At 40.9% G+C, this 72089-nt stretch overlaps 1 long non-coding RNA gene across 1 annotated transcript; it reads right to left on the reverse strand.

Annotated features, from left to right (window-relative positions):
• Positions 1-25458: 25458 nt before the first annotated feature.
• On the reverse strand, positions 25459-33183 carry LOC132134600 (uncharacterized). Its single transcript, XR_009429656.1, has 2 exons — positions 32901-33183; positions 25459-25498 (listed from the first exon to the last, which is right to left on the reverse strand). It is a non-coding gene; the product is annotated as an uncharacterized LOC132134600 (long non-coding RNA).
• Positions 33184-72089: the final 38906 nt, after the last annotated feature.

The following is a 72089-nucleotide window of genomic DNA, read 5'->3' on the forward strand; positions in this document are numbered from 1 at the left end:
AAAGTGTGTCAGTCATTTGTGCACGATGGGGACGCAGCATGATGCCACCATGGCTGAAAACTCGCTCCACTGGAGCACTAGAAGCAGGCACTGCCAAAACTCGGATGGCTACTTGAAAGAGTGAAGGAAGAGTCTTACTGTTCAGTGCCCAGAACAAAAGGGCATTCTGTCCTTCTGCCATGTCAATGTAGTGATTTAGCTGTACTGCTGGTGGGGTCCCAACATCCCTTTTCTGCCTCTCATGGTATGCAGCAAACAGCCCTTCTCCTTCCATGTCCTCTAGTTCTTCTTCAGCTCCGTCTCTGCAGCATCTTGCAGGATCAATTCTAAAAAAAAAAACGTGTTACAACAGTAGAAACAAAAGAGCCCTTATTACCATTACTGATGTTGATGATACTGTGAAAGACTAAAAATGTTTATTGATAAAGTCAGATTAATATCACATTAGTTCCTAGATCAGATTAAGATAAAAATATTTTACGTTGAATTTAAGTTGCGTTGCAAGTCAATAATATTTACTTTTAACTCGTTGTGCCACCTCTGCCTTGATGTCACGGTTGACCAGCACATGGGGCTCAATCCACAGCAGACAAAAGGCTGGATCCAAGGCAGCTGCTTTCAGATAGACTGTGTCTGAAAAGGGGGCAGTGATCTCTTCTTGAGACTGGGCCATTTTCACATTAATGAAGATCCCAAGAAATCTTTTTTTCAGAGATGCCTGCAGACCTCTGACCAGGCCGCTCAGGAACCGAACTTGAGGCTTCAGCTTCTCAAGATGGTGATTGGCCTTCTCAAGAACTGCGTAGAGCTTTTGCTGATCACAATGAAGGACTGCTTTCACCTGCCGCAGTGTGTAATTCCACCTCTCAAATTCACCATCGAAGATGTCTTTAAACGTTGTGCTTGTGTGGAGCAGGGAGCTAAGTTTTGATAACTTGGAGAGAGAAGGACATGCTGCTTTTGTTTCTTTCAAACCGTCTCCCACAACCAGCTGCAATGTGTGTGCAAAACACTGCAGGCGCTGTTTCTTTGCCATAGCAGCATCGACGGTTTGCTGGTCTTCTAAGGTTAAGTCATGCCATAGCTCAGGATCATCAAGATCATCTCCAGCATCATCATTTTCCTCCTGTTCGCTGGGGAAGCAGACCGTAAATGCCTTGCGCATGTTAGCAGCATTGTCACTAATGATATAGTCCAATTTGTATTCATCACATATTGCCTCAAATTGGTCACATATGCGCTCCGCTGTGTGAGAGCCTTTGAAGCGGTTGCAGGCCAAGAGATTAGTCTTTAGCTGTACCCTCTCTGCATCTCTCTCCATCCAGTGCACAGTGACACCAAGGAATCCCCTCATCTTTGGATCAGACCAAATGTCCACAGTGGCTGAAACATGGTCAGTGTTGCTCAATTGGGTTTTTAACTTTGAACGTTTCTCCTCAGCAAGGCTCTCCGTTTTTGTGGTCAGTGTTCGGCGACAGACTGGGGTATACTCGCTGTTCAGCACAGCCAGAAAGTGACGAAATCTTATTTTCCACAATTGACAGGAAAATTGCAGTCAATGATCAAGTCAGACAGTATCGCATTGGAGATGGCCTTCTGCTGTGGGTGGCTCATGCTGTAACGCCCTACACGAGTGTCCAGGAATTGTGAGATTGAATTCTGTTGTGGTTCATCTACGATGCTTTTGTTCATCTGGTATTCTTCATACCTGTAAGAAAGAAGAATATGAAACCGATGTCAGATAATCCCTTATAGCCACACATGTTGTATTTGAAACTACTCTTTACTCATATCAATGTTGTTGTGTTAATATTCATTGTCTATTGTACACCACGGTATACGATAATACATTTCAGTTTCAGTGTATGCAATATTAAGAATATTTTCACTGCTTCAGAAGTCATAAGAAAGCCCTTTCCCTCAAGAAACTGAAAACCACTGCTATAAAGCATATGACTCCAAAGTGGGGACGGAGAACCCTAGGTGCCGCGAGAGGGTGCTAGGGGGGGCCATGGCAAGTTGGCATGAAAAGTATAGCAAAACAAAATAATTGAATAAATTAAATAACGAAATTAAACCAAAAATAAGCTAAACAATATTCCCATAAGTTAATATTATTCAAATTAGTTAACACAAAAAAAGTAAAAACGATTGAGCCTATTTTGCCGACGTTTTGCACTGGGTGGGGGCGAGGCCAAATTCACGCAGTGATTGACAGGACGGGACGGGCACATGATCGGCTCAGAATGCATTTTCAAATTGCACATTGAATTTTGCTACATTCATAGTGGAACACATATGGAAATGCAATCGCAAGTGTCTTATCTGTGATTGTGAGTGTAAATGCAATTAAGGAAAAAATATCATTTAAATTAAAATTTTGCTACAGTTTTTGCTGGAACATGTTAAACATATATAATAATTTCTGTTATACATTAATTTTAATTTTGCAACTTATAAAGCGTTAAAATTATTCAATTTACATATTAAAACTAGTGTATGAAATGGCAAATGTAAATTATATAATTGAATTTTCATTTTGCACCACACATTGCACAAATGTATGGGAAAATTCAAATTTAAATACAGAAATGCATTGCCATTTTGTATATTACATTTCAAATTGAATATTGCTACAACATAAGCTTCAATACAGTTCAGCTTAGTTGTGATTAACCAAAATTACATAAAACGACCTCAATGAGGCAGCACACCAGCAACTCTGAAACTGAATAATTGAGTAAGAGTAAGAATAAGAATAAGAATAAGAGTAAAACTGGAAGGCCTATTTTTGTCTCATGTGTGTTGGAGAGACTGAGATATACCAGGGCTCCAGACTAACTTTTTTCACTAGGAGCACAGTGGCCCCCAACTGAAAATTTTAGGGGCACAACCAGAAAATTTATGGGCGCACACCTTAAATCAACATGCTAACCAAATCTACTAATTTCCACTGTATTACTAATAAATACTTTAATAATAGATGCAGAAATTACAATGTGCTGTTTCAAATTCAGTGTCACATTTTATTCTGCACTTTTGAAGATGTAACAACATGGTAAACTGACATCACCATCGCTGTCATGACAGTACAAATAGTAAACAAAATACCATACATTCAGAATAAAAAAAAGTGCTTAGTAACAAAGTGCTTAGTAACCTGGCATCATATACACCTTAAAATGCAAGCACATGACAATGGTGTACAATTATGTCTTACACTGGACAAAAACACCAGTTGCCTGAACAGTTTTTTCCCTCTGTCATCATCACACCTCACAGCTGAAGTATTATGGCACCTTAAGTGATTATGTAAACTAATAAATATTCACAGTAAAGAAAGCTAAAGAAGTTAGTAATAGGTCTAAACAAAATGTGAATTAAAAACATACCTTGAGGCACAGCCATTACGGCACCTTAAGTGATTATTTAAACTTATAAATATTCAAAGTAAAGACAGCTAAATAAGTTAGTGATATAGGTCTAAACATAATTTGAATTAAACTTACCTTGAGCATGTGCATGTTTCACTTCGATGTGACCAATCAAAATATTCATTGGTTTCCCTTCGTTTAGGATCCTTGCGTATATGATTTCGCATTCCTTTGTTGAAACGTCGGTGTCCCCATCGATCATAATTGATAAATACGGAGCATCCTTGATTTTCGTGTAAATCTTCCCCTTCAGAGTATCCGCAATTACTCCAACGAATTGTGGGCATGCTGTATCGTTGTTTTATGTTTCGTTAAGTTTTAAGCCATTCTTCCTTTAAGGTCGACCTGGCTTTTGTTTTAGGTGAAGGGTAGTTCCTCTTTAGCAACGAAGTATGCCGTGTTAAATTTCAACATCATCTCTGCCTCGTCTGTGCTCTGGTTCAGTGGTTCCCAAACTTTTCCATTCCACGACCCACCTAGACAAGTGTAATATATTTCACGACCCACCAAAATATTAAAAAAAAAAAAAAAACAACGAGTGAAATTACTTTAAACCTAATCTTACTTAAAATTTTTATGACAGAAATTAAGTATTTAAGAAAAATAACCATTTTATTTTAGAGTACAACTGAAAATTTCACTACAAATTTACAAGTTTTAATTTTTGTTTACTGGCGTTAAAATATGTAGTGTCCATAAAAACGTGAAGCAGGCTCACTCCAGTGAAGTGTGATCTGCGCTGCTGTGTTTTGTTGCATTCATGATCCTTCCGTGTGTGTCGGCGAGAATGGAGCACAATCCAACACTTTTTTAGAAAAGCATAAGAAGCAAAGCAGAACTATCTAAAACAGTTTGGAGATTAAAATAATTGTGAAATAGGTAAAAAAAGACCGATTGAACCTTTTAATGACATTGCTCTGAGACCTTCAAAACACGCAACGCACACGGACTTAATTGCAATTTGAAAATCACACTAAGGATATTGCAGTTCATTATTAATGTTGGTGGGCTATATCGTTGTGATGAGTGGGTTCCCAGTTCCCGCCTCCTTCTTCCTGTGATTGTGAAGATTTTAATGTTTTACACTGGTGCCGAAGCCAGGGAGGAAGGAGGGGCGCGCTGCCGAAGATCCTTCGCCGCTGGGGTGAATCCGCAGTGCCATCGAGCAGGGCGAAGGAGTCTGCCGCCGAGGGTGCTCGATGTGGTGGGCTGGAGTGAGTTGCCGGGGGGGGGGGGGGGGGGCGAACTCACTCCAGCCCACCGCCTCGATGACTCCTTCGTGGAAAGAGGTGGGAACCGGCGGACAATCAAACAAAGTTTTAATAACCAAATAAACACAAAACAGCGCGACAGCCCCTCTCGGATGACTGCCGTGCACAAATAAAAAACAAACACAAAATAAAACCCAGGCCTGGTCCTCTCTCGTCCTTCACTGTCATCGCTCCTCTTTTGTATCTTTCCGATCTCCTCCGTGGTTCTTGAGACCGGTGAGTGTTGCTCATTTCCCAATCACTCCACCGGCCTAGCTCTGTTCCCATGGCACTAGGCCCCGCCCCACTCGTCACATTCGTGCAGCCCTAGACTGAACTGTGTTAGTGTCTGTGTGTCATTGAAACGCAAAATTAGCTGCAGCCAAGTGACTTTGTGCGACCCACCCTTGTTCCATTCCGTGACCCACGAGTGGGTCGCGACCCACAGTTTGAAAACCCCTGCTCTGGTTAACAGTCATTTGACTTCTAAAAGCAACCGGCAGTGGCATTGCTTTTTGATTTATAAACATGTCACAGCATACTCGTAATGCTTTAGGCTGAAATTGTGTTTAATCAGTGTATTGTGTTTAAACTGCGAAATGCCTGTACTATCGGCAAACTTTGTGTTCCCCGCAGTTCTAGGTTAGCTGCTGCAGTATTCGCAGTTCATATAGTTCGCCTGCTTATAGTACCTCAGCCAGCTGAATTCTTTCAGCCAGTCTTCTCGAAAATGGTGAGTGCGGGCCTTTTTCGCCACACCAACCTCTGACTCTGCATCATCATCCGACGGTGACACTGTAGTCTCTGGCACTGGTACACTAGCCGCAGGTCGGAAGAACAAATCAATAGTTCACTTGCTCATAGCTCAGACGCACGCACATATCAGGTTGTGATGATATTTGTCTCCGTTTCCTTCCCACAGATGTTTACGCGCATTCGATTATCTCTAGGCCCCTCCCCCTCCACACATTTTAGCCACTTACAGTGGTCATTCCCTATGCTTCTCACACGGATTGGCCGCCTCACAGACAGGCATCACTCAATGAGACGGAGTGTGTGCTCGCGTCTCATGAGTAGGTGTGCGAGTGTGTGTTTGCGTGCGTGTGCACGTAGTGAGGCGTGGCCAAAGCCAGTGAAAGTACTTAATTAGCTGTTTGGAAAGCACTTGTCAGAAGAAACAGTAGAGCTACAGAGAAGGACAGCAGCTTGTGAGTGTTTTGCCTTGTTTTCTCATCAGACTAGTGTGTGATCGTCATTGCTAGGAAAGCTTTTGGTTTAAATTGTGTGTGTCTTACCCTGGTTAATACGTGCTGAAAGTGGCGCTTGGTTTTGCGTTTGCCTATCGCGGGACTGCCTGGTTTCGATCTGCTAAATAGTGAGGCGTGGCCAACTGACTTCAATCACAGGTAATCAGGCTAATACAAAAGCGCTAAGTTTCACCGCGGCAGCGGTCGCGGCAGCCCTCGTGTGAGCCCTCCTCGTGTGAAGGCCGACGAGTGTAAAGACAATCGACTCTACCTGCGCGACTCCACCAAGCAAGGACACCGACAGGGCACTTGAGTATTGCTTTTCTCCTCTTTCTTTACTTTTTGTATACCTTGTTCTCAAATATCTCTTACACTTGTAGTCACTATGTGCTTTCAGATCTCTACTATCAGTACTAACACTCAGAGAGTGCGCTATGTACGTCGTAGGAAGGCCTGTCTCTCTGACCTCTACTACTACGCTCTCTATTCCAGTTGGTCTCTGGAACTGCCAGTCTGCAGTTAACAAAGCAGACTTCATTTCTTCTATTGCTACTCATTCTGGTCTCAACCTCATGGCACTGACAGAGACTTGGATCAAACCTGAAGATACTGCCACCCCTGCAGCCCTCTCCACTAATTTCACTTGTTCCCACACTCCTCGTACCACTGGGAGGGGTGGAGGGACAGGTCTCCTTATATCAAAAGAATGGAAATTTGACCTTCAGCCATCACCTACAGGTACTGGTTCATTTGAATCACATGCCATTACTGTAACCCACCCTGTCCCCCAGGTCAATTGGGAAACTTCTTGGAGGAGTTGGATGTGCTGCTATCAAACTTTCCTGAAGATGGTACTCCTCTGGTACTGCTTGGTGACTTCAACATCCACCTAGATAAACCCCAGGCTGCTGACTTCAAAACTCTGCTCACCTCATTTGATCTCAAGCTAGTGTCTACTACAGCGACTCACAAATCAGGCAACCAACTGGACCTCATCTACACGCGCTGTTGCTCTGTGGACAACTCTTCAGTTGCTCCACTGCACACCTCAGACCACTTCCTCATTACTGCTAACCTAGCACTTACTCTTGAAGTGCCTCACACTCCAACGCAGGTCACCTTTTGACGGAACCTACGCTCCCTCTCTCCATCACGCCTATCTTCTGTGGTTTCATCCTCACTTCCTGCACTCTCTCAGTTCTCTGCTCTGGACACGAACAGCGCTACGGACACTCTTTAGTCCACTTTAACATCTTGCTTGGACAACTTTTGCCCACTGTTGTCTAGACCAGCACGCACCGCCCCATCTGCCCCCTGGCTGTCTGAGGTTCTCCGTGAACATCGCTCTAAACTCATGGCTGCAGAGAGGAAATGGCAGAAATCAAGAAACTCTACCGACCTCAGTGTGTATCAGTCTCTCCTCTCTTCCTTCTCTGCAAATGTCTTCACGGCTAAAACATCCTACTACAACAACAAAATTAACAGCTGTTGTGACACTCGGACACTCTTCAAGACTTTCTCTTCTCTTCTTAATCCGCCGCCACCACCTCCTCCATCGACTCTTACAGCGGATGACTTTGCAGTTTTCTTCACAAATAATACAAGATCCATCAGTGACCAATTCTCCACACCGCAGACTGAGGACAACTTCACAATGACCGACGCACACTCTTTCTCCTCCTTCTCCCCACTCTCAGAGATGGACGTCTCCAAACTTCTCCTGTCCAATCATCCTACTACTTGTCCACTTGATCCGATCCCCACTCACCTCCTTCAAGCGATCTCTTCTTCAGTCATACCTTCGCTTACTCACGTTATCAACTCCTCTCTTCACTCTGGAACATTTCCCTCAGCATTCAAGCAGGCTCAGGTAAGCCCACTGCTCAAGAAACCATCTCTAAATCCAGCGCTTCTTGAAAACTACAGACCGGTATCCCTTCTTCCATTCATTGCAAAGACACTTGAGCGAGCTGTGTTCAACCAGTTTTCTATGTTCCCTGTACAGAACAACCTCCTGGACAGACTGAAGCCCTGCGACTAGCAAGAGCAGCTTCAAAATCCTCGGTACTCATCTTACTGGACCTTTCTGCTGCTTTTGACACTGTTAATCACCAGATTCTCCTGTCCACCCTCAGAAAGATGGGCATCTCTGGAACAGCACTCCTGTGGGTTAAGTCCTACCTCTCTGACAGATCCTTCAGTGTGTCTTGGAGGGGTGATGTTTCAAAGTCACACCACCTTGCTACTGGGGTTCCTCAAGGCTCAGTACTTGGACCACTTCTCTTCTCCATCTACATGACATCATTAGGATCTGACATTCAGAAGCATGACTTTTCTTATCACTGCTACGCTGATGACACCCAACTCTACCTCTCATTCCAACCAGATGACCCGACGGTAGCTGCTCGCATTTCAGCCTGTCTGAGTGACATCTCTAGCTGGATGAATGACCATCACCTTCAGCTTAACCTTAGGAAGACAGAACTCCTGGTGATCCCAGCTAATACATTGCTTCATCACAACTTCTCTATACAGCTGGGCTCATCAACCATTACTCCTTCGAGGACAGCTAGAAACCTAGGAGTTGTGATGGATCATCAGTTAAGCTTCACAGACCACATTGCTACAACTACCCGGTCCTGCAGGTTTGCCTTATACAACATTAGGAAGATTAGACCCTTCCTGTCAGAGCAAGCAACCCAACTTCTTGTCCAAGCTCTTGTTCTCTCCAGACTGGACTATTGTAATGCTCTCCTGGCGGGCCTTCCTGCATGTACTGTCAAGCCTCTGCAATTGATCCAGAATGCAGCAGCGAGGGTTGTCTTCAATGAGCCAACTAACACTAGCACTTTTCCTTTGCTTGTCTTTTAATTTTATAAAAAAAAAAAAAAAAAAAACCTACCTATACATTCTATACTAGACTAACTGAGACTTGTCATGGCACTTGTATACTGTTGTTGTTCTCTTGTTGACCTGACTGCTTCTATTGTTCTCATTTGTAAGTCGCTTTGGATAAAAGCGTCTGCTAAATGATTAAATGTAAATGTAAATGTAATGTGTGTGCTCGCGTCTCATTGATTATTTCATTGCCCATTTCACTGATCATTGACGTGTCCCATCCACATTTAATGTATAAAAAAATAAGGAGGGTGGGGGAGGCAAATTTACTGGTCGCACATGTGTGACTGGATGTAAAATTCAGTCGCACACTCAAATTTTGGTCGCAAAATGCGACGGCATTTGGTCGTAGTCTGGAGCCCTGTATACATTTGTGTTTATCCGTCTAGCAGCAAGGTAGAAATGGTAATTTAAAACGGACGTTGACATGATGTTGGCGAGGTTTTCCATCTGAGTGTGCTACACTCATGTACCTCATTTAATCCGGGTTCAAAAATCCCTATTTTTGTTAGCATGAACCAGCAAGGGAGACGTGCGTTTACTGTCTCGTTGATACAGTGAATATGCCGCAGCTAGTAAGTTACGGTACATCCGATAAGGTGCTTAGCATTCGTTCAAAACTTACCTTTCTTTGTGCAACTTCACAAAGTTGTGTCGAACAAAGTTGGACGTTGTGGCAGCTCCGTCTGTTATCTTCGACCCGCATGTTTTGCAAATTGCAACTCGTTTTTTGTCGACTACAACATAATTTTTATAGCCAAACGAAACTACCTTGGGAATCATTTCGCCAACTGGCGCGTTGTTGTCTTGCAATGTGCCAGCTTAGATGCTGTCGAATCAAACCAATGTGGGACTACAGTGATTGGATGTCTTTCAGGCAGCGCGCGTACAGGTGGTGCACATTTTTTTCACAGATGCAGATACACTGAGAGCGGTGCGGCCGTGTGAATTTTTTTTTTCCTCAGGTTTTCATGGGAAATAGCAAGTCTTCTCGAGTCAAAAGGCGCAAGTCCAAGTGAAGTCACGAGTCATTGATGTTAAAGTCCAAGTCGAGTTGCAAGTCTTTGTACATTTTGTCGAGTCGAGTCTGAAGTCATCAAATTCATGACTCGAGTCTGACTCGAGTCCAAGTCACATGACTCGAGTCCACACCTCTGGCTAAGTGATTTGCAGTATAACATAAACACAATTGGTACCCTTTTTTTGTTCTTTTGATGTCAGTACATAGTGTAAATACACCTAATATAAAGTGGGACATAAGTGACTTTTGACAAAATGAAGTAACCTTGAACTTCTGAAGTTAGTTATCGATATACAGCTGTGAAAGTATGTGTTCTCAAACCATTTCCATAGATAATTTTGTGTCACAAATTATATCTTTCTCATCCAAAATCTTCATAAATTGTTTGGAAAAATTTGAAAAAAAAGTGTGGAAAAAATATGGGCAAGCTTTTGGCTGTGGGAGATATTAAAGCTTTGCTGGCTAAAATTGTAGGAGGGGCAAAGATGGATGGAATTGTTTTTGATGCATTCGGTCCAGCAGTATGGCAGGCAGTGTGTGCAGAGTATCTGATCAGACTGAATCCTAAATCATTGAAGGGAGAAGAGCTGGGGGACAAAGATAATCCAACCACATATGTTCAGAAACAGCTGAAAAGGTGGAAGAGATTTGAGCAGCACATCTTCTTTAACAGTTACATCTGTACACCACCGTTCATTGATGTAAAAGCATGTCCTGCCGCCGCGCGACTTCCCCGTTGATTCTGCTTCGCGGTCCGCTCTGAATAGCTGAAAGTCCGGCAGATGGAGCGTGCTGTCCGGTCTGCCGTCATTCAGCCAAGTTTTCGTGAAACACAGAGCAGCATAGTGTGAGAAATCCTTATTTGTCCTAGAGAGCAGAAGCAGTTCGTCTGTTTTGTTGGGTAGAGAGCGGAGATTTGCCAGATGGATGTTAGGCAACGGCATTCGAAATCCGCGTTTTCTGAGTCTTACGAACGCGCCAGCTCTTTTTCCCTGTCTGCGCGTCCTCTTGAAGCATGTGATCAGCGCAGCCGCTCCGCCGACAAGAATGTCCAGCAAAACATCAGAATAGTCGAAAACCGGTGATATATCGGGAGATGTGTGTTGCAGAATGTCTAGCAATTCGTCCCTGGTGAAACTGATTGCAGGAATATAACTAAAGACAGGACAAACTAACAAAAACACAAAAACAACTGCAGAGCACGTCACTGAGGCAGCCATCCTGTATCGGCGCCAACGATTAAACGATTAGATGCTATGCTGCCAGCTGTAAAGAGCAGGCTGGAAGATGTGGTCGGTTTAAACTGTAAAACACACAAAGAGTTTTGTGACCATGTGTCTCATGCAGTGGAACAATACAGAAAAAAAATGAACAAAAGCCAAGAGAAAGAGTTAAGCATAAACTAACTCAATTACAGCTTGAAGAACTAACAAAATAAAAATAAGAAAAAGATTCAAGCTTCAGTAACAAATGCAGCAGCAGAACAAATGAAGATCTCTCTAGTTATTGCTCCGCAACCAACTCTTCAGTCAAGCCCACTCACAGCATTCCCTCCAAATGAACACTTGAACTCTGTGCCCATAATTAATGTTTATACTCAATAGCCAGGATGATAGGGATGGAGAAAAACCCATACAGAGAGGAAGAGGCAAGCCTTATACTGGTCCTCTAGGTGTGTGCTGGGCCTGTGGACAGCCCGGGTACAATAAAAATAACTGTCCAACTTATCCATGGCCACAGCAGCCTCATGGTGGAAGGGAGGTGAGCTGGCAACAGCCTAACCAAGGTCCAGTACAGGGCCCAGTAAACCCTTGGGGAGGTCCCAATCTAGGCTATTAGGGGTGCCCAGAGAATCTTAAAGGGGAGAGTCAGCTTACAATTTTAACAACTAAAGCTGATCAAGAGCCTATTATGAAAATTTAAATAGAAGGAAAAAACACACTCATGCTCCTGGACACGGGTGCAGTCTATTCCTGATTTAATGTAAAATATGCCTCACATCTCCCCTTGTCTGGAAAATTTGCAAAGGCAATAGGATTCTCTGGAAACATGCAATTGATTCCAGTAACAGCTCCAGTGTGTCTACAAACAAAACATCTATGTAAAACAATGCCCATTCTGATATTAAATCAGACTCCTATCGATTTGTTAGGAAGAGATGCATTATGCAAATTAGGGCTACACACTTGGTGTTCTCCAGGAGATATATATATTTATGCAGTAGGAATAGAAACACAAAAGCAAATGTCTATTGACAGATAGAGCAAGATGTGAGACAGACAGACAATAAGTGAAAAAAGTTTATTGAAGCACAGATTCCTGAAGCACAGCTACCAAAATCTGAATTTCTTTGCACAATGATATATGATCAACAGATGGATGAAAAATAGAACAGAAATGGCAGAAAGAAACAAAAGTACAGCAGATTGAGATCTCCCAGTCTCCCAGTACATCATAATAGATAAACAGAATAGCCTTAAATACACCAGATGGTGAATTTGTAAAAAAAAAAAAAAAAAGGTTCAATGTAAATAATTCTGTTCTGCATATTGCATATTGCATTGTGCAACCAGTTTGCTGGGAATTCCTCCAGAAGTAGTTATCGGTCAAAAGAAAGTGACATAGATGACTACAACATCTGATTTAATAAACACAACTGAGACTGAGTTATTTAAGGAAATGGAGTGTCAGGTACCAACTGAACTATGGTCTCAACATGACACAGATATTGGATCAATAAAATCAGCAAATCTAGTAAGAGTTCAACTTAAGTAGTTGTTTGTTTTTTTGGTAGCTGTTTTTTTTCTTTCTCTAGAATCTTTATCCTACTATCACTCACTGTTTTTTAAAGTGATAAAATATAACGTAATTCACACCATATTTCTGATATTATCGATCAATCTTATCAAACATCGTATAGATTTTAAAATATTGCTTATTACTTATAAAGCCCTGAATGGTTTAGCACCTCAGTATTTGAATGAGCTCCTTTTACATTTACATTAATCCTCTACGTCTGCTACGTTCTCAAAACTCAGGCAATTTGATAATACCTAGAATATCAAAATCAACTGCGGGCGGCAGATCCTTTTCTTAGTTGGTGCCTAACCTCTGGAATAACCTACCTAACATTGTTCGGGAGGCAGACACACTCTTGCAGTTTAAATCTAGATTAAAGACCCATCTCTTTAACCTGGCTTACACATAACATACTAATATGCTTTTAATATCCAAATCCGTTAAAGGATTTTTAGGCTGCATTAATTAGGTAAACCGGAACCGGGAACACTTCCCATAACACCCTATGTACTTGCTACATCATTAGAAGAATGGCATCTACGCTAATATTTGTCTGTTTCTCTCTTGTTCCGAGGTCACCGTGGCCCCCAGATCCAGTCTGTATCCAGATCAGAGGGTCACTGCAGTCACCCAGATCCAGTACGTATCCAGACCAGATGCTGGATCAGCACCTAGAAAGGACCTCTACATCCCTGAAAGACAGCGGAGACCAGGACAACTAGAGCCCCAGATACAGATCCTCTGTAGAGACCTTGTCTCAGAGGAGCACCAGGACAAGACCACAGGAAACAGATGATTCTTCTGCACAATCTGACTTTGCTGCAGTCTGGAATTGAACTACTGGTTTCGTCTGGTCAGAGGAGAACTGGCCCCCCAACTGAGCCTGGTTTCTCCCAAGGTTTTTTTCTTGCTTAGTTGGGGTCACCTCATCTACAGCGATATCATTGACTTGATTGCAAATAAATGCACAGACACTATTAAACTGAACAGAGATGGCATCATTGAATTCATTGATGAACTGCCTTTAACTATCATTTTGCATTATTGAGACACTGTTTTCCTAATGAATGTTGTTCAGTTGCTTTGACACAATGTATTTTGTTTAAAGCGCTATATAAATAAAGGTGACTTGACTTGACTTGACTTGAGCCAGATGCCCCTCTGCCTAGAAAAACACAATATCCTTTACGTTCAGATGCTGAAGCAGGTTACTGTAACACTCCAATTATGCTTGTAATTAAATCATACAAAAACAGATGGCGACTTTTTCATGATTTGCGAACAATAAATAAAGTACCAAACCCGCACGTTACTGACAAATGTCCCTCCTGATGCCAAATACTTTACCATAATTGATCTTTGCTCTGCCTACTTCAGTGTACTGCTTGCAGAAGAAAGGAAGTATCTATAAGTTTTTTTTTTTTTTTTTGCTTTTACATATGCCGGTAAACAGTATACACCAAAATTCCTCAGGGATATAAACATTCACCACATTTATTTAATAAAATTCTTCAGACTGATTTAGAAGATCTTATAATAGATTTAACACTATTACTGTTATTACCCAGTGTAGCCGCACTGGGTCGTACATTAAAATTAACTCAAATGATATATAGGGAATTTTAATAATTAATCAGGAATATGATTAATACATATATCTCATATGACAGTTACATTAAAATTATTGAAGATGAAAAATAGGTTACTTGTATATATCAATAACTCATTACAAGGCACTGTAATTTAATCATTAATATGTCAATATTCCAATCTTCACATCAATTATAGTGATATCTCTTACTGTGAATTACCGCAAATCAAACAGTGGTTTGTCCAGCAAATGGCCATAAGATTAACTTATCAACTTTCAATAAAGTTATCACTTCTTATAATTCCAGGAATAATGGTTTCTGGCCATGAAACCATTCTACTGTCCTTATAAAATTTAGATTACTGAAAAGTAACGAGCTTTGTAGCTATAAGATCAAGCATTTCATTGACTCGTGATGTGAGCATTTTAGACAGAAGCAATCATGAATATATATTGGATTTTAATAATTGAACTTATAATAACATCAAACTACAATTCACACAGAGTAAATATGCGTATAACAATACAAACAGTAAAAACACATACAAGACGTAACGGATACAGATGAGAGAGAGAGGATGAGAGAGAGAAAAATAGGCGAGATCACAGAATAATCTCACAGTATGGCAAAATCACAGACAGTAACCTTTTGAAAGACAACAAGGAATCAGATCGACAACTTTTAAGCAGCATTTAAATCTCTCTAGAAAATAATACTTGCATGTGGTCTCTTTCTGACTCGCAAGACGAACGTGCGTGTGTCGTTCTTTTGGAGCTGGGCGTGTTCTCTCGTGTCTTCTGGGGCGAGCCGACTCGCGCGATGTTTCAAAGTTTCACCGAACAAAATGATTCAGAGTTCATCTCCCTCATGGGGAGAGGCGAATATGAGAATAAACTTGGTACAGAAAAGAAAGAAAAACGGAGATGAAAGCTCCCTTAATGCTGTGTTCACATCAAACGCGAATAGAGCGTAAAATTCGCGTCTACCGCGTCTAGTTTGCAGCGTGAACATTTTGAGATCATTTGCTTCATTCGCGCGTGAAATTAACTTCTTCTGGCTTCTGCCAGCTGAGTCCACGCAGCATTTTCAACCGCCATTTTTATTCGGATAATTTTCAAAATATTACTGTTATCGTGTCATGAAATGTAGTTTTAAAAGTATTTCAGGCGAGAATGTAGTTGTTTTAAACTCAAATATGCGTTTAATTTATAAAGACAGCGTCTATTTAAAAAATGTGTTTCGCCGATTTCGGAGATGAGCTCCATGCGATCAGCGGGAGCTCCGTCATCATGTATATATATATATATATATATATATATATATATATATATATATATATATATATATATATATATAGGTCCTTTTTATTCCTGTCTCTATAGAAATATGAACTTCTGTCATATAGCTCCGGTTGACTGCTCACTGACAACATCAGTCGTTCTTCCATGTTGAATGAGTGACTCCTAACAGGCTCCTGATTGGTTAACGCGGCGCGAATTGATGCCAAAGTTCTAATTTTTCAACTCGGGCGGCAGACGCGAATTCCCGTCAAACGCTAAATGCACAAAGAGCACCATTCGCGCGAACTACACGTGGGACCTCCTGACGCACATAAACGCGCCTTTGCATTGACTTAACATTGAAATCATTAGCGCCAGACGCTCTATTCGCGTTTGGTGTGAACACAGCATAAGGAGCCATGAGAACAGGCTGTTGGAGAAGAGGAGGAGAAGCCAGTGAACTTCCTGGGTCAGTTCTTCCTATGGGTTGACTGGTTCCTCTGTTTGTGCGAACAACCAATGAACGTCCGCGATCTGAAGCGGGAAAAAGGTTCCTTTGTCTCTGGGGAAACACCCACTCGCATGAGTTATATCATTATCAGAATTCAGCAGTTATATTCCAGCAAGATGTAATTCCAGAATAAAAAAATTTTTGCATTAATTTCCATTATAAAAGTGAGTCCGTCAAAGCAAGACGGTTAAACAAATACCAAGAATGACATATATAAATAATAGAAACATGAAGTTACATTTATCTGCAGAATTACACACATTTAAAGTTTGATTAACACACAATAAAATTGCAGATACTCCAATTTAATATGGGAATACATCTAATGCACAAAAAGGCAATACTCAATACATTTAGAATACATTGAGAAAAGGTACTTTTCTTACAAGAATTCCAGTGAGCTGGCTTTCCTGTTCCGTTTCCCAGTTGGGTCATAAAGTTTTATGATCTGGTCAGGGGTAGGGTTACATAATCATAACTCTATTTGAGAACATTAATTAAAAAAACATTTCCAAGTTATAAATCAGAAAATCATAACCATTGCATGGTTAACCCAGCACAAACCTATCAAAATACATCTTATTAAGGACTTACATAAAGAGCGTAAATAAAAGTTTGTGTGCGTGTTTAGGAATGTGGGTGTTTTGTTTCTCCTTTGAAGCTGCTCACGTGGGTATCTCTGGACTCTCTCCAAGGCGTAATAAATGTCACCCCCCCCATAGGAGGTTGTCGACATCGCGGCACCCAAATGGTGAATTATGTTGGAAGATGTTGTAAGACGAAGGTCCTTGTTTACTCAAGTTCTGGTCTTTAAGTGCAGAATGTGTTAGAGAGTCAGAATTCATTAATATGGAACAGATGGCTGAAATACCATCCCCTTTCCCCCTGTGTGGACATCATCGGACGGCAATTATCACGATGGGCAGATGACAGGTGAATCATGATGGTCATGTAGCAGGTGGATCATGATGGCAGGTGGTTCCTGGAGCTGAGGATTCAGATTGATTAGGTTTGTTGTGGTCTTTGACTTGGCACCCCCTTTCCGGGGATTCCATCAGAGACCTCCAGCCACGGCTGTCCTGAGTTTGGCTGTAGAGGTTCACATCTCGTTGAGTCTCCTGTATAGGATGAAGGCCACGCCAAGGGTCAGGGTGTGACCGATGACAGTGGAGATGCACAGTGCAATGTCGGCAGCAGTCCAGGCTCGAACCGCAGTTGATGGGTTCAGAACGGGCTGTCGAGACAGTGCTTGCAGGGCTGTGTCGACGGGAGTAATGTCAATGTGTTGGGTGGCACCTTTCGGTACTTGAATCCACATGCTCTGGTCAAGCAGGTTGACACAGGTGGCAGCATCATGCTGGTCGTAGGTCAGTGTAGCTGTATGCAAAGGAGTGTTGACGAGCCATTTGTCACCTACAATCTCTGCTTGCGTTTCTGTGACTTGTATACGAGGCTTGGCTTCGGCAGGGCAGCGTGTGTTCCTGACCAGGGGTTGCAACCCGCAAGTTCCTTCAGGGTTGTCTCTGAGGAAGGGTTTGCTAAGGCAGAGATAATGAATGTCTTTGGTCAAAGTACACATGTGCAGGTTTGGGGCCAGGTACAGCTGTGTGTTGCTGTCGTGGTAGGCCACCACATCTGGAATGTGTGTCTTGGTGTGGGGTGTTGCTTTTCCACAAGCTGACATTGACAATGTCTTTAAGTCTGTAGACTTGGCTTGACTCGCTGATGGGTTGGTTCAGGACCACATCCACTTCCCTCGGTTTGGGATTGACGTGCAGTAGGATGGCGCTATCCAGAGAGTTGGCCAGGTGTATTTGTAGCGGGTCAGCTGGCGTGGTGATGGCGGAAGCCAGTCTGGTTAGCACAAGGCTTAAGGGTATCATGTACGGTGGGGTTCTACCCGTCGTTAGGCTGTCATTGGAGGAGCTAACCTCCCACAGCATGTCTATCGTTAACGCTGTAAACAGCTAAGTCTGGGCAAAGTCATTCTGGAAGACAGTAAAACAGCGGAACTCATGGAGTTCACGGTCTGGTTTGCTGCATTAACACTGAACATACCAATGTTAAAGAGAGTTCTGGCAGCAGCGGCGGCTCTGAGCAAAGCTCCCGGGAACTGTTTGGAGCGGTGGTGGTGTCCACCTAATTCCATTTGTGTAACAGTCACTTTCTCAAGTTGGTTGAACATGTCAAGTCAAGTCACCTTTATTTATATAGCGCTTTAAACAAAATACATTGCATCAAAGCAACTGAACAACATTCAACATTCAACATTGTGTCAAAAATGCAAAATGATATTTAAAGGCAGTTCATCATTGAATTCAGTGATGTCATCTCTGTTCAGTTTAAATAGTGTCTGTGAATTTATTTGCAATCAAGTCAACGATATCGCTGTAGATGAAGTGACCCCAACTAAGCAAGCCAGAGGTGACAGCGACAAGGAACCGAAACTCCATCGGAGACCGAATGGAGAAAAAAACCTTGGTAGAAACCAGGCTCAGTTGGGGGGCCAGTTCTCCTCTGACCAGACGAAACCAGTAGTTCAATTCCAGGCTGCAGAAAAGTCACATTGTGCAGAAGAATCATCTGTTTCCTGTGGTCTTGTCCTGTTGGTCCTCTGAGACAAGGTCTTTACAGGGGATCTGTATCTGGGGCTCTAGTTGTCCTGGTCTCCGCTGTCTTTCAGGGCAGTAGAGGTCCTTTCTAGGTGCTGATCCACCATCTTGTCTGGATACGTACTGGATCCGGGTGACTGCAGTGACCCTCTGATCTGGATACTGACTGGATCTGGTGGTTACGGTGACCTCGGAATAAGAAAGAAACAGAGAAATATTAGCGTAGATGCCATTCTTCTAATGATGTAGCAAGTACATAGGGTGTTATGGGAAGTGTTCCCGGTTCCGGTTTACCTAATTAATGCAGCCTAAAAATCCTTTAACGGATTTTGATATTAAAAGCATATTAGTATTTTATGTGTAAACCAGGTTAAAGATATGGGTCTTTAATCTAGATTTAAACTGCAAGGGTGTGTCTGCCTCCCGAACAATGTTGGGTAGGTTATTCCAGAGTTTAGGCGCCAAATAGGAAAAGGATCTGCCGCCCGCAGTTGATTTTGATATTCTAGGTATTATCAAATTGCCTGAGTTTTGAGAATATAGCGGACATAAAGGATTATAATGTAAAAGTAGCTCATTCAAATACTGAGGTGCTAAACCATTCAGGGCTTTATAAGTAATAAGCAATATTTTAAAATCTATACGATGTTTGATAAGGAGCCAGTGCAGTGTTGACAGGACTGGGCTAATATGGTCATACTTCCTGGTTCTAGTAAGAACTCTTGCTGCTGCATTTTGGACTAGCTGTAGTTTGTTTACTAAGCGTGCAGAACAACCACCCAATAAAGCATTACAATAATCTAACCTTGAGGTCATAAATGCATGGATTAACATTTCTGCATTTGACATTGAGAGCATAGGCCGTAATTTAAATATATTTTTGAGATGGAAAAATGCAGTTTTACAAAGGCTAGAAACGTGGCTTTCTAAGGAAAGATTGCGATCAAATAGCACACCTAGGTTCCTAACTGATGACGAAGAATTGACAGAGCAACCATCAAGTCTTAGACAGTGTTCTAGGTTATTACAAGCAGAGTTTTTAGGTCCTATAATTAACACCTCTGTTTTTTTCAGAATTTAGCAGTAAGAAATTACTCGTCATCCAGTTTTTTATATCGACTATGCATTCCATTAGTTTTTAAAATTGGTGTGTTTCACCGGGCCGCAAAGAAATATAGAGCTGAGTATCATCAGCATAGCAGTGAAAGCTAACACCATGTTTCCTGATGATATCTCCCAAGGCTAACATATAAAGCGTGAAGAGTAGCGGCCCTAGTACTGAGCCTTGAGGTACTCCATACTGCACTTGTGATCGATATGATAGATCTTCATTCACTGCTACGAACTGATGGCGGTCATATAAGTATGATTTAAACCATGCTAATGCACTTCCACTGATGCCAACAAAGTATTCAAGTCTATGCAAAAGAATGTTGTGGTCAATTGTGTCAAACGCAGCACTAAGATCCAATAAAACTAATAGAGAGATACACCCACGATCAGATGATAAGAGTAGATCTAAGGAGAGCAGTCTCAGTACTTTTATACGGTCTAAATCCTTACTGGAAATCCTCACATATACCATTTTTCTCTAAGAAGGAATATAATTGTAAGGATACCACCTTTTCTAGTATCTTGGACAGAAAAGGGAGATTCGAGATTGGTCTATAATTAACTAGTTCTGTGGGGTCAAGTTGTGGTTTTTTGATGAGAGGTTTAATAACAGCCAGTTTGAAGGTTTTGGGGACATATCCTAATGACAATGAGGAATTAATAATAGTCAGAAGAGGATAAATGACTTCTGGAAGCACCTCTTTTAGGAGCTTAGATGGTATAGGGTCTAATATACATTTTGTTGGTTTAGATGATTTAACAAGTGTATACAATTCTTCCTCTCTTATAGAGAATGAGTGGAACTGTTCCTCAGGGGGTCTATAGTGCACTGTCTGATGCGATACTGTAGCTGACGGCTGAATGGTTACAATTTTATCTCTAATAGTATTGATTTTAGAAATAAAGTAGTTCATAAAGTCATTACTGCTGTGGTGTTGGGAAATGTCAACACTTGTTGAGGCTTTATTTTTCGTTAATTTAGCCACTGTATTGAATAAATACCTGGGGTTATGTTTGTTTTCTTCTAAAAGAGAAGAAAAGTAATTGGATCTAGCAGTTTTTAATGCTTTTCTGTAGGATAGGTTACTTTCCTGCCAAGCAATACGAAATACCTCTAGTTTGGTTTTCCTCCAGCTGCGCTCCATTTTTCGGGCTGCTCTCTTTAGGGTGCGAGTATGCTCATTATGGTCATACTATGGTGTCAAACTGGTTTCCTTAACCTTCCTTAAGCGTAAAGGAGCAACTGTATTTAAAGTGCTAGAAAAGAGAGTCCATAGTTTCTGTTACATCATCAAGTTGTTCTGAGGTTTTGGATATGCTAAGGAATTTGGATACATCAGGAAGATAACTTAAAAAGCAGTCTTTTGTGGTAGAAGTGATGGTTCTTCCATACTTGTAACAAGAAGTAGAATTTAAAATTTTGGCTATATGAAGTTTGCACAAAACTAAATAATGATCTGAGATATCATCACTTGGCTGCATAATTTTAACACTATCAACATCAATTCCATGTGACAGTATTAAATCTAGAGTATGATTTCGACAATGAGTAGGTCCTGAAACGTGTTGTCTAACCCCAATAGAGTTCAGAATGTCTATAAATGCTGATCCCAATGCATCTTTTTCATTATCAACATGGATATTAAAATCACCAACTATTAAAACTTTATCTTCAGCCAGAACTAACTCGGATGTAAAATCACCAAATTCTTTAATAAAGTCTGTATGGTGCCATGGTGGCCTGTATACAGTAGCCAGTACAAACATAACGGGATTTATCATTAACATTTGTTTCTCTGGATAATGTTATATGAAGCACCATTACTTCAAACATGTTATACTTGAAGCCTGCCCTCTGAGAAATCCTGAAAACGTTGTTATAAATTGAAGCAACACCTCCCCCTTTGCCTTTTAGACGCGGCTCATGTTTATAACAGTAATCTCGGGGGGTTGGATTCATTTAAAATAATGTAATCATCAGGTTTTAGCCAGGTTTCTGTCAAACAGAGCACATCTAGATTATGATATATTGCATCTGTTTTTTATTTGTTGAACCTCAATTAAATTGTTAATCTTAACTTGGTTTGGACGTTTTTTGTATTTTCTAGTTCGGGGAACAGACACAGTCTCTATAGTGTGATATCTAGGTGAAAGAGTCTCTATGTGCTGAGAATTAGCTGACCTCTGTGACGTGAGGCAGCTAGCAGACGGTCGGTTTAGCCAGTCTGTCTGCTTCCTGACCTGGGCCCCAGTTAGTCAAGTATAAACACTAAGACTATTTGCCATATTTCTAGAGAGAAGAGTGGCGCCACCCCAGGAGGGATGAAGACCATCTCTTTTCAACAGGTCAGGTCTGCCCCAAAAGCTCGTCCAATTGTCTATGAAACCTATGTTATTCTGTGGGCACCACTTAGACATCCAGCCATTGAGTGATGACAATCTGCTATGCATCTCATCACCACGGTAAGCAGGGAGGGGACCAGGGCATATTACAGTGTCTGACATCGTGCTTGCAAGTTCACACACCTCTTTAATGTTATTTTTAGTGATCTCCGACTGGCGAAGTCGAACATCATTAGCGCCGGCATGAATAACAATCTTACTGTATTTACGTTTAGCATTAGCCAGCACTTTTAAATTTGCCATGATGTCAGGCACTCTGGCTCCCAGTAAACATTTAACTATGGTGGCTGGTGTCTCTATATTCACGTTCCGTACAATAGAATCACCAATAACTAGAGCACTTTCATCAGGTTTCTCAGTGGGTGCATCACTGAGTGGGGAGAACCTGTTTAATGTTTTGATCGGAACAGAAGAGTGGTGTTTATTATTATTATTTTTTTTTTTTCTAAAATCCTGTCAAATCTACAAATCTACATCCTGTGCACAAACTACTAGCTACTACTAAATATTGTAGAAACATAATTTTCTGTAAAGTTGCTTTGTAACGATTTGTATTGTAAAAAGCGCTATACAAAATAAACTTGAATTGAATTGAATTGTTTTGACCCACGACTACGCTGCCTCACCGTCACCCAGTTGCCCTGCTGCAGGGGCTCTGTTGCCGGAACCGAACAATGTACAGGAATCCCTGAGCTAGACGCATCCAAAGCCGTATCTAGAGCCTTAACATTCTTACTGTCCTCAATTAAAGTTTGGATGTGTGTCTCTAATTCTGAAATATTCTCTGTCAGCCTATTTCCCTGCATTTATCACATGTGAATCCTTCATCTGCGACAGAGATAGATAAACTGTACATGTGGAAAGAGGTGCAAATAACAATAGCAGGAGAAGCCATTACTCACCGTGCTTGATGAAATATTCTTACTGCGGTTGTTTGATGAACTTGTGAAAAACTGGAGCGAGAGAGAGGAGAGGAGAAAAGAAAACAGCGATAGGTTCGTATGAAAACGCTATTTACAAGCTAACAAGTGCTAACGCTTTGCAGGTGTACTGCACTCACGGACATAAAATAAAAGTGAACGATCAAAATTAATCTGATAATTAAGTTATAAAGGTAAATGTGGGTGGCGTGGCGCAGTGGATAAGACACATGCCTGTGGTGTGAGAGACCCGAGTTCGAATCCACTGTGAGACACCAATGTGTCCCTGAGCAAGACACTTAACCCCTAGTTGCTCCAGAGGCGTGCGACCTCTGACATATATAGCAACTGTAAGTCGCTTTGGATAAAAGCGTCAGCTAAATGAATAAATGTAAATGTAAAGGTAAAGGATTTTATTGTCATTCCAAAGCATGTACGTGATCTGGAACGAAATTAGGTACTGAGGTCCGGTTAAAACCATTCAAAATAAATAACTAACTACTCATCAATAAATACAATAGATAAAATAACAAATAATACAAGCCCATATTAATATATGAGTACAGTCTCTCCACACACTAAAAACCCTTAAAAATTGCCAGCATAGTAATAAATTTAGTGCAATCTAATTTAGGACAGCAAGTTCAGTTTATCAATTCTGTAGTTGTCAATGTTAAAAAGTCTCACGGCTTCTGGATAGAAGCTGTTTTTTAACCTTGATGTCCTAGCTCTGATGCTGCGCAGCCTCCTGCCTGAAGGAAGAGGGTCAAATAGTCTATTGGCAGGGTGAGAGAAGTCTTTCATGATACTTGCAGTCCTAGTCTTGCATCTGTTGATGTATATATCTCCAATTGCAGGGAGACTACAACCGATGACTTTCTCTGCCGTCTTAACCACACGCTGTAGGGCCTTCCTATCTGATACGGAGCAGTTTCCATACCACACTGTTATAAAAGATGTTAGGATGCTCTCCACCATACACCTATAAAAAGATGTGAGAACTGTAATTCCCAAGCCAGCCTTTTTAAGCCTCCTCAGAAAATACAGCCTTTGAGCCTTTTTTTACCAGACTGTTACAGTTGGATTTCCACTTTAAGTCATCGTTGATATGTACTCCTATATATTTGTAGCTGGAGACAATTTTCACCTCAGCTCCCCCAATACAAATGGGAGGGGGGTGTCTCCTATTGGTTTTCCTAAAGTCCACAATAATTTCTTTAGTCTTTTCCACGTTAATGCATAGGTTGTTATCCTTGCACCAGGCCACCATTTGTTCCACCTCTGATCTATAGGCTGACTCGTCATTCTGAGAAATGAGTCCCATCACCACAGTATCGTCTGCAAACTTGACAACATGATTACTCAAGTGTCTGGCTGAACAATCATATGTCAGCAGTGTGTACAACATTGGGCTCAGGACACAGCCCTGCGGTGAGCCGGTGTTAAGAACAATGGTGGAAGAACATTTATTATGGATTTTTACAGACTGTTTTCTGTTTGTTAAAAAGTCCAGTACCCAGTTGCACAATGAGTAACTCAGTCCTAGAATTTCCAGTTTGTGTATCAATGTCTGTGGAATGATTGTATTAAAAGCCGAACTAAAATCCATAAAAAGCAATCTCACATAGGTGTCTTTGCTGTCCAGATGGGTAAGAGCCAGATGTAAATCTGATGAGACGGCATCTGCAGTGGACTTGTTTTTTCGATAAGCGTACTGATTCTGGTCAGTGCTACCATCAATTTTCTCACTGATTTGAGTCATGACCAGCCGCTCAAAACACTCCATCACTATTGGGGTGAGTGCTACCGGGCGATAGTCATTCAAACATGACACTGTTTTAGTCTTAGGAACAGGAATGATAGTAGCAGATTTAAAGCATGAGGGTACAACTGCAATATTTTATCACTTTAAAAAACACAGAGAGTGATAGTAAGATAAAGATTTTAGAGAAAAAAAATAAAAACAGCTACACGGAGCTACGATTAGCTACAGAAGGCCAACAGGAAGTAGAGAAAACACTGTCCAACAGCGAAACCCGCAGTCAGGGAGACAACACAGCAGTGTTTCAAAAAGACTGAGACATGTATTTGACATCACCCTCAGTATGAGTGAGGGAGTCCTCTCTCCATCGGACACCTGTCCAGCTGTATTGGGTTACAGTGCTGGGATAGTGTGCTCTGTCGTCAGTGATCAGGAGTCTCAGTGGTTCTCTCGGGTGGCAGCTGTCCTCTGGTTGGCTGACAGCACAGCATGGCGAACCACAGCAGCAATCTGATACAGATAACAGGGAGAGAGAGAGAGAAAAGGGAGGAAGAAACAAGCGAGGGTTGTCTTCGGTTGGACAGGGCAGTCTCTTCACTTCGTGGGCGGTGACTGGGTTTAGCTCGCCCTGGCCCATGTTTTGCCACATCTTGCTGCTGGCATGACGCTTGCTTCAGTGTCTCGTCAGTGGCTCTGGTGCTGCGTTGTGCAGCACATGATGCGTCATGGAAATATATTGGCATTTTCCCCCTTTTGCTCCGTGGCATTACAAGCCCTGGCATTGTGATGTCAGACGGTGCACAACCCACAATGTTGTTCTGTGCACGCAGCATGTGCTTTGTATCATGCAGTGGTCTGAGGCATTGGTTGTCAGTGACTGTAGACTGGGTGCCAGGGTGGATGGAGGGGTCTGAGAGGTGGTAAAGCAAAGTCTTTACAGAGGTGTCAGAAGCCCGCATGTCTGCTATGTTGGTCTTTGTAGACAGTGGAGCCAGCTTAAGCGGCTCTGAGGTAGGCAGTATAGCGTGTAAAGTTGTTATGCTGTGTTTAATCACTTTAACCTTGAAAGTGGATGGGTGGGTGGGTTGGGAGTGACCACAGCCTGTTGTTTAGTGCGCCAGTTTTGGCGAGGGTGTCAGCTTGATAATTTAAGTCCTTGTCTAGACCTGGGGCCTCATTTATAAAGCGTGCGTACGCACAAAACGGGGCTGGAAACGTACGTACGCCAGTTCCCACGCAAAGGTTGTGATCTATAAAAAACAAACTTGACGGGAGAATGTGCGCACCTTTAAGCAAACTTTGAGCCGTGCGTACGCACATTCTGGAGACAAAGGGAATTGGCGACACCGATGGTGAGGTCGTGAACTGAAGTTAGATTGTAGAAAATAAATGTGAGAAGAACGATTATAAGAATGAATGACATTTAATTTTCACTCCATTTCATACGTTATATCCACATTATCATGAAGATTAAATCCAACAGTGTTATTTGTGCCGATTGTTTTAGGCTATATACATCTAGTAAAATCCAAACGTAATTCAAAATGTATTAAAAGTAAAATAAAATAATAATCAGCGCTGCCTTACAGTCACATTGTCCACAACGGGAGCACAGGAGGACATGGCGCGATACATGTGATAGCCTACAGAATAGCATGAAATACCCTTTTATTAGAGAACTGCAGAACACAGTGTAAAAAGGAAATATTTTCCTTAATGTACATAGCCTATATCATAAAATGTCAAAGTCTGCAAATACAGTCATGAAGCACAATCGCTACTCATCATCGGTCCTAACTATTACGGTGTTCATTACAAAACCGTCAAGAAGCATGTGTTCACTATAACATTTTCGTCTTAAATTTTCGCCCACAAATTAATTAAGTGATTTTGTCAAGGTGTTAACGATCAGTCTATTTGCTAGAAACATATAAATTCTCCGGTGACCCGGGTATGTAATGCTTCATGATGGCACTCCTGGCACTGTTGGAGGATTACGCTAATGGCAGAATAAGGAGAGAACGAGTTTTCAGGGACCATGATGATTTCCTGGCCCATGATGATGACTGGCTAATAAGCCGATTTAGATTCCCTAGAGCTGTGCTCTTGGATCTATGTGCTGAATTGGGTCCAGTATTAGAGAGGGCAACACGCCGGAACCATGCCATCCCAGTCCAAATACAAGTCCTCACCACTCTGGGGTTCTTGGCAACCGGCTGTTTCCAGCGGGAATTGGCAGACAGGTAAATTAATAATATAAAAAAACTATAAGTAATCCTCAAATTTGTCTCTAAGACCTTTTTGTATATGAAATAATTCTATTGGAATCTATCATCTCACCCTATAGGTCTGGTATATCACAGCCGTCCCTGAGTGCCATAATATCTGTCGTTTTAAATGGTATACTTAATATGGTTAGTCGATACATCAGGTTCCCCTACACTGTGCGAGAACAGGCCGAAATTAAAACGCAATTTGCAGCAATGTCTGGTTTCCCAAATGTAATCGGCGCAATTGACTGCACTCATGTTGCTATAAGGGCACCATCTGAAAATGAATTTGCTTATGTTAATAGAAAGCATGTGCATTCTATTAATGTGCAAATCATATGTGACTCCAACATGACCCTCACAAACATTGTGGCACGCTGGCCTGGTTCAACACATGATTCCTTTATCTTGACACATAGCAGTGTAGGGAACAGACTAAATGCAGGCGCAGTACGTGATGGCTGGCTTCTTGGTGAGTTTAACAATATTAAAAAGTAGAAACTGTAACAATTTTGTTTTTAATATAATTATAACCTGCAGGCGACAGTGGCTACCCCCTGAGATGCTGGCTCCTCACCCCATTTTTAAACCCGCAGAGCGCAGAGGAAACTCATTATAACGAGGTCCACTCTCGTGCCCGCGCAGTTGTGGAGCGTGCCATCGGCATCCTGAAATGCAGATGGCGTGCTCTGGATGCCTCGGGTGGCAGACTTTTATACCATCCAGCAAAAGTGTGCAAGATTGTCAGGGCGTGTGGTGTTTTGCACAATATAGCACTGAGAAACGGTATTCCTCTCCCTCCTGATCTCCCTCTACCCCAGCATTACGACCCCGAGCCACAGCCCCCTGGCCGACAAGAGGGATATCAACGAGGTGCAAGAATCCGTGAGGATGTCATGCGGCGTTTGTAAAGAAAGACAAAACTCAAGGTTCATGTTTTAACTGCATCTTTTAATGATTGTGCAATTTCTTGCATCACTTCTCTCATCTGCCGTAGCTCATCTGCAACCCTGTTGACAGCGTTTATTGTCTCTCGCTGTAACTGCAGGACTGCGTCAGTGAGTACCCGACCACTTTTGGACGTGCCAGACGCAGAAGGGGCACTGCTTTGAGCCGGACGCTGTGCATCTGCATCTGAGAACCCCTCACCCTGAACCTCCTGTTCATTTACAGCTTCAGACTCCGGAAGGACTGGAGGACAAACAATTGGCAACATTTATCCATTTATCACCCCACACACTCAAATGTACAGCGTTAATGATTAAAAATCGGTTTAACCTTGCTCCTCTGTGGTTTCAGTCACGTCAGTGTCTCCCTCCTTTTCCGACACAATACCACACACGCTGACCTCCCCAATTATAGCCGCGATTTTGCTGTCCACTGATGTGAGATCAGCTGTACATGGGCCCCCACCAGTTGCAGCCACGCTCTGGCGGTGGGAGGACAGTTTTCTCTTTGCCTCCACCTTGAATGAATGAGAATCTTTATTTCACATATTTTGCATACTGTAAGCACATGTAAATAAAACTTTTTGAAAATCAATATTGCTATTTATATAGGTATATAGCCTAATAAAACACAAATGTAATATGTTGGTAAAAAAAAAATTTGTATACCTTCAGGTCGGACCATTTTTTCTTTAATTCTGCAACTGTCCGTTCTGTCCCACTGACACAATTGACGGCAGAAGCAATACTTTGCCACTCGCACTGCTTCTTTTTATTAGTGACCCCACTGCTGTGGCCACCAAATAACACAGTTTTCCGAGCCTCCACCTCCCCTACAAGTGTTTCAATCTCAGTATCTGAGAAATTACGTTTTTTTCCTCTTTTCTCACCTGTCGCCATTATTAAAATTAGGCTAACAGAAATGCACGTTTTCACTTTCTTGGATTAATTAATTGGCGGGTCGCATGCCAGTTTTCCAGGTATATATGGGATTCCACTCTCATTTACATGCTGATCAGCAATCATGAGGTGATTTGCATTGACTATTTATGGTTAAAAATGGGCGTGTACAGGGCGGGATATGAGGCTGGTTCACGTACGCACATCTGCGGGTGATCTGTGATTTATAAAGGGAACATTGCTTACAGGTGTGCGTACGCACGGTTTTATAAATCGGAATATTTTTTGGCGTACGCCATTTTTGGCTTTTGGGCGCACGTAAACTTTTAGTAAAGATCCTACGCATAGTTTTATAAATGAGACCCCTGGTAGCTTCGAGTGTCCTTTTTCTTTCTTCCAGTACACATTCACATTGTGTGTTTTTGTGATGTTATCACATTGCTGGAACAGGTTTTGGTGTTTGACTGGCTTGTTGTTTGCAGTTTTGAAACCATCCTATTTCCTGTTTGGAAGATGGCACACGAAACTGAGTCTAGCATAGTTAGAGTCTGTACAGGCTTTGTTCAAACAGATGTTGAATTGAGCTGGTGAGTTGGCGTAGTCAAACGGACACCTGTTGAAGGTGAACTGTCGGTTGCCAAATTTGAATGCCAGCTTATGTTGTTTTTCCAGGTGCACCGGAATGGTCCAGAATCCAGAGGCCACATCAAGTGTAGGGAAGATTGTGGCTCCTCTGATTCGGGGTGTTTCTTGTTCTAGCTGGGTCCTGGGCCATTGTGGCAGCGGCACATATTGATTCAGTTTCCTGTAGTCAATGGTGGGTCGCCATTCGCAGTTAGGTTTGAGGACGGGCCAGATGGGGGCTGAGTAGGTGCTGTTGCATGGACGGATGACACCTTTCTCAAGCATAGATTCGATGATCTCCTGCAGTGGTTCGTGTGAGGCGATGGGAATCTTGTCCTGTTTGACAGAAGTGGGAGGAGCATCAGGGTGCGTAGGGATGTGCACCATGTGTAGGTTTGTAAGACCACAGTCTAAAAAGTCTTTGGCACAGATTCTTTGAACTTATAAAGAACTTGTCTGAGTCCTTGGCGATCTGTATCACTCTGAAGTGCAGTAGCGTCTTGTAGAATTTGCTGCACTTGAGATTGAAAACCTGTGTAAGGCTCCTCCGTCGGTGTGTAATCAGTCAGTTTGGTATTGAGAGGTGTAGCAGCTTCATCAGTCTCACTGACGTTCTGGTGGGAGACTGTGTATAATGCGAGGTGTTTGTCCACTGTCAGATCCACTCTGCACGCCTGGTCTTTGGTCACCGACATGACAGATGTGATGGCGACGAATTTGAAGGGTGCAGTGAACAATGTGTTGTTTGTACTCCCTTCGGGTATCAGTGCAGGTGAAATGGGCCCAATGACAGGTAGTACAAGTTCAAAGTCATTAAAGTCATGCCTCACTAGCCATCCCAGCCTGTAGCCCTTGGGAATGTTGATGTCTGTTGCCGTGCAGTTGATGCAAAGGATGTAGACTATACAAGATGACACTTCAGTGAGGGGTGTGGCTTCAAGTGTGAGTCCGAGTTCCACACATTCAGCTGAGGGTTGGAAGAAATTCAACGTGTGGTTTAAGGTTTGACCACATCGCATGTTGAGTCGAACAGCGACCCCTTTGGTGTAAGCTGGTACCACCATTCCCTGTTCGTTGACTAAGGTGCAGAGGAGTGAACTTGAGCCTTGGTCTGCTGTTGCGGCTGTGTACCCATGGCTGGCTGCTGGGGTTCCCGTGAGCTCTGTGACCTGGCAGTCTGGCTCTGTGGAAGTTCCCGTGACCTCTGTGACCTGGCAGTCTGGCTCTGTGGGAGTTCCCGTGACCTCTGTGACCTGACAGTCTGGTTCTGGCGACCTGTGTGGCTGGAGGGGAAGAGTTTCTCGGACTTGAGCCAAGACTTTTAGCTGTTTGAAGTCCAGTAAAGGTTCAAAGTGATCTAGCAGGTCTTTGCCGATGAGAAATGTATGAGTGTTCATTGGTGAGACATAAATAGGATGTACTAGACTCATCGGACTACCTGGTCAAACCGGATGTCATTCTGGCTGTATGACTGTATATTCAGTTCACAAGTTTGAAGTGTAAGAGTTCGATCTTTTCTCTTAGCTTCAAATTGGAGTCTTTTGAAAAGGTGAGATGAGATCAACGTAAGGTCTGATCCTGTGTTGATCAGGTCTTCCATGCTCACTCCTTTTCCTAATAGGTGGAGTTTTCGGCCCACCCTCTTTTCGACAAGGTTGCCCAGGAATGTTGGCATCAGGGCAGGTGTGACGATAGATAGGTGGTTAGAACCGGTGTCGTGTAGCTCACTGCGGAGGCAGGTAGCCAAAACAGCATTTTCTGGTACCTTGGGTTTGTGGTACCTGGTGTGAGGAACTGTGCTGTCTCGTTCAGGCTGTGCAGCTCTCAGCTGTGGAGCTTGGGTGATGCTGTCACCTTGTGATGTGACAGCTCTGTGGTCTGTGGATGACGAGCAGTGTTCCGGGTGCTTGGCTCATATAGATGGCAGTTAGACAGGGTGTTGGTTTCAGTTCTTATGCTTAGACATAAGCTGTCTGGTTTGTCTTTCTTGTCTTCCTTGCGAGTTTTCATGTAAAGAAGCTCTTTCAGAACCCTCAGGATCTCTGCTGTCTCAGACGTGGCTGCCCTGTGTTTTTCTGATGTGGGCTCAGGATTGAGCTCACCAGTGTCGTGTCGAGAGTGGTTCCACTGCCGGCTGTCGGGGCTTTATGTCCTGGACAATGGGGATCAGCTCTTTTTGGGTCGCCGGTTCCAGAATAATTTAGGGCGCTCGCTCTGGTGCTTTGGACGAGTTCTTGACTCTCTGTTAAAAGGTCTGTGACTGGGGTTGTTGGGGGGCGCCCTCTAGGGTCAACTCCGAGCACTGCTCAGAGACAGAGATTGTGGGGTTTTTCACAGTCTTTTCAGAAATAGTCTTTTGCTTGGTGTAAGCTTTATGGGTTAAGTTCCGTAACTCTTGTGTAGTCATGTAACGCGGACATGCTGGGACTCTGAGATGAAAACTCCAACTGGCAACTGGTAGGTTTCGGAGGAACAGAGTTTTTAAGTCGACATCCTGTTCCATACCTGGTTTGTTGCATGCTCCGAAGTAGGCTTTTCGTAGCTGACTGTAGAAAGTCTGTGGGTTTTCAAGTCGGCCCTGTTTGAGGTCCATAGCAATAAGGAGGCCATGGTCTGAGTCTGGATCAAAGAATTTGAGAATCAAAGCTTCTCGCAGTTGCTGGTAATCCGCTTTGACAGTCTCTGGTTGACGATCCTGAAAACTATGCACATCACGGCTGGACGTGATTTTTAACAGGTACAATGTGTCCAAAGCTGTCACGTTGGCGACAGTTTGCAAGTGAAAGTCAATGTCTTGTAAATAAGCGTGAACGTCATGTCCTCTTGCAGGATCTGGATTGAACGTAGGGATGTTTCTGGCTAGCGTGTCAAGTTCTCGGGGAGCCGTGCAGGGTTTAGTGGCATGCGTTCTCTGGAAGGGCTCTCACCCCTCCGTTGCTGATAGGTGTTCTTGTAAGCTGGCTGGTGAACCCAGCTCTGGGTTCTTGGCTGAAATGGTTGGAGTGGCGGCCTGGAGAAACTCCGTGGTGTGTGTTTCTCCATTCCAGCCACCCTGTAATCTCTGAGAATGTTTCAGTTCTGCGTGAACAGTGTCAAGTTCATCTTGAAGCTTGTCTCTCTGCAGAGTAGGCTCATTGATTTTAGCTCGGGCCGCTTGCAAGTGTTTTTCGCAGGCCCGGGCTTTAGAGTCTCTTTCTTTCAGTTCAGTCTCTGCTCTTTTTAGGAGAGCGTCACCTTGCTGGAGTTTTTTGTTGAGTTCTTTTCGGGCTTCTCTCTCCAGCTGTTCTCTTTGATCTGTGTCGAGGCGAAGATCTTACAGGGCATTGTGAAGTCTTTATACTTCTTTCTGTAGCTCTGGATCTGTGTCGTCGTCTTTCTCGTGCTGGTTCTGGGTCTTGAGGAGGAGCTGATCAAGGCGACTCTTGGTTTGGGCCTGGTCCTTCCAGGCCTCCTCCGCTTGAAGCTTAAGCATTGCTGCTTGCTGTTCAAGGTCGATGTTGCTCCGTTTGCTGAGCCGTGCCTGGGCGACGAGAATGTGAACTAGGCTTTCGAGGATCCTGGCGAGTTCTTTGTAATGGTCGCTTTGGGTTGGATCGTGTGCCATCAGTTCATCTAGCTCGGTGTCTAGTTGCTCTTGGTGCTGCAGGTTACTGGCGTCCTTGGGCAGGAAGGGGGTCGTCACTGCTTTCAACCATGTCGAGAAGTGGCCCCCGTGGACTGCTGGACTGGATGACCGGAACATCCTGGCTCACTGTAGGTGAGAGAATCACAGCACGCACACAAAAAGACCAATGCAAATTCATTCTACGGTTAACGAGCTATACTCATATGGGCTGTGCCGTTTATGAGAATTTTGGGCTAACTGATGCAAACAGTCAGACAGTTCAGTAGCAGATAAACTTGGGTCAACGAAGGACCTGAAATGGAAATTTGACAGCCAGTAGCCTATCTGGTCACGTGGTGACACCGGCTGATGGTTGTCACTCTACTATTTAGCTTCTTTGGTGGCTCTCACAGGTTACTGTCTCTATGTGAAATGAAAGAAACAAATCACAATGGAACAGAGGATAGAAAAAGATCAAAGTGAAACAACACTTGAAATGAGAAAAAACAATAGTAACTCAATGTGTTAGTGAGAATAAGGAGGCCTAAGCCTACTGCTAGGTTTTAAGATAGGGCCAACAGGTGAGTGGGGAATATCTAATATTCTGTGGCTTATAATAAGTGCATGGGTTTTATCAAATTTAGTTCACCTGGGTGAATTGATTTAGCTCAGGTGGAAACCTGAGATGACTGTCCAATCACCAAGGCAGTTCTACAATCAAATACACAAAGGATGAACAAAAGAAGCTTAAAGTGAATTAAGGTTTGTTTTGTTTAACATCAACTGAGTAAATATATATGTAGAAATGAGAGGTAACAGCTTTACCTAATAATGATAAAACCAAAAGGGAATTATGATAATGATGGTAATTATCAAAATAGCCTAACCCAAAAGTATAATTAAAAATCAAATTAGGAAGAGACAGGATGAAACATGGGAGAAGAAGTAGCCGGTTTTCACCACAAGGGGGCATACTCCCTCTCTGTGCTTAACCTGGTGAGCAGAAAACTTAATTCAAATAAAAAATTCAAAACTGGTTTAAATTGAAATTTAAAATAAGCATGTAAGAAGAATTAAAAGGAAAATCAGAACAATATCCTATAATAACCAATGATAACAGTAAGGTCTCATTAATAATTATGAATCTAATCCAAAAAGGGTAAAAGTGGGAATATGCAATTCAAAACAGAATTGAAAAGAGAGCTGAGAGCTGTGAACTGACTTAACAGGAGACTGCCACTAGATGGCTTACTTCCTTGGGTCAATCAGTGGTTGACCTGAGACATTTAATTTACACTATTAAACAATTAAATTTTAATTCAAATCATGTTTGAACCAAACTCAAAGTAAATGTAAACAGTCAAAGGCAGGGAAATTGTTTAACACAAAACAATATTTGCACGAGCAAAGCTCTAAATGCAAATAATTATTGGAATTAGATGAGATAATTCAATACTCACAGGGAAATAGAAATGAGCAGTAAAAGAGCATTATCTGAAATGGCGACGAGATGGCGTAATTGCACTCATGCAGGCTGAAGTTAGAAGGCGAGGCGTAATTTGAGACTTCTAAACACTTAAAGCCCTCTGGTGTTTAGTCAGCGGAATTACAGCCGACTTCAATGTGATTTAAAATCTGAGTGCTTGTCAGCACTGTTTCTGGTTCTATACTGCACAAGAGCGTGAGGCAGGAATCCTTTCGCTGCCAAACACCCAACAGTGAACAACAGCAATTTTCCATCTGTTGCACTCCCATACACATTTATCAAAATAGCACTTATGATTTAAATGTTTTAGGTTTAAAATTGGGTATCTAAGCCAATTTTTTTATACCAGGAGCTTTATCGTTCATTTTTTAATATAACTGTGGTTCACCACGAATTCAATAACGACATGTAATAACAAGGCCTTTTTACTACTGAATCAGAGGAACATCGCTCATGTTCAGATTTACATATTGCACTAAAAAAAAGAGATTTCTTCGTCTTTTAATAGGGGGTTATTAATATTAAAATGGTCTTCTCTTAACAGGAGACTTTTAACATTATTCTGCAGTTTTCTTTCATTAAAATAACAGTGACTATACTGTTAGGTATTTTTAGAAGCTGTTAACGTGCTGACTGATCAGCTTTTTGCCTCAGTCAGTTAGGAGTGAGTTCGTGTCTTGCGACTTATCTCACAATTTCATAATTTCATAGCGCGTGCAGAAATTATTAATAGCCATATAAACAGTTTGAACTGGATTGCTCACAAAACGACGTTTGAAATGCCCGCGTTTCTCCACCATAAAATGTAGCCGCACTGGGTCGTACATTATAATTAACTCAAATGATATATAGGGAATTTTAATAATTAATCAGGAATATGATTAATACATATATCTCATATGACAGTTACATTAAAATTATTGAAGATGAAAAATAGGTCAATTGTATATATCAGTAACTCATAACAAGGCACTGTAATTTACTCATTAATATGTCAATATTCCATTCTTCACATCAATTATCGTGATATCTTTTTCTGGGAATTACCGCAAATCAAACAGTGGTTTGTCCAGCAAACGGCCGTAAGATTAACTTATCATCTTTCGATAAAGTTATCACTTCATATAATTCCAGGAAAAATGGTTTCTGGCAATGAAACCATTCTCCTGTCCTTATAAAATTTAGATTACTGAAAAGTAACGAGATTTGTAGCTATAAGATCAAGCATTTCATTGACTCGTGATGTGAGCATTTTAGACAGAAGCAATCATGAATATATATTGGATTTTAATAATTGAACTAATAATACATCAAACTACGATTCACACAGAGTAAATATGTGTATAACAATACAAACAGTAAAAACACATACAAGACGTAATGGATACAGATGAGAGAGAGAGAGGACGAGCGAGAGAGAATGAGAGAGAAATAGGCGAGATCACAGAATAATTTCACAGTATGGCAAAATCACCGACAGTAACCTTTTGAAAGACAACAAGGAATCAGATCGACAACTTTTAAGCAGCATTTAAATCGCTTTAGAAAATAATACTTGCATGTGGTCTCTTTCTGACTCGCAAGACGAACGTGCGTGTGTCACTCTTTTTGAGCTGGGCGTGTTCTCTCGTGTCTTCCGGTGCGATCCGACTCGCGCGATGTTTCAAAGTTTCACCGAACAAAATGATTCAGAGTTCATCTCCCTCATGGGGAGAGGCGAATATGAGAATAAACTTGGTACAGAAAAAAAAGAAAAATGGAGATGAAAGCTCCCTTAAGGAGCCATGATAACAGGCTGTTGGAGAAGAGGAGGAGAAGCCGGAGAACTTCCTGGGTCAGTTCTTCTTATGGATTGACTGGTTCACGCCTCTGTTTGCGCGGACAACCAATGAACGTCTGCGATCTGAAGTGGAAAAAAGGTTCCTTTGTCTCTGGGGAAACACCCACTCGCGTGAGTTATATCATTATCAGAATTCAGCAGTTATATTCCAGCAAGATGTAATTCCAGAATAAATACATTTTGCATTAATTTCCTTTATATAAGTGAGTCCGTGAAAGCGTGACGGTTAAACAGATACCAAGAATGACATATAGATATAATAGAAACATGAAGTTACATTCATATGCAGAATTACAAACATTTAAAGTTTGATTAACACACGATACAGATACTCCAATATCATATGGAAATACATCTAATGCACAAAAAGGCAATACTCAATACATTTAGAATACATTGAGAAAAGGTGCTTTTCTCTTTCTTACAAGAATTCCAGTGAGCTGGCTTTCCTGTTCTGTTTCCCAGTTGGGTCATAAAGTGTTATGATCTGGTCAGGGGTAGGGTTACAGAATCATGACTCTATTTGAGATCATTAATTAGGAGAAACATTTCCAAGTTATAAATCAGAAAATCATAACCATCGCATAACTGGTTAACCCAGCACAAACCTATCAAAATATCTTATTAAGGACTTACATAAAGAGCGTAAAGAAAAGTTTGTGTGTGTGTTTAGGAATGTGGGTGTTTTTTCGTTTCTCCTTTGAGGCTGGTGTGTATCTCTGGACTCTCTCGAAGGCGTAATAAATGTCACCCCATCCCCCCCCCCCGCCCCATAAGAGGTTGCCGACATCGCAGCGCCCAAATGGTGAATTATGTTGGAAGATGTTGTAAGACGAAGGTCCTTGTTTACTCACGTTCTGGTCTTTGAGTGCAGAATGTGGTAGAGAGTCAGGATTCATTAATATGGAACAGATGGCTGAAATACCATCCGCTCATTAGTGTTACACCAGTAACTATATATACACATCACAAAATTGTGGAATTATTAGAACGAGAGAAATTTGTCCTGACTCAAGCTTGAATTCTAGCATATTTCTCACTACTCATTTATCCCGATGTTACCATTAAGCGATGCCATACGATTAATCCAGCTGAATTAATTCCTTTGGCTTTTAAAGGAAAACCTCATGATTGTGTGAATGAGTCATTGGCATTTACTAGACTACAATCTTTACAATTGTTGATCTTTAATCAACACCTATCCCTGAAGCAGAAGTCACTTATTTCATAGATGGTTCTGGCTTTAGGGATCATGAAGGAAATCATACAGGATATTCAGTGGTGAAGAGAAATAAAAAAATAATTTTAACCTGTGGTAACACAACATTTTGTACAGCCTTGATCTGCCCAATTAGTAGAATTAAAGCTCTAACAACTGCATGTCAGTTTGTGAAAGGACAAACTGCCAACATTTTCACAGAGTCAGCATATGCTCATGGTGTATGTCATCTATTTGGAGCAGTGTGGAAACAAAGAGGTTTCAAATGAGTGTTGGGACTCCCATCCAACATTGTGAACAAATATGGCAATTAATTTCTGCCATGATGCTAATAATAAATAATAATCAAATGTTAAGCACACAATAAGGGAAATTATTATATAATTAGGGGAAACAATGCAGTGAATTTAGAAGCTTAAAAAGCTTCAGGGTGTCAGGTAGCAGTATTAGTACTTATCGAACCTCATCCTCAATTAGATGATATTATTCAAATTCAACAACAAGCAGGCCCCTACGAACAATCAATGTGGCACCAATTGGGAGCTAAAAAAAAGACTCACAGGAGATCTGGCGTACACATGAAGGACACATTATTGCACCTACTTCACTTTTTAATATTCTTATTCTTATTACAGATGCACATGGTTTTGACCATTGCACAAGGGGGCAAGTATTAAGAAAAATTAAACAGCAAGGATATTGGTCACCTTATTTATATGCAATTTACAAACAATAATATGAGTTTATCCATAAACTAAAAGGAACACAATATATGGGCAAAATCAAAGGAAAATGTGCTATTATTTGTTATATAGATAAGAAAAATTATTGGAAATCAGAAATTCCTTCTAGAGCTCCAGAACTTTTAGCACTCGGAACAACTAAAGGAAGTAAAATAACATCTGAAGAATGTGGAAATCAAACGTGTTCACCAAGACAGCCTGTGTTTCATTTATACTCTTTATTTCAATAAATCCTTAACCAGCTTTTGGGTCTATTTCGAACTGTGACAGAATAAACTGACCATGACGGACCCAGCGAACAATACAATCATCCGCTCAGCTGTTGAACTGGAGGCAGGGGCAGACTGGCCATTGGGAGCTCCGGGACATTTCCGGAGTGTGTCAATAATGCAAAATGATAGTTAAAGGCAGTTCATCATTGAATTCAGTGATGTCATCTCTGTTCAGTTAAATAGTGTCTGTGCATTTATTTGCAATCAAGTCAACGATATCACTGTAGATGAAGTGACCCCAACTAAGCAAGCCAGAGGCGACAGCGGCAAGGAACCGAAACTCCATCGGTGACAGAATGGAGAAAAAAACCTTGGGAGAAACCAGGCTCAGTTGGGGGGCCAGTTCTCCTCTGACCAGACGAAACCAGTAGTTCAATTCCAGGCTGCAGCAAAGTCAGATTGTGCAGAAGAATCATCTGTTTCCTGTGGTCTTGTCCTGGTGCTCCTCTGAGACAAGGTCTTTACAGGGGATCTGTATCTGGGACTCTAGTTGTCCTGGTCTCCGCTGTCTTTCAGGGATGTAGAGGCCCTTTCTAGGTGCTGATCCACCATCTGGTCTGGATACGTACTGGATCCGGGTGACTGCAGTGACCCTCTGATCTGGATACAGACTGGATCTGGTGGCTACGGTGACCTCGGAATAAGAGAGAAACAGACTAATATTAGCGTAGATGCCATTCTTCTAATGATGTAGCAAGTACATAGGGTGTTATGGGAAGTTTTCCCAGTTCCGGTTTTCCTAATTAATGCAGCCTAAAAATCCTTTAACGGATTTGGATATTAAAAGCATATTAGTATGTTATGTGTAAGCCAGGTTAAAGAGATGGGTCTTTAATCTAGATTTAAACTGCAAGAGAGTGTCTGCCTCCCAAACAATGTTAGGTAGGTTATTCCAGAGTTTAGGCACCAAATAGGAAAAGGATCTGCCGCCCGCAGTTGATTTTGATATTCTAGGTATTATCAAATAGTTTTGAGAACCTGGCGGACGTAGAGGATTATAATGTAAAAGGATCTCATTCAAATACTGAGGTGCTAAACCATTCAGGGCTTTATAAGTAATAAGCAATATTTTAAAATCTATAAGATGTTTGATATGGAGCCAGTGCAGTGTTGACAGGACCGGGCTAATATGGTCATACTTCCTGGTTCTAGTAAGAACTCTTGCTGCTGCATTTTGGACTAGCTGTAGTTTTTTTACTAAGCGTGCAGAACAACCACCCAATAAAGCATTACAATAATCTAACCTTGAGGTCATAAATGCATGGATTAACATTTCTGCATTTGACATTGAGAGCATAGGCCGTAATTTAGATATATTTTTGAGATGGAAAAATGCAGTTTTACAAATGCTAGAAACGTGGCTGATACAAAAACTACTTCAATCCAGGTCAGACGGTGGGTGGTATTTTAGTATGCAAATTTATTCAAAGAATATTGAAAATGAGAATACAACTCATAATTTGCAAACAGATTAATAAGTATTAAAATCAGCTTCAAATATAGAAAATGCAAATCCAAAATTAATATAGTTTTAAAAGCAATCCATGTATTTTAAAATAATAACACAAAGTATCTAAGAATACTTGTATATCAAATGTCAAAGCAATACAATTCAAAGTATTAGAATTCAAAGTATCTAAATCAAATCAAAGTATCTAAGTTGAATAAACCTGTAAGAAGTTCAAAGTATTCAAGTGAGCCCGAAACAAAAGGTAAAGTAAAGATGAGAAACCGAAGTTCAGTCAGGTAGAGACTGAGAAAGGAGGGTGTCTGCACCTCTTTAAGTAGTCCTTTCAGAACAAAGAGTCCTGTGATCGAAGCTGAAGTCATGTCTCAAATAGATATGAGGTATTGGTCCAAAAATACCAGATCAGCCTTAAAGTCCAGTTTCACTTCCATATTTGAAAGGTCAGACTGTCCTATGGTTACCAATATTTAGAATGTATGGTCTTAAAAGGGGTAGGCTCAGTTGAATACAGAGTTACAAGTACATCAAGAGAATGTTTTCTCTTCGATAAAAAACCAGACCTAGCAGAGTCAGAAATAGCTCAAGATACAGACATTGTGTCACTAAATGAGAGCATAATCCATCTGCAGAGGTCTTCTAAGGCCTCTGGAACAAATTGTTTTGTGTGCCTTTGAGCACGTAGCAAATTTATACGTGGCAGAAATCAGAATTTCGATGCACCAGTTTTGCACCAGTTTCCCCCAATCGAGTCTTAACAAAGACTCGCAATCAAATTTTTCCTTTCCTTAATCAAAGTAAAATACAGAATATTCAAAAGAAACAAGTACATATGCAGAAGAAAAAAAAAGAAAAATTAGTAAATAAAACATTTCACATAAACACTTAATTATGTAAGCATATTGGAAATATAGAAAGAGTAAATACATCATTCCAGGTAGAACTGCAGATACCTCGGTAACCCCAGCCATCTTAAAGTTGACAGGAATTCTTCACCGGGCTGATCAGACGAGGAGCACTAAAAGCATCCGACCCCTGATTTTACCTGGACTTTTGCTGGGTCGAGGACTTACTACAGCATACCCTTCTTTCCATCTCTAAACTTATCATCATACTTTCTCTTCTTAATGGGTAGCTTCTTAAGATATTTGTCCATATCAGATTGGGGTACCATGTCACAAATTTCCAAACTTTCGTTGATCTTTTTCAACATCTCATATCTTTCCTTACCCTATAGATTTCATCATCATAGATTTCTTCATCACTGCTAGTATAAATAGGAGTATAAGAATCTTTTTGATCAATAATCTTGTGAGGCATCTTAATGTAGGGATTTGTAAATCTATATATCAGGCTGGTCGATTTTAGCACAAGTCTCTCAGATGACGTAGAGTTAACGTGCGATGTGATGACGATGCGTCCAGTTCTTGCGATCAAACACTGATGTCCAGCTACTAGCGCAGCAACCACTCCCGGATCGTCAATGAGCTGCACTGTTGCAGAAGTCACACCAAAGGGTCACCATTAGAACCAGTCGTTTGTGGTAAATGTACACAGGATAGTTCCGTATCAGCATGCACTCATACCTGTCAAGTTTTAGAGTGGTAGGAACAGAAGTGTGTAGATATAAAAAGAACACAAACACAAACACACAAACGTATAATGCAAAAGCGAAGCAACAAACATTACATATAACGTTTTGACACACAAACAAACACAACAAGGACACAACAAGACAGATAAAACAACATTAATTACAGTTGACACATGTAAACATCATGGTTTTCAGTTTCGTTTCATCATTTTATAAATAAATAAATACATCAGGTCCAAGTGAACTCAGCATTGGAAACCTGGAGAGAAGTAAACAATTAATCATTAATCATTGTTTGTCCTTAGCAGCAATTCGTCTGATAGAGTTTACACCTGTTGGACAAATTCATAGTGACACGGTTACACTCCTGACATAAGTCAGACCCTCAGTCGCCTCTCAGAGGTTAATTAGAAACATTGATTACAACCTTAATTACAGAAAAGTTACCCTTAATTCATAAAGAAAATCTATTGTGCATTGAGAGGTTTTGTTAGTATCAGCAAGCTGCGACAGGGGCTTCACTTGTGCAAGATGCTTCCATCGAGTCAAGCCTGGCTCGATTTCAATGAGGAGAGAAGTTGGAGTGGTCAGCAACACTGAGTAAGGACCTTCATACCTGGAACACCTAAATTCCCTATTTTCTGAACCATTACGTTGTCCCCCACTTGTACAGGATTTTAGCCGTTAAATTAAATGCAGCAGTCTTTAAGTCACCGGCATTTTGGGCGCTGAGGGCACTGAAATGGGCATCCTTAAATGCGCACGTGTGTACCCATGATCAGATCAAAAATAAAATCTTCTTGTCAATTGGTATCATACCTCTTCATAATCGTGGCTTTGTTTGTAAACAATGGATATATCTGGACAGTCTGTTCTTCACAGTCTGTGCCATCTCTGGCCAAAACCATGTTTGTTGTAACATAGCATTAGTTTTATGAACCCCCCGGAACAACCTTTTCATTTCGAGCATAAATTCCTTCTTCAGTTAAAATAGCTCCTAACTTTTGACACTTTCACGGTCTTCATCTGTGTACAATTTAGATACAGTTTCTGATCCTGCATAATTTGGATGAACAGGGAAAATTGCAGTTACCTCTCCAAGTGATGCACCCTTGGCCGCCTGTCTCGCAGCCTTATCAGCTAGTGAGTTTCCTTTTGCCCACCAATCATCGAAAGTACTGTGACCCATAACCTTACAAACCGCCACACTGTTAGGTGAAATTTTCTCGCACGTTTCAAGAATTTCTTTAATGATGATTTGATGACTTATTTGCGTACCGGCGGTGGTCAGATAGCCGCGACGTTTCCAAACAGAGCCATAACTCTGCACTACATGATAACTGTAGGCACTGTCAGTAAAAATGTTCACATAGATGGAGCTATTTTCACTTGCAGTTAATTTAAGTGCTAGATTTAAAGCAGCTTTCAAAGCATGCAGTTCAGCGATCTGAGCACTTCCTCCCCATAGTGACCCTTCAGCCAAGACTTTGCCCGTCCTCCCCTCTACTACCGCCCAACCTGTGTAGCGTGTCTCACCCTCATAAAAGCTGCTGCCATCCACGAACATGTCCATGGCATCTGTAAATGGCTCATCTCTGACGGAATGTCCTCTGTCACAGATAACCACTTCAGCACAGTCATGTGCATTCCTTCGTTCTCCATGAGGGAGGCAGGGTTTGTCTTGTTATCTGCAACAACAGTAAGCTGAGGACTCATGAGAGCAGTTTCCCACTTAGCACGTCGCTGAGAGGTCTTTTTCCCTCACAACCAACACTCTGACCTAAAAATGTCACTTCAGGTTGAAACAGCTGTGCTTTCTGTTTGTTTAGGAGGAAGCCAGTCTCTTGAAGTGCTCTCAGCAGGAGAGTGAGTACACTCAGATGCTGCGCCTTATTTGGAGATGCAAGAAGAATGTCATCACAATATTTAATTATAACAGACGGCGCGCATGATTCTACAACTTTAGAAATTGCATCGCGGACGACGGAATGAAACAAGGACGGGCTTTCGCAAAAGCCTTGTGGAAGTCTTCGCCAGGTATATTGTACGCCATTACAAGTAAAAGCGAATCGGTATTGATCCTCCTCCCTAATAGGGCAGGACCAAAAACCATTTGTGATGTCTACTGCGCTAAAATAGCGGTGATTTGGAGAAATGTCATTTAAAATGGTTGACGGATTGGCAACAATGAGGGTTGCCTTGGTGGTCACAGCACTCAATGCGGTATAATCTATAGTAAGCCTATAGCTAGGGTCTGGCTTTTTTACAGGCCACATAGGTGAATTACATGGAGAGGCACATCTTACCACAATCCCTGCTTCCTCGAGCTGGCTCACAATTGCCTGTGCCGCTCTCTCTGCTTCTCTCCGAAGAGGATACTGGAATACTGGATGATGTGCAGGACCTGAAACATTTAGAGGTTCAATTCTGCAAAGACCAACATCAAGTTTAGAAGTTGACCACAAGTCTGGAAATTTCTCAGAAAAGTATTGTATCATTGGAGAGTCAGTAGACTCTCATTTGCTGTAACAACTCCAATGTTAAATTTAGGAGTTCCATTTTTGCTGACGACTGGTATGGGAACTGGCAAAACTTTACTAACTATTTGATTCTTAGTTAGTAAAATATCTGCTTCCAATTTCTCCAATATGTCCATTCCCAATACAGTGCCAACTTGACTTTCTCCAACCCAGAATTGCACCCAAAAGGGTTTGTTAATTGGATAAATTGTTAAGGGAATTAATTGAGATTGTGTGAAAAGACTGCCACCAGATAATCATTGAAGAGTCATGTGTTTGTTTGTTTGTTAAAGGTAAATTAAGGTCAGTTATAGAAACGCAGGCCCCAGAGTCAATTAACATATAGCTATCCTGGCCTCCTATGTTAGCACATAAAAATGGTCGGGGATCAGCTTGTTCCATTAAAATGGAAGCTATCTCCCGTCATTCTGTAATCTCAAGTGCTTTAGTCAGTTTGTCAACTTGCTGCATCAGCAGCTTAAGCTGAGCCTGCATGTCGACTTCGACTGCATCACCTCTATTCTCAGAGCGAGGTTGAGGGGGGGGGGGGGCAACTTTGGTGGCCGTTGCTGAAAAGAGGAACTTTTAAACCTTTTAAAACCCTCGCTCTCCATCTCGCTCAGGGCACCTATTTACGTAATGGCCTGTTTTCTGACAATTATAACAGGTAATTACAGAGGCAGAGGGCGATCCAATCGCATCATCTGCTCTTTTCGTTTGGTCAACAATATCTTGAGCTCTGGTTCTCCACACGATAAAAGCAGCCCAATCACCTATTGTTGGTCAAGAAGAACGAAACAATTGAGTGAATTTAGCATTCATATTTGACTGTGCAGTGTGTAACAGTATATGAGAATCCAGATCAACAGCCTCTTTTGTAGCAACAAACTCTTTCAAAGCTCGTGTGAAATGCTCAGTATACTCAACAAAAAGGTTCGTTAGGGCCCTGTCTGATCAATGTCACATTAGTGAAAGTCTGAATTCCTGATCCAATTACACGCTGTACTTCAATACGCAGTTCATTAAATTGAGTAGCAAACTCAAAAATTTGCAGTTGCAGGGGGAATCGCTGGTGGGGTGAGATTCACAATTTGTCCAGAGTATGTTGATGGACAGATTGAGTACAAATCTTTCACTGCAAGGTGATTAGCCCTTGACATCATCCACAAGCGATCCCAAAAATCTGAATTAGTACAGTTAGATTTCATAATTGGCAGCGTGTTTACAATGCTAGTTAAATCACGCACACCCATAGTTCGATAGACCCCCACTTGGCCTCCCGCTGTTGCTTCCTGATGTCCTGGCAAAGTCTGCCCAGGTAAAGGAACAGTAATCGGGGCCATAGGTGCTGTTGGGCCATCTCTCTTCTCATTATCCACTTCACTATAGCGTGGTAATCTTGGATATAATTTCACATATTCGCCCCAATCAGCCTCAGCTTCTTCCAAACTGCCAGGAGAAATAGCTGCAACTTGTATTCCACCATTCTCAGAAATATCTGTTACATTCCTGTCTGCTCTGGCAATTGCAATTTTCTAAATTATCAACTTGCACAATTCTGCCATTTCTGTCTGTCAAAAGCCCTTTCGCTTTCCTTATCCATAGACAACACAAAACACGTGCGTATTTCTTTTGTTTCTTGTGATCAGTAACTTCCTTTAACACCCATTCACTCTGCCTGCGCGGACCCCAAATCTCTCTAAATCCATCTTTAACCATTTTCTGTCTTATTTCTTCTACATTACCAACGCCCAAAGCTGCTACCTGGAAGTGAGAGCTTCATTTGGAGTTTCTTTTATTTGCACAGGTGCCATTATCTCATGTGCTGACAATTCCAACAAAGAAAAAGTTTATTCAATTCAGATACACTTAATCAAAATTAAATCTTTATTTATCTTTACTTATTTTTACTTAATTCACCGTCTGACAATTTATTGATTTAAATTTAGTCGCAAGGTGGGGTTCTGCTAGTGTCAAAGCTGCCGAGTCCAATCCCAGAGAATATATCAAAAACAAGAGAACGGCATTCTGATCCGACCAGCACGCTGTAGTAAACCCTGACAGCGCGTGTCTCAAAATACTGTTGCACTTCTGGTTTAACCCAAAAGCGCTCACAATACACCCCCGGTAACCCCGCAGGATGCAAAGCGCAGTTATTTATCCACACTACCAGTACCCCACAATAGTGAACAACACATTGCCGCGGATCGCCGTCTCGTCCCCCAGCGCGTTGATTTTTCACACGGTTAAACCACCGTCAATGCCCCAAACTCGTTCTCTTGCTGCAGTTCAAGAATAATGAACGAAATGGGTCTGCAGATATACCTCCTAGACTCTGCAGACAGCACAACAGAAGCCCATAAAGAGAGACAGATAAGCAACTCACCCCTCTTTAGTTTGACTTGCGATGCATCAATACTTCAACTGATTGATCTATCCCAGCGGTGCCTCCATTAACTGATGCAAAAACTACTTCAATCCAGGTCAGACGGTGGGTGGTATTTTAGTATGCAAATTTATTCAAAGAATTTAGAAAATGAGAGTACAACTCATAACTTGCAAACAGATTAATAAGTATTAAAACAGCTTCAAATATAGAAAATGCAAATCCAAAATTAATATAGTTTTAAAAGCAATCCATATATGATGAATTTTGCTCATCTAAAATTAATACAGATGATTATAATATTCAAAAGTAATCAAAATGTTAAATGTATTTTAAAATAATAACACAAAGTATCTAAGAATACTTGTATATCAAATGTCAAAGCAATACAATTCAAAGTATTAGAATTCAAAGTATCTAAATCAAAGCAAAGTATCTAAGTTGAATAAACCTGTAAGAAGTTCAAAGTATTCAAGTGAGCCCGAAACAAAAGTTAAAGTAAAGATGAGAAACCGAAGTTCAGTCAGGTAGAGACTGAGAAAGGAGGGTGTCTGCACCTCTTCCTCTGCAAGTAGTCCTTTCAGAATAAAAAGTCCTGTGATCGAAGCTGAAGTCATGTCTCAAATAGATATGAGGTATTGGTCCAAAAATACCAGATCAGCCTTAAAGTCCAGTTTCACTTCCAAATTTGAAAGGTCAGACTGTCCTATAGTTGCCAATATTTAGAATGTATGGTCTTAAAAGGGGTAGGCTCAGTTGAATACAGAGTTACAAGTACATCAAGAGAATGTTTTCTCTTTGATAAAAAAACCAGACCTAGCAGAGTCAGAAATAGCTCAAGATACAGACATTGTGTCACTAAATGAGAGCATAATCCATCTGCAGAGGTCTTCTAAGGCCTCTGGAACAAATTGTTTTGTGTGCCTTTGAGCATGTAGCAAATTTATACGTGGCAGAAATCAGAATTTCGATGCACCAGTTTTGCACCAGTGGCTTTCTAAGGAAAGATTGCGATCAAATAGCACACCTAGGTTCCTAACTGATGACGAAGAATTGACAGAGCAGCCATCAAGTCTTAGATAGTGTTCTAGGTTATCACAAGCAGAGTTTTTAGGTCCTATAATTAACACCTCTGTTTTTTCAGAATTTAGCAGTAAGAAATTACTCTTCATCCAGTTTTTTATACCGACTATGCATTCCATTAGTTTTTCAAATTGGTGTGTTTCACCGGGCCGCGAAGAAATATAGAGCTGAGTATCATCAGCATAACAGTGAAAGCTAACACCATGTTTCCTGATGATATCTCCCAAGGGTAACATATAAAGCGTGAACAGTAGCAGCCCTAGTACTGAGCCTTGAGTTACTCCATACTGCACTTGTGATCGATATGATACATCTTCATTGTCAATGTCAATGTCACCTTTATTTATATAGCGCTTTAAACAAAATACATTGCGTCAAAGCAACTGAACAACATTCATTAGGAAAACAGTGTCAATAATGCAAAAATGATAGTTAAAGGCAGTTCATCATTGGATTCAGTTATGTCATCTCTGTTCAGTTAAATAGTGTCTGTGCATTTATTTGCAATCAAGTCAACGATATCGCTGTAGATGAAGTGTCCCCAACTAAGCAAGCCAGAGGCGACAGCGGCAAGGAACCGAAACTCCATCGGTGACAGAATGGAGAAAAAAACCTTGGGAGAAACCAGGCTCAGTTGGGGGGCCAGTTCTCCTCTGACCAGACGAAACCAGTAGTTCAATTCCAGGCTGCAGCAAAGTCAGATTGTGCAGAAGAATCATCTGTTTCCTGTGGTCTTGTCCTGGTGCTCCTCTGAGACAAGGTCTTTACAGGGGATCTGTATCTGGGGCTCTAGTTGTCCTGGTCTCCGCTGTCTTTCAGGGATGTAGAGGTCCTTTCTAGGTGCTGATCCAGCATCTGGTCTGGATACGTACTGGATCCGAGTGACTGCAGTGACCCTCTGATCTGGACACAGACTGGATCTGGTGGCCACGGTGACCTCGGAACAAGAGAGAAACAGACAAATATTAGCGTAGATGCCATTCTTCTAATGATGTAGCAAGTACATAGGTTGTTATGGGAAGTGTTTCCAGTTCCGGTTTACCTAATTAATGCAGCCTAAAAATCCTTTAACGGATTTGGATAATAAAAGCATATTAGTATGTTATGTGTATGCCAGGTTAAAGAGATGGGTCTTTAATCTAGATTTAAACTGCAAGAGTGTGTCTGCCTCCCGAACAATGTTAGGTAGGTTATTCCAGAGTTTGGGCGCCAAATAGGAAAAGGATCTGCCGCCTGCAGTTGATTTTGAAATTCTAGGTAGGAGTTTTGAGAACGTAGCGGACGTAGAGGATTATAATGTAAAAGGAGCTCATTCAAATACTGAGGTGCTAAACCATTCAGGGCTTTATAAGTAATAAGCAATATTTTAAAATCTATGCGATGCTTGATAGGGAGCCAGTGCAGTGTTGACAGGACCGTGCTAATATGGTCATACTTCCTGGTTCTAGTAAGAACTCTTGCTGCTGCATTTTGGACTAGCTGTAGTTTGTTTACTAAGCGTGCAGAACAACCACCCAATAAAGCATTACAATAATCTAACCTTGAGGTCATAAATGCATGGATTAACATTTCTGCATTTGACATTGAGAGCATAGGCCGTAATTTAGATATATTTTTGAGATGGAAAAATGCAGTTTTACAAATGCTAGAAACGTGGCTTTCTAAGGAAAGATTGCGATCAAGTAGCACACCTAGGTTCCTAACTGATGACGAAGAATTGACAGAGCAACCATCAAGTCTTAGACAGTGTTCTAGGTTATCACAAGCAGAGTTTTTAGGTCCTATAATTAACACCTCTGTTTTTTCAGAATTTAGCAGTAAGAAATTACTCGTCATCCAGTTTTTTATATCGACTATGCAATCCATTAGTTTTTCAAATTGGTGTGTTTCACCGGGCTGCGAAGAAATATAGAGCTGAGTATCATCAGCATAACAGTGAAAGCTAACACCATGTTTCCTGATGATATCTCCCAAGGGTAACATATAAAGCGTGAAGAGTAGCGGCCCTAGTACTGAGCCTTGAGGTACTCCATACTGCACTTGTGATCGATAGGATACATCTTCATTCACTGCTACGAACTGATGGCGGTCATATAAGTACTATTTAAACCATGCTAATGCACTTCCACTGATGCCAACAAAGTATTCAAGTCTATGCAAAAGAATGTTGTGGTCAATTGTGTCAAACGCAGCACTAAGATCCAATAAAACTAATAGAGAGATACACCCACGATCAGATGATAAGAGCAGATCATTTGTAACTCTAAGAAGAGCAGTCTCAGTACTATGATACGGTCTAAATCCTGACTGGAAATCCTCACATATACCATTTTTCTCTAAGAAGGAATATAATTGTGTGGATACCACCTTTTCTAGTATCTTGGACAGAAAAGGGAGATTCGAGATTGGTCTATAATTAACTAGTTCTTTGAGGTCAAGTTGTGGTTTTTTGATGAGAGGCTTAATAACAGCCAGTTTGAAGGTTTTGGGGACATGTCCTAATGACAATGAGGAATTAATAATAGTCAGAAGAGGATCTATGACTTCTGGAAGCACCTCTTTCAGGAGCTTAGATGGTATAGGGTCTAACATACATGTTGTTGGTTTAGATGATTTAACAAGTTTATACAATTCTTCCTCTCCTATGGTAGAGAATGAGTGGAACTGTTCCTCAGGGGGTCTATAGTGCACTGTCTGATGTGATACTGTAGCTGACGGCTGAATGGTTTCAATTTTATCTCTAATAGTATCGATTTTAGAAGTAAAGTAGTTCATAAGCTCATTACTGCTGTGGTGTTGGGAAATGTCAACACTTGTTGAGGCTTTATTTTTCGTTAATTTAGCCACTGTATTGAATAAATACCTGGGGTTATGTTTGTTTTCTTCTAAAAGAGAAGAAAAGTAATCTGATCTAGCAGTTTTTAATGCTTTTCTGTAGGATATGTTACTTTCCCGCCAAGCAATACGAAATACCTCTAGTTTTGTTTTCCTCCAGCTGCGCTCCATTTTTCGGGATGCTCTCTTTAGGGTGCGAGTATGCTCATTATACCATGGTGTCAAACTGTTTTCCTTAACCTTCCTTAAGCGTAAAGGAGCAACTTTATTTAAAGTGCTAGAAAAGAGAGAGTCCATAGTTTCTGTTACATCATCAAGTTGTTCTGAGGTTTTGGATATGCTAAGGAATTTGGATACATCAGGAAGATAACTTAAAAAGCAGTCTTTTGTGTTAGAAGTGATGGTTCTTCCATAAATTCCAGAATTTACAATTTTGGCTATATGAATTTTGCAAAGAACTAAATAATGATCTGAGATATCATCACTTGGCTGAATAATTTCAACACCATCAACATCAATTCCATGTGACAGTATTAAATCTAGAGTATGATTTCGACAATGAGTAGGTCCTGAAACGTGTTGTCTAACACCAATAGAGTTCAGAATGTCTATAAATGCTGATCCCAATGCATCGTTTTCATTATCAACATGGATATTAAAATCACCAACTATTAAAACTTTATCTGCAGCCAGAACTAACTCGGATGTAAAATCACCAAACTCTTTAATAAAGTCTGTATGGTGCCCTGGTGGCCTGTATACAGTAGCCAGTACAAACATAACAGGGGATTTATCATTAACATTTGTTTCTTTGGATAATGTTATATGAAGTACCATTACTTCAAACGAGTTATACTTGTAGCCTGCCCTCTGAGAAATCCTGAAAACTTTGTTATAAATTGAAGCAACACCTCCACCTTTGCCTTTTAGACGTGGCTCATGTTTATAACAGTAATCTTGGGGGGTGGACTCATTTAAAATAATGTAATCATCAGGTTTTAGCCAGGTTTCTGTCAAACAGAGTACATCTATATTATGATCAGTGATCATATTATTTACAAAAAGTGTTTTCGTAGAAAGGGATCTGATATTCAATAAGCCAAGCTTTATCATTTGTTTATCCATGTTGCTTCTGTTTTTTATTTGTTGAACCTCAATTAAATTGTTAATCTTAACTTGGTTTGGACGTTTTTTGTTTTTTCTAGTTCGGGGAACAGACAAACTCTCTATAGTGTGATATCTAGGTGAAAAAGTCTCTATGTGCTGAGAATTAACTGACCTCTGTGACGGGAGGCAGCTAGCAAACGGTCGGTTTAGCCAGTCTGTCTGCTTCCTGACCTGGGCCCCAGTTAGTCAAGTATAAACACTAAGACTATTTGCCATATTTCTAGAGAGAAGAGTGGCGCCACCCCAGGAGGGATGAAGACCATCTCTTTTAAACAGGTCAGGTCTGCCCCAAAAGCTCGTCCAATTGTCTATGAAACCTATGTTATTCTGTGGGCACCACTTAGACATCCAGCCATTGAGTGATGACAATCTGCTATGCATCTCATCACCACGGTAAGCAGGGAGGGGACCAGAGCATATTACAGTGTCTGACATCGTGCTTGCAAGTTCACACACCTCTTTAATGTTATTTTTAGTGATCTCCGACTGGCGAAGTCGAACATCATTAGCGCCGGCATGAATAACAATCTTACTGTATTTACGTTTAGCATTAGCCAGCACTTTTAAATTTGCCAAGATGTCAGGCGCTCTGGCTCCCGGTAAACATTTGACTATGGTGGCTGGTGTCTCTATATTCACGTTCCGTACAATAGAATCACCAATAACTAGAGCACTTTCATCAGGTTTCTCAGTGGGTGCATCACTGAGTGGGGAGAACCAGTTTAATGTTTTGATCGGAACAGAAGAGCGGTGTTTTGACCCACGACTACGCTGCCTCACCGTCACCCAGTTGCCCTGCTGCTGGGGCTCTGTTTCCGGAACCGAACAATGTACAGGAATCCCTGAGCTAGACGCATCCAAAGCCGTATCTAGAGCCCTAACATTTTTACTGTCCTCAATTAAAGTTTGGATGCGTGTCTCTAATTCTGAAATCTTCTCTGTCAGCCTAACTATTTCCCTGCATTTATCACATGTGAATCCCTCATCAGCGACAGAGATAGATAAACTGTACATGTGGCAAGAGGTGCAAGAAACAATGATAGGAGAAGCCATTACTCATTCATTCACTGCTACAAACTGATGGCGGTCATATAAGTACGATTTAAACCATGCTAATGCACTTCCATTAATGCCAAGAAAGTGTTCAAGTCTATGCAAAAGAATGTTGTGGTCAATTGTGTCAAACTCAGCACTTAGATCCAATAAAACTAAGAGAGAGATACACCCACGATCAGATGATAAGAGCAGATCATTTTTAACTCTAAGGAGAGCAGTCTCAGTACTATGATACGGCCTAAATCCTGACTGGAAATCCTCACATATACCATTTTTCTCTAAGAAGGAATATAATTGTAAGGATACCACCTTTTCTAGTATCTGGACAGAAAAGGGAGATTCGAGATTGGTCTATAATTAACTAGTTCTTTGGGGTCAAGTTGTGGTTTTTTGATGAGAGGCTTAATAACAGCCAGTTTGAAGGTTTTGGGGACATATCCTAATGACAATGAGGAATTAATAATAGTCAGAAGAGGATCTATGACTTCTGGAAGCACCTCTTTTAGGAGCTTAGATGGTATAGGATCTAACATACATGTTGTTGGTTTAGATGATTTAACAAGTTTATACAATTCTTCCTCTCCTATAGTTGAGAATGAGTGGAACTGTTCCTCAGGGGGTCTATAGTGCACTGTCTGATGCGATACTGTAGCTGACGGCTGAATGGTTGCAATTTTATCTATAATAGTATCGATTTTAGAGTAAAGTAGTTCATAAAGTCATTACTGCTGTGGTGTTGGGAAATGTCAACACTTGTTGAGGCTTTATTTTTCGGTAATTTAGCCACTAGTGTTGCACGGTGCACCGATACTTCAAAAGTATCGCGATTCTCGGAAATGAAAAACGTCACGATTATTACATTTATTAGTATCGATAATTCAAAGAATGACTGAATTCCAGATAATTAAGAGACGTATTTCATGTTGGTGTGTGCAACGCACGCTTCCAGTGCCTCCCTATAGATGTCTGTGTTTTTTCTTCTCATGCAAGAAGCAAAAAAGCACTACAGCGAGATGGCTGCATTAGTGGCTTTACTAAACTGATTTGGCTTTACTAAAATGTGTGCATAATCGCTTTAAATAGTTTAAATAAGTTGTTCAGATGAACAAAGCATGAGGTTTTCTTGCATAATTAAGATTTTAATTGTTTGGTCAGACAGTTCATATATAATATTCACATTAATCTGGGATTAAACGTGGAGTTATGTTCTGTATGCTAAATATGAAAACGAGCGTTTCTGCACAGCACCAATAACTGCGCTTTGTATCTGCTGATTGCTGATCGAGATTTACATGCTTGGCTCACTGACCCTGTATACTTATTCATTTCGTTCATAAACGAGATGTATCAGTTCATTCAGTTCAAGATCTCTCGATCTCGTTCAGTGAAGGGCGTATGGGTTCACTACATTCAACAAATCACATGCTCCGTCACATCTCGAGTAACTCTTTGACAGGATGAAACAGTTCACAGAGCTGTTCACAAGCTGCGCATGCGCTGCTAATAGCACCGAGCTCGTGCGCTGCTGTGGAGGGAGGAACTTCAGTGAACGAGAAGTATTGTAAGGTTACAATACGAAGGTCTAAGTAGCAACGTATCTTCCGTGATGTCCTCGATGCGCGGGTCGGGGTGGGTAAAGAAATTTGACTTTATTTGCGGGCTGGGGCGGGCCAAATAATATCATAAAAGCGGGACCCGCGGGTTGGACAGAAACCCGACCCGTGCATCATTAGGCTGCATGTGCGAGCACAAGTGATACTGTGGCCGCCGGTCCACGACTGGTAGAAAAAGATGAGCTCAATAAAGCTCACCTTCTGAGTTTTCTCCTCTGAAAGAAAAGGTTGCACAACTGACAGAATAAGTTACAATATCTGAGATATTGCTGCTAAATTTTATTTGCTTTTTTTTTTTTTTTTACTTGAATGCCATTGCTTAAATTGATATTATTTATTTTTGACATTTAATCTTCTGAGTTCAGAAACATAATTTAATATAATCGCTGTTCATATTTTTATTCAAAGTTCACAATTAAGATAAATTTATTACTCTTATGTTTCTTATGATAACTGAGATAATGCTGCTAAATTTATTCTTTCTTTACCTTGAATGTCATTGCTCCAATTTATTTTTTATATTTTGATATTTCATATTTTGTCCAAATGTTTAATATATCTGCTGTTCATATGTTCATTTATTATATGAACATGATTAGAATGTTGACCCGGTTTTAAAATAAAGCAGAGCAATGATATTTGAAGGTGTATTTTCCCTTTTCAGGAAAAGTATCGAAAAAGTATCGAAATCACAATTCTTGACTAGGTATCGGTATCGAAACAATAATTTTGGTATCGTGACAACACTATTAGCCACTGTATTGAATAAATACCTGGGATTATGTTTGTTTTCTTCTAAAAGAGAAGAAAAGTAATCGGATCTAGCAGTTTTTAATGCTTCTCTGTAGGATAGGTTACTTTCCCGCCGAGCAATACGAAATACCTCTAGTTTGGTTTTCCTCCAGCTGCGCTCCATTTTTCGGGCTGCTCTCTTTAGGGTGCGAGTATGCTCATTATATCATGGTGTCAAACTGTTTTCCTTAACCTTCCTTAAGCGTAAAGGACCAACTGTATTTAAAGTGCTAGAAAAGAGAGACTCCATAGTTTCTGTTACATCATCAAGTTGTTCTGAGGTTTTGGATACGCTAAGGAATTTGGATACATCAGGAAGATAACTTAAAAAGCAGTCTTTTGTGGTAGAGGTGATGGTTCTTCCATACTTGTAACAAGAAGTAGAATTTACAATTTTGGCTATATGAAGTTTGCACAAAACTAAATAATGATCTGAGATATCATCACTTGGCTGCATAATTTCAACACTATCAACATCAATTCCATGTGACCGTATTAAATCTACAGTATGATTTTGACAATGAGTAGGTCCTGAAACGTGTTGTCTAACCTCAATAGAGGTCAGAATGTCTATAAATGCTGATCCCAATGCATCTTTTTCATTATCAACATGGATATTAAAATCACCAACTATTAAAACTTTATCTGCAGCCAGAACTAACTCAGATGTAAAATCACCAAACTCTTTAATAAAGTCTGTATGGTGCCCTGGTGGCCTGTATACAGTAGCCAGTACAAACATAACAGGGGATTTATCATTAACATTTGTTTCTCTGGATAATATTATATGAAGCACCATTACTTCAAACGAGTTATACTTGAAGCCTGCCCTCTGAGTAATCCTGAAAACGTTGTTATAAATTGAAGCAACACCTCCCCCTTTGCCTTTTAGACGCGGTTCATGTTTATAACAGTAATCTTGGGGGGTGGACTCATTTAAAATAATGTAATCATCAGGTTTTAGCCACGTTTCTGTCAAACAGTGCACATCTATATTATAATCAGTGATCATATTATTTACAAAAAGTGTTTTCGTAACAAAAGGGATCTGATATTCAAAAAGCCAAGCTTTATCATTTGTTTATCCATAATGCAGCTGTTTTTTATTTGTTGAACCTCAAATAAATTGTTAATCTTAACTTGGTTTGGACGTTTTTTGTATTTTCTAGTTCGGGGAACAGACACAGTCTCTATAGTAAGGGAGCAGGTCGGTCAGAATTACATTTATATTTACTAGGGGTTGGACGGTCCACTGAAAAAACCGAACCGCTCGGTTCTCCACACTCGGTTCGGCACGCACTGGGACCACTGTTCAACCTAAATGTCATCTTTATTTATATAGCTCTTTAAACAAAATACATTGCGTCAAAGCAACTAAACAACATTCATTAGGAAAACAGTGTCAATAATGCAAACATGATAGTTAAAGGCAGTTCATCATTGGATTCAGTTATGTCATCTCTGTTCAGTTAAACAGTGTCTGTGCATTTATTTGCAATCAAGTCAACGATATCGCTGTAGATGAAGTGTCCCCAACTAAGCAAGCCAGAGGCGACAGCGGCAAGGAACCGAAACTCCATCGGTGACAGAATGAAGAAAAAAACCTTGGGAGAAACTAGGCTCAGCTGGGGGGCCAGTTCTCCTCTGACCAGACGAAACCAGTAGTTCAATTCCAGGCTGCAGCAAAGTCAGATTGTGCAGAAGAATCATCTGTTTCCTGTGGTCTTGTCCTGGTGCTCCTCTGAGACAAGGTCTTTACAGGGGATCTGTATCTGGGGCTCTAGTTGTCCTGGTCTCCGCTGTCTTTCAGGGATGTAGAGGTCCTTTCTAGGTGCTGATCCACCATCTGGTCTGGATACGTACTGGATCCGGGTGACTGCAGTGACCCTCTGATCTGGACACAGACTGGATCTGGTGGCCACGGTGACCTCGGAACAAGAGAGAAACAGACAAATATTAGCGTAGATGCCATTCTTCTAATGATGTAGCAAGTACATAGGGTGTTATGGGAAGTGTTTCCGGTTTACCTAATTAATGCAGCCTAAAAATCCTTTAACGGATTTGGATAATAAAAGCATATTAGTATGTTATGTGTATGCCAGGTTAAAGAGATGGGTCTTTAATCTAGATTTAAACTGCAAGAGTGTGTCTGCCTCCCGAAACAATGTTAGGTAGGTTATTCCAGAGTTTGGGCGCCAAATAGGAAAAGGATCTGCCGCCTGCAGTTGATTTTGATATTCTAGGTATTATCAAATTGCCTGAGTTTTGAGAACGTAGCGGACGTAGAGGATTATAATGTAAAAGGAGCTCATTCAAATACTGAGGTGCTAAACCATTCAGGGCTTTATAAGTAATAAGCAATATTTTAAAATCTATGCGATGCTTGATAGGGAGCCAGTGCAGTGTTGACAGGACCGGGCTAATATGGTCATACTTCCTGGTTCTAGTAAGAACTCTTGCTGCTGCATTTTGGACTAGCTGTAGTTTGTTTACTACGCGTGCAGAACAACCACCCAATAAAGCATTACAATAATCTAACCTTGAGGTCATAAATGCATGGATTAACATTTCTGCATTTGACATTGAGAGCATAGGCCGTAATTTAGATATATTTTTGAGATGGAAAAATGCAGTTTTACAAATGCTAGAAACGTGGCTTTCTAAGGAAAGATTGCGATCAAATAGCACACCTAGGTTCCTAACTGATGACGAAGAATTGACAGAGCAACCATCAAGTCTTAGACAGTGTTCTAGGTTATTACAAGCAGAGTTTTTAGGTCCTATAATTAACACCTCTGTTTTTTCAGAATTTAGCAGTAAGAAATTACTCGTCATCCCGCTTTTTATATCAACTATGCAATCCATTAGTTTTTCAAATTGGTGTGTTTCACCGGGCTGCGAAGAAATATAGAGCTGAGTATCATCAGCATAACAGTGGAAGCTAACACCATGTTTCCTGATGATATCTCCCAAGGGTAACATATAAAGCGTGAAGAGTAGCGGCCCTAGTACTGAGCCTTGAGGTACTCCATACTGCACTTGTGATCGATAGGATACATCTTTATTCACTGCTACGAACTGATGGCGGTCATATAAGTACGATTTAAACCATGCTAATGCACTTCCACTGATGCCAACAAAGTATTCAAGTCTATGCAAAAGAATGTTGTGGTCAATTGTGTCAAACGCAGCACTAAGATCCAATAAAACTAATAGAGAGATACACCCACGATCAGATGATAAGAGCAGATCATTTGTAACTCTAAGAAGAGCAGTCTCAGTACTATGATACGGTCTAAATCCTGACTGGAAATCCTCACATATACCATTTTTCTCTAAGAAGGAATATAATTGTGTGGATAGCACCTTTTCTAGTATCTTGGACAGAAAAGGGAGATTCGAGATTGGTCTATAATTAACTAGTTCTTTGGGGTCAAGTTGTGGTTTTTTGATGAGAGGCTTAATAACAGCCAGTTTGAAGGTTTTGGGGACATATCCTAATGACAATGAGGAATTAATAATAGTCAGAAGAGGATCTATGACTTCTGGAAGCACCTCTTTTAGGAGCTTAGATGGTATAGGGTCTAACATACATGTTGTTGGTTTAAATGATTTAACAAGTTTATACAATTCTTCCTCTCCTATGGTAGAGAATGAGTGGAACTGTTCCTCAGGGGGTCTATAGTGCACTGTCTGATGTGATACTGTAGCTGACGGCTGAATGGTTGCAATTTTATCTCTAATAGTATCGATTTTAGAAGTAAAGTAGTTCATAAAGTCATTACTGCTGTGGTGTTGGAAAATGTAAACACTTGTTGAGGGTTTATTTTTCGTTAATTTAGCCACTGTATTGAATAAATACCTGGGGTTATGTTTGTTTTCTTCTAAAAGAGAAGAAAAGTAATCGGATCTAGCGGTTTTTAATGCTTTTCTGTAGGATATGTTACTTTCCCGCCAAGCAATACGAAATACCTCTAGTTTTGTTTTCCTCCAGCTGCGCTCCATTTTTCGGGCTGCTCTCTTTAGGGTGCGAGTATGCTCATTATATCATGGTGTCAAACTGTTTTCCTTAACCTTCCTTAAGCGTAAAGGACCAACTGTATTTAAAGTGCAAGAAAAGAGAGAGTCCATAGTTTCTGTTACATCATCAAGTTGTTCTGAGGTTTTGGATATGCTAAGGAATTTGGATACATCAGGAAGATAACTTAAAAAGCAGTCTTTTGTGTTAGAAGTGATGGTTCTTCCATACTTGTAACAAGAAGTAGAATTTACAATTTTGGCTATATGAATTTTGCAAAGAACTAAATAATGATCTGAGATATCATCACTTGGCTGAATAATTTCAACACCATCAACATCAATTCCATGTGACAGTATTAAATCTAGAGTATGATTTCGACAATGAGTAGGTCCTGAAACGTGTTGTCTAACCCCAATAGAGTTCAGAATGTCTATAAATGCTGATCCCAATGCATCGTTTTCATTATCAACATGGATATTAAAATCACCAACTATTAAAACTTTATCTGCAGCCAGAACTAACTCGGATGTAAAATCACCAAACTCTTTAATAAAGTCTGTATGGTGCCCTGGTGGCCTGTATACAGTAGCCAGTACAAACATAACAGGGGATTTTTCATTAACATTTGTTTCTTTGGATAATGTTATATGAAGTACCATTACTTCAAACGAGTTATACTTGTAGCCTGCCCTCTGAGAAATCCTGAAAACGTTGTTATAAATTGAAGCAACACCTCCACATTTGCCTTTTAGACGTGGCTCATGTTTATAACAGTAATCTTGGGGGGTGGACTCATTTAAAATAATGTAATCATCAGGTTTTAGCCAGGTTTCTGTCAAACAGAGTACATCTATATTATGATCAGTGATCATATTATTTACAAAAAGTGTTTTCGTAGAAAGGGATCTGATATTCAATAAGCCAAGCTTTATCATTTGTTTATCCATATTGCTTCTGTTTTTTATTTGTTGAACCTCAATTAAATTGTTAATCTTAACTTGGTTTGGACGTTTTTTGTATTTTCTAGTTCGGGGAACAGACACAGTCTCTATAGTGTGATATCTAGGTGAAAGAGTCTCTATGTGCTGAGAATTAACTGACCTCTGTGACGGGAGGCAGCTAGCAGACGGTCGGTTTAGCCAGTCTGTCTGCTTCCTGACCTGGGCCCCAGTTAGTCAAGTATAAACACTAAGACTATTTGCCATATTTCTAGAGAGAGGAGTGGCGCCACCCCAGGAGGGATGAAGACCATCTCTTTTAAACAGGTCAGGTCTGCCCCAAAAGCTCGTCCAATTGTCTATGAAACTTATGTTATTCTGTGGGCACCACTTAGACATCCAGCCATTGAGTGATGACAATCTGCTATGCATCTCATCACCACGGTAAGCAGGGAGGGGACCAGAGCATATTACAGTGTCTGACATCGTGCTTGCAAGTTCACACACCTCTTTAATGTTATTTTTAGTGATCTCCGACTGGCGAAGTCGAACATCATTAGCGCCGGCATGAATAACAATCTTACTGTATTTACGTTTAGCATTAGCCAGCACTTTTAAATTTGCCAAGATGTCAGGCGCTCTGGCTCCCGGTAAACATTTGACTATGGTGGCTGGTGTCTCTATATTCACGTTCCGTACAATAGAATCACCAATAACTAGAGCACTTTCATCAGGTTTCTCAGTAAATCTGACAAAGCATCTGTAATATGGTTTAAATAAATAACACGTAAAACAAACAGGGTTCAGATAATATATGTTTCTGTTGATGCATGCGCATTCTGGATTCACAGACATTAAAACAACAGCGATGGAAAAAAAAAAAAAACCTAGACAAATCATTCACTCTTGTTCAATACTAAAACGAACACTGGATCAGTGCGTTCTTTTAAAGTGACAGTCTCTGTTTTAATCGAACAGCAGCAACAAAGAAATCACTCACTGCTCTTGACTAAAAAGCTTTTGCAACTTTAATAAAGAATAATCTTTAATTTATAGTCCAAAATGCAATGCTGTTTTATATTTGATTACTTTATTCAATTTCTGTACCTAAAAACTAATGCAAGACCTACCTAAAAAGTCAGTTTATTTTATTTGTATCTTTACTCTATTGTATTTATTTGTGCTGTTGCTTGTAGTTAGAATATTCTTAATCATATGATAATATATATATATATATATATATATATATATATATATATGTATAGTTTTTCCATAAACATAGCACATATAACCAAGACCATGACTCTAAAACCGTGAAACAAACCAAACTTTGAAAAAGATTAACTGTTCCACCCTAATATTTACATAATCATTTGGTAGACAGAGGCTTTCATTCAAAGCGACTTACAATAGAAAAATATATATATATTACGAATGTATATAATGATAGATGTTTTAAAAGAGCATCTTAATGACAAACAGGAAAAGCGTTAGCACTCGTTAGCTTGTCATTAGCGTTTTCATTCAAACCTATCGCTGTTTTCTTTTCTCCTCTCCCTCACTCCAGTTTTTCACAAGTTCATCAAACAACCGCAGTAAGAATTTTCATCAAGCACGGTGAGTAATGGCTTCTCCTATCATTGTTTCTTGCACCTCTTGCCACATGTACAGTTTATCTATCTCTGTCGCTGATGAGGGATTCACATGTGATAAATGCAGGGAAATAGTTAGGCTGACAGAGAAGATTTCAGAATTAGAGACACGCATCCAAACTTTAATTGAGGACAGTAAAAATGTTAGGGCTCTAGATACGGCTTTGGATGCGTCTAGCTCAGGGATTCCTGTACATTGTTCGGTTCCGGAAACAGAGCCCCTGCAGCAGGGCAACTGGGTGACGGTGAGGCAGCGTAGTCGTGGGTCAAAACACCGCTCTTCTGTTCCGATCAAAACATTAAACAGGTTCTCCCCACTCAGTGATGCACCCACTGAGAAACCTGATGAAAGTGCTCTAGTTATTGGTGATTCTATTGTACGGAACGTGAATATAGAGACACCAGCCACCATAGTCAAATGTTTACCGGGAGCCAGAGCGCCTGACATCTTGGCAAATTTAAAAGTGCTGGCTAATGCTAAATGTAAATACAGTAAGATTGTTATTCATGCCGACGCTAATGATGTTCGACTTCGCCAGTCGGAGATTACTAAAAATAACATTAAAGAGGTGTGTGAACTTGCAAGCACGATGTCAGACACTGTAATATGCTCTGGTCCCCTCCCTGCTTACCGTGGTGATGAGATGCATAGCAGATTGTCATCACTCAATGGCTGGATGTCTAAGTGGTGCCCACAGAATAACATAGGTTTCATAGACAATTGGACAAGCTTTTGGGGCAGACCTGACCTGTTTAAAAGAGATGGTCTTCATCCCTCCTGGGGTGGCGCCACTCTTCTCTCTAGAAATATGGCAAATAGTCTTAGTGTTTATACTTGACTAACTGGGGCCCAGGTCAGGAAGCAGACAGACTGGCTAAACCGACCGTCTGCTAGCTGCCTCCCGTCACAGAGGTCAGTTAATTCTCAGCACATAGAGACTCTTTCACCTAGATATCACACTATAGAGACTGTGTCTGTTCCCCGAACTTGAAAATACAAAAAACGTCCAAACCAAGTTAAGATTAACAATTTAATTGAGGTTCAACAAATAAAAAACAGAAGCAATGTGGATAAACAAATGATAAAGCTTGGCTTATTGAATATCAGATCCCTTTCTACGAAAGCACTTTTTGTAAATAATATGATCACTGATCATAATATAGATGTACTCTGTTTGACAGAAACCTGGCTAAAACCTGATGATTACATTATTTTAAATGAGTCCACCCCCCAAGATTACTGTTATAAACATGAGCCACGTCTAAAAGGCAAAGGTGGAGGTGTTGCTTCAATTTATAACAACGGTTTCAGGATTTCTCAGAGGGCAGGCTACAAGTATAACTCGTTTGAAGTAATGGTACTTCATATAACATTATCCAAAGAAACAAATGTTAATGATAAATCCCCTGTTATGTTTGTACTGGCTACTGTATACAGGCCACCAGGGCACCATACAGACTTTATTAAAGAGTTTGGTGATTTTACATCCGAGTTAGTTCTGGCTGCAGATAAAGTTTTAATAGTTGGTGATTTTAATATCCATGTTGATAATGAAAACGATGCATTGGGATCAGCATTTATAGACATTCTGAACTCTATTGGTGTTAGACAACACGTTTCAGGACCTACTCATTGTCGAAATCATACTCTAGATTTAATACTGTCACATGGAATTGATGTTGATGGTGTTGAAATTATTCAGCCAAGTGATGATATCTCAGATCATTATTTAGTTCTTTGCAAAATTCATATAGCCAAAATTGTAAATTCTACTTCTTGTTACAAGAACGGAAGAATCACTTCTAACACAAAAGACTGCTTTTTAAGTTATCTTCCTGATGTATCCAAATTCCTTAGCATATCCAAAACCTCAGAACAACTTGATTATGTAACAGAAACTATGGACTCTCTCTTTTCTAGCACTTTAAATAAAGTTGCTCCTTTACGCTTAAGGAAGGTTAAGGAAAACAGTTTGACACCATGGTATAATGAGCATACTCGCACCCTAAAGAGAGCAGCCCGAAAAATGGAGCGCAGCTGGAGGAAAACAAAACTAGAGGTATTTCGTATTGCTTGGCGGGAAAGTAACATATCCTACAGAAAAGCATTAAAAACTGCTAGATCCGATTACTTTTCTTCTCTTTTAGAAGAAAACAAACATAACCCCAGGTATTTATTCAATACAATGGCTAAATTAACGAAAAATAAAGCCTCAACAAGTGTTGACATTTCCCAACACCACAGCAGTAATGACTTGAACTACTTTACTTCTAAAATCGATACTATTAGAGATAAAATTGCAACCATTCAGCCGTCAGCTACAGTATCACATCAGACAGTGCACTATAGACCCCCTGAGGAACAGTTCCACTCATTCTCTCCCATAGGAGAGGAAGAATTGTATAAACTTGTTAAATCATCTAATCCAACAACATGTATGTTAGACCCTATACCATCTAAGCTCCTGAAAGAGGTGCTTCCAGAAGTCATAGATCCTCTTCTGACTATTATTAATTCCTCATTGTCATTAGGACATGTCCCCAAAACCTTCAAACTGGCTGTTATTAAGCCTCTCATCAAAAAATCACAACTTGACCCCAAAGAAATAGTTAATTATAGACCAATCTCGAATCTCCCTTTTCTGTCCAAGATACTAGAAAAGGTGGTATCCACACAATTATATTCCTTCTTAGAGAAAAATGGTATATGTGAGGATTTCCAGTCAGGATTTAGACCATATCATAGTACTGAGACTGCTCTTCTTAGAGTTACAAATGATCTGCTCTTATCATCTGATCGTGGGTGTATCTCTCTATTAGTTTTATTGGATCTTAGTGCTGCGTTTGACACAATTGACCACAACATTCTTTTGCATAGACTTGAATACTTTGTTGGCATCAGTGGAAGTGCATTAGCATGGTTTAAATCGTACTTATATGACCGCCATCAGTTCGTAGCAGTGAATGAAGATGTATCCTATCAATCACAAGTGCAGTATGGAGTACCTCAAGGCTCAGTACTAGGGCCGCTACTCTTCACGCTTTATATGTTACCCTTGGGAGATATCATCAGGAAACATGGTGTTAGCTTTCACTGTTATGCTGATGATACTCAGCTCTTTATTTCTTCGCAGCCCGGTGAAACACACCAATTTGAAAAACTAATGGATTGCATAGTCGATATAAAAAACTGGATGACGAGTAATTTCTTACTGCTAAATTCTGAAAAAACAGAGGTGTTAATTATAGGACCTAAAAACTCTGCTTGTAATAACCTAGAACACTGTCTAAGACTTGATGGTTGCTCTGTCAATTCTTCGTCATCAGTTAGGAACCTAGGTGTGCTACTTGATCGCAATCTTTCCTTAGAAAGCCACGTTTCTAGCATTTGTAAAACTGCATTTTTCCATCTCAAAAATATATCTAAATTACGGCCTATGCTCTCAATGTCAAATGCAGAAACGTTAATCCATGCATTTATGACCTCAAGGTTAGATTATTGTAATGCTTTATTGGGTGGTTGTTCTGCACGCTTAGTAAACAAACTACAGCTAGTCCAAAATGCAGCAGCAAGAGTTCTTACTAGAACCAGGAACTATGACCATATTAGCCCGGTCCTGTCAACACTGCACTGGCTCCCTATCAAGCATCGCATAGATTTTAAAATATTGCTTATTACTTATAAAGCCCTGAATGGTTTAGCACCTCAGTATTTGAATGAGCTCCTTTTACATTATAATCCTCTACGTCCGCTACGTTCTCAAAACTCAGGCAATTTGATAATACCTAGAATATCAAAATCAACTGCAGGCGGTAGATCCTTTTCCTATTTGGCGCCCAAACTCTGGAATAACCTACCTAACATTGTTCGGGAGGCAGACACACTCTTGCAGTTTAAATCTAGATTAAACACCCATCTCTTTAACCTGGCATACACATAACATACTAATATGCTTTTAACATACTAATATGCAGACTGGTTTCGTCTGGTCAGAGGAGAACTGGCCCCCCAACTGAGCCTGGTTTCTCCCAAGGTTTTTTTCTCCATTCTGTCACCGATGGAGTTTCGGTTCCTTGCCGCTGTCGCCTCTGGCTTGCTTAGTTGGGGACACTTCATCTACAGCGATATCGTTGACTTGATTGCAAATAAATGCACAAACACTATTTAACTGAACAGAGATGACATAACTGAATCCAATGATGAACTGCCTTTAACTATCATTTTTGCATTATTAACACTGTTTTCCTAATGAATGTTGTTCAGTTGCTTTGACGCAATGTATTTTGTTTAAAGCGCTATATAAATAAAGGTGACATTGACATTGACAAACTAGGACACGTGGGGATACATAATTTTTTTAGAGCCAAAATTGACCAGATATTTTGATTTTCCATTTCTAGCCTACAATATGTAGCCTAGTGTACAATGCTTATTTATTCATTTTGAAAGTGATGAAAGAAGCAACAGTAGCACTAGTGCTGCTAGTACTCCTGCTGTTGAACAAGAGGGGGTGGACAGTACAGCTTTTGAGTCAGTGCAGGAACCTTCAGGTAAAGTGTAAGCTATAAGCAAAACTAAACATGCTGGCTACACTCTTAGAAAAATATGTGTTTTTATGATTTATAAGGTCATCAGTAGTAGGACTGTGATCATTGGGACATACAATCGATGGCTGCATAATTAATTTAGATTATTGAAAGTGCTTATTTCATATTGAAGAGAAACTCAATGTGCAGAGTGAGAGAGAGGGGGATTTAGGAAAAGATGATGGAGACAGTGAATGCCTTGACACTTCTTTATACTTAATTTGATTATTTTGCCCGTCCACAGTCTAAGAATTTTTATTTATTTTTAAGTATCACCTAATTCAAACAACTGAAAGAGCCAAAGAGTTTAGCAGTCTGGTGGACACATGAATCGGGTGGTGGTGACTGCAGCAACAGACGTGGCCTGGGGTGGAATCAAATTCCCGGCCTGATTTACTGTCCCAGTCCGCCACTGACTGCAAGGAGCATTGCTGGGCATACATGCCGAAGAATTACCTGCTGCTAAGCATGCCATGGACTCTCTCGTTGCCCAGGTGTCAGATATGACTGGTCAGCTACATCACCTGCACCAAGACCAGTCCTCTCCTGGGTCGCTACACATCTCCGAGCCTCGTATCAACAATCCTCCCTGCTACTCTGGTGAGCCTACTGAGTGCCGTGCATTTCTTACCCAGTGTGAGGTGATATTTTTTCTTCAACCTGTCACATATGCATCCGACCGAGCCAAGGTTGTGTATGTGGTTTCCCTTCTCACTAGTCGAGTCCGGGAGTGGGGAACAGCAGTCTGGGAGGCGTGAACTGATTGCTGTGATCATTTTAATGCTTTCAAGGAGGAGATGTTGAAAGTTTTCAACCGGTCTGTCTTTGGGCGCGAGGCTTTTCGCCAGCTGGCCGCACTTCGTCAAGGGAGATGATCTGCAGCTGATTATGCCATAGAATTTAAGACTTTATCTGCTACCTGAGAATGGAATGAGGCAGCGCTGACAGCACGCTTTTTGGAAGGCTTGAATGATAAGCTGAAGGATGATATTTTTGCACGAGAATTCCCCTCTAGTCTGAATGAGTGGTTGAATTAGCCATTAGCTTAGACAACTGTTTCAATTTACGCCGACGTGCTCGTGCTGACATCACAGGATTCCGGGGATTCCCATTCACTCAGACTGCGTCACCTGAACCACACCCCGAGACTGAACCAATGCAGCTAGGGAGAATACATCTCTCTTCTGCTGAACGCCAACGCCATATTCGAGAGAGGTTGTGCCTTTACTGCGGTGGCACGGGACACTTTGCTGCCACATGTCCGGTAAAAGAGAGAGCTCGCCAGTAGTAAGGGGAATATTGGCGAGCGCTACTCCACTATCCCCATCCTTCAATTCCCGCTCCATGATTTCAGCCGTTCTTCACTGGGGCACCACTTCTGGATACTCCCGGATACACAGCCTTTGCCCTGGATGGCCGTGTTCTTTCTAATATTCACCTGGCCACCGCCCTGGTGAGTCTCACCACGTCTGGCAACCACAAAGAGACAATCTGTTTTATTGTGTTTCAGTCACCTATGGCCCCCATTGTCCTAGGACATCCATGGTTATCTAAGCACAATCCAAAAATTAACTGGTCTGATAGTTCTATTGTTTCTTGTAGCTTGTCTTGTCATACCAATTGTCTTGTCTCTGCTGTCCTCTCTGTTTCTTATTTGACATTTTTCAGGAGGAGTGATTGATTTATCTGGGGTTCCGGAGGAATATCATGATCTGCGAGCGGTATTCAGTCGTTCCCGGGCTAAAGGTCCCATGAAATGGATTATTTCCTTTTCTTTAAATGCTTTTTAATGTTTCCTTAGGTGTACTTATATTATTAGTATGATTTTTACATTTAAAATTTAGAAATAAAAAGCATTTTTATATCCTGATATTGGCCCTCTGGCTTGAATGCTCTGTTTGAAGGGGCGTGTCTGCTGTGAGACTCAGAGTAAACGACAACTGTTGTGATTGGCTGACATCTTTGCATTTGAAATGCGTATTACATGTGGAACCCCTCTCAAATATATATATATATATATATATATATATATATATATATATATATATATATATATATATATATATATATATATATATATATATTTACTATTACAGCTGTCGAATTATTTTTTCGATCTTTTCCCATCACATGAAAGGCTGCAGTGATGAGCATTGAGTAGACAGAGTCTGTTTATCGCGTGAATGCAGTGATCTCGTCATTATTGCAACACGTTTTCTCTCACAAAATGCTTTCACCACAACTAACAGCAAACACATGAATACAGTAAGAGCTTTGTTGTGCAGCATAACAGCGTCATTCATTGTAACGGCAGTTTGGACAAGTGTGCAGATATACTTGCGATGTGTGAGAGCTCCGAAAAAAAGGGAGCATTCTTTGATCGCTCTCTGTAGTTAAATCACAATTTAAATAACAGATTTGTTTCATGCTACTAAGAGAAACAACATGAAGTTGATCGTTTAGTCACTGGCTTGATTCACTGATGCATAAACAGTATTAAACGATTTAGAAAGAAAGTCTGTGTGAACTTGAATAATTAGCTACACATTAGAAATCACTGATCACAGATCAGGCATTAATGAACACTGTTACTCACTGTTTGTGCCGGTGCTGTCGAATCCATATCATAAAAGTCTGTTTGTAATGCCTTTGCTGACATTGTGACTGAATTATATGTAAATATTTGGGCGGGCAAAGCAGAGAAAGGGGAGGTAACAATTTTCCTTACAACGTCACAAAGAGGAGATTCAAGATCAGCCCGTTTGAGCTTCCATTTTCTCAAAGGCAGAGAAAGATAGCAAAATCTCAATTTACACCGATTAAAATTTCTAGAAACTTGGGGACCATATACAGGCTAGGGGAACTCATATTAATGTTAAAAAAACCTCAGAAAGTGAAATTTTCATGTCATAGGACCTTTAAGAACCGGTACCCTTTACCACTGATGTCATCGGCCTTCGAGATCCTGCAGGGGGCAAGGATTCTCATGAAGTTGGACCTCCGTAATGCGTACCACTTAGTGCGCATCAAGGAGGGAGATGAGTGGAAGACGGCGTTTAATACTCCGTTGGGGCACTTTGAGTATCGGGTTTTACCGTTCGGGCTGGTAAACGCCACTGCCATTTTTAAAGTGCTCGTAAACTATGTATTGAGAGACATGCTCAACATTTTAATCTTTGTGTGCCTGGATGATATCCTCATTTTCTCCCCATCTCTCCAGGTACACACCCAACATGTGCATCACGTATTACAGCGGTTATTAGAGAATCACCTCTATGTTAACCTGTTAGCCAGCACCCCCCATTATGGGACTCATCTAACTTATAATTGTAACAGTTTCCTACTTCAGTGTGTTACAAACATAATTTTGGTGTCTTTGGAAAGAAGACCCTTTGGGCTTTCCTTTTATCAACCAGATTTGATAATGCTCAAAAATATTAAAAGTTATATACACTGAAGTGCCTTGAATTTCTTTTTAATTTGATATACATGAAATGAGTCCAGGAGCAATCTTGTAAAGTAATAGGTTAAAAGTCACATGTCTCATGAGTTTCTATTTCAAATCTGAATAAGATTTCATGAAAAATGAGACTCCTGCAAATATGTCTACACCCAGACTATGTCTACACCCCCCACCCCAGAAGGGCGTGTCAGGTGTGAGTGTTGTTGCCCCACTGCAGTTTCACCGGAAGGAGAATTGATGATGTTGAGGACTTCCCGGCAGAGATCCCACCCGATAGTAGCCTCAAACTTACTACCAGGCTGACTCCTTTTACCGGACATGTGAGCAAAAGATGTCCAGAGCCACCACAATAAAGACATAGTCCTCGGGACCTCCGCCTCTCTCTCTCCTCCTGGGACAGTCTAGCTCTACCCACCTGCATGGGTTCGTGATCTTCGACGGGACCGACCATGTTCTCCCGGCTCAAGTTGCCACTCTCCGGGGTACTGAGAAGGCGTGTGTGACTGGTCTGTGCCCCCAGGTGGTCAATCCGAGCGTCCACGCGGAGCGCCAAGTCGATGAGTCCGTTGAGGCTGGTTGGCAACTCGAGGAGGTAGATCTCCTTGTGAACACGGTCGGCCAACCCATGCAGGAACATATCCTACTGTGCTTCCTCGTTCCACTTGCACGCCGCCGCCAAGGAACGAAACTTGATGGAATAGTCGGCCACGGAGAGATTTCCCTGCTTGAGATCCACGAGCTCTCGGGCCGCTTCCTTGCTGGCCACGGCCCAGTCGAACTGGCCCCCCAACTGAGCCTGGTTTCTCCCAAGGTTTTTTTCTCCATTCTGTCACCGATGGAGTTTCGGTTCCTTGCCGCTGTCGCCTCTGGCTTGCTTAGTTGGGGACACTTCATCTACAGCGATATCGTTGACTTGATTGCAAATAAATGCACAAACACTATTTAACTGAACAGAGATGACATAACTGAATCCAATGATGAACTGCCTTTAACTATCATTTTTGCATTATTAACACTGTTTTCCTAATGAATGTTGTTCAGTTGCTTTGACGCAATGTATTTTGTTTAAAGCGCTATATAAATAAAGGTGACATTGACATTGACAAACTAGGACACGTGGGGATACATAATTTTTTTAGAGCCAAAATTGACCAGATATTTTGATTTTCCATTTCTAGCCTACAATATGTAGCCTAGTGTACAATGCTTATTTATTCATTTTGAAAGTGATGAAAGAAGCAACAGTAGCACTAGTGCTGCTAGTACTCCTGCTGTTGAACAAGAGGGGGTGGACAGTACAGCTTTTGAGTCAGTGCAGGAACCTTCAGGTAAAGTGTAAGCTATAAGCAAAACTAAACATGCTGGCTACACTCTTAGAAAAATATGTGTTTTTATGATTTATAAGGTCATCAGTAGTAGGACTGTGATCATTGGGACATACAATCGATGGCTGCATAATTAATTTAGATTATTGAAAGTGCTTATTTCATATTGAAGAGAAACTCAATGTGCAGAGTGAGAGAGAGGGGGATTTAGGAAAAGATGATGGAGACAGTGAATGCCTTGACACTTCTTTATACTTAATTTGATTATTTTGCCCGTCCACAGTCTAAGAATTTTTATTTATTTTTAAGTATCACCTAATTCAAACAACTGAAAGAGCCAAAGAGTTTAGCAGTCTGGTGGACACATGAATCGGGTGGTGGTGACTGCAGCAACAGACGTGGCCTGGGGTGGAATCAAATTCCCGGCCTGATTTACTGTCCCAGTCCGCCACTGACTGCAAGGAGCATTGCTGGGCATACATGCCGAAGAATTACCTGCTGCTAAGCATGCCATGGACTCTCTCGTTGCCCAGGTGTCAGATATGACTGGTCAGCTACATCACCTGCACCAAGACCAGTCCTCTCCTGGGTCGCTACACATCTCCGAGCCTCGTATCAACAATCCTCCCTGCTACTCTGGTGAGCCTACTGAGTGCCGTGCATTTCTTACCCAGTGTGAGGTGATATTTTTTCTTCAACCTGTCACATATGCATCCGACCGAGCCAAGGTTGTGTATGTGGTTTCCCTTCTCACTAGTCGAGTCCGGGAGTGGGGAACAGCAGTCTGGGAGGCGTGAACTGATTGCTGTGATCATTTTAATGCTTTCAAGGAGGAGATGTTGAAAG

This window comes from Carassius carassius, unplaced genomic scaffold, assembly GCF_963082965.1.
Source record: "Carassius carassius unplaced genomic scaffold, fCarCar2.1 SCAFFOLD_61, whole genome shotgun sequence".
NCBI classification, from domain to species: Eukaryota; Metazoa; Chordata; class Actinopteri; order Cypriniformes; family Cyprinidae; genus Carassius; species Carassius carassius.